The following is a 72,089-nucleotide window of genomic DNA, read 5'->3' as shown; positions in this document are numbered from 1 at the left end:
AGACTTTATTAATCTCACAAAGGAGAAATTTAACATTACAGGGCTCTTAGAAACAAAAAACAGAGGAGTGCAAAAGTCACGAAAGTGCAAGAACAAGATAATAAATATTGCACATAACAACTACACAGTAGTGTTATACAGTCTGATGGCAGTGGGGATGAAGGACCTGCGGTAGCGCTCCTTCTTGCACTGAGGGTGTCTGAGTCTCGTGCTAAAGGAGCTGCTCAGCTCCACTACAGTCCGGTGCAGTGGGTGGGAGCTGTTGTCCATGATGGATGAGAGCTTGGTCAACATCCTCCTCTCACCCACCTCCATCACAGAGTCCAGTGGACAGCCCAGGACAGAGCTGGCCCTCTTGGTCAGCTTGTTCAGTCTCTTCATGTCCCGCTCTGTGCTGCCCGGGGCCCAGCAGACGACAGCATAGAGGAAAGCAGAGGCTACCACAGTGTCGTAGAAAGTCCTTAGTAGAGGTCTGCACACTCCGAAGGACCTCAGCCTCCTCAGAAGGTGGAGGCGGCTCTGGCCCTTCTTGTACAGAGCATCAGTGTTGTGGGACCAGTCCAGTTTATTGTTGAGGTGAACACCCAGGTACTTGAAACTGTCCACTGTTTCAATGTCCTGCCCCTGGATGTTCACAGGTGGATGTGGGATTGTCCTTCTCCTGAAGTCGACCACCATCTCCTTCGTCTTACTGGTGTTGAGGCACAGACGGTTGCGCTCACACCAGTCCACAAAGTCCATGATGACCGACCGATACTCCAGCTCGTTCCCCTCAGACACACGGCCCACAATGGCGGAGTCATCGGAGAACTTCTGGAGATGGCAGCTGTCCGTGTTGTAGGTGAAGTCCGAGGTGTAGATGGTGAAGGGGAAGGGCGAGAGGACGGTGCCCTGGGGCGCCCCCGTGCTGCAGACTACCACCTCTGACTCACAGCCGCGCAGCCGCACGTACTGTGGACGGTCAGTGAGGTAGTCAGTGGTCCAGGCAGCGAGATGTCCATCCACTCCCGCGTCCACCAGCTTCCCCCGCAGCAGCGCCGGCCTGATGGTGTTGAAGGCACTGGAGAAGTCAAAGAACATAACTCTCACAGCGCTGCCGGCACTCTCCAGGTGAGTGAGCGCTCGCTGCAGCAGGTAGATGACAGCGTCTTCTACCCCCATGTTGGGCCTGTAGGCAAACTGCAGCAGGAGTAGTATATAGAGGACACCTTTGCGCGTGCACGTGAAAATGCGCGCGCACGTGCGCGGGCGGAGGGGTGAAATTACGAATTATGGAATATGAATTATGGAATATGAAATATGAAATATGAAAATAATAACAATGATAAAATATTAAATAAATAAAATATTAAAAATAAAATAAAATAAAACCCTTCCCCCGCTGCATGTCACACACACACACACACACACACACACACACACGCAGGCACGCATGCGCGCGCACACACGCACACGCACACACACGCACACACACACACACACACACACACACACATTTTCGTTTTTCTATACCGGTGGGGACTTACCATTGACTTCCATTCAGATCTAACCCCTAACCCTTACCCTAACCCTACCCTTAACCATCACCAAATCAATGCCTAACCCTAAAAAACGTTTTTGCACTTTTACATTTTTTTATTAACAACAGTATGGCCAAGAAAACGGTGTTGCCACCCGTGGGGACCTCATTTTAGGTCCCCACCATAAGACAAGTCCCCACCTTTATAGCAAATAGTCAGGTCAAAGTCCCCACCGGTTATAGCAGAAACAAGTACACACACACACACACACACACACACACACACACACACACACACACCTCAGTAACACTGAATATTGTTAAATTTTACTGAAACATTTAACAAACACATTTCATCAGTAACATTTCAAGAGATTACCTATGATTTTATTCTGTATCAGCTTTTCAAATGGCTCACTTTACTTCACTCACAACAAATTCATACGAAAATTTGAGGATTTCCAAAAATAACCATGAACATATCGGTCCTTAATAGCAGCGTTTTAGCAATCTCAAAACGATGCCTTTCCAGGTCCTCAGCTGACATTTTGAATTTAATTTCATTCTCGCCCTTAATAATGCTCCCAGCAAACTGAAAATAGAAATTAGCAAATTATTTTTAAAAAGTAATGTATTTATCATTGTTTATAGACGGCATAAAAGACGTAGTAGTACAGAGAGTTCACAAAGGCATAAATATTGGTTGATTTTAACAGTTGAAATCATTATAATTCATGCTAACGACTGCTTTCCCAAAAACACATAATATTAATGACTGATTTAGGAGCATTGTCCAAGAACTAATGTAACACTTAACTTGAGGGTGAAGATCCCACATGATGTACAATCCTTTTGGATTGGGTGGGGTAGAGTGCTCACAGCCGCTCTGGATATATCGCATCTGTTGCCTCTTAGGAATGCTCTAAAAAAAAACAAACAACAACAATATTTAGCGTGTTTTAAATTCAGTTTGGAATATGTGCTACACACGTGGACAAAATTGTTGGTACCCCTCAGTTAAAGAAGGAAAAACCCACAATTCTCACTGAAATCACTTGAAACTCACAAAAGTAACAATAAATAAAAATTTATTGAAAATTAAATAATCAAAAACAGCCATTACTTTTGAATTGTTGATTAACATAATTATTTAAAAAAACAAACTAATGAAACAGACCTGGACAAAAATGATGGTACCTCTATAAAAGATTGAAAACTATTTGACCAGAGTGACATGATTAACTCAGGTGTGTCATTTAATTGACATCACAGGTGTTTCCAAACTCATAATCAGTCAGTCTGCCTATTTAAAGGGAGACAAGTAGTCACCCTGCTGTTTGGTGAAAAGGTGTGTACCACACTGAACATGGACAACAGAAAGCGAAGGAGAGAATTGTCCCAGGACATCCGAAAAAAAATTATAGACAAACATCTTAAAGGTAAAGGCTATAAGACCATCTCTAAACAGCTTGAAGTTCCTGTGACAACAGTGGCTCATATTATTCAGAAGTTCAAGACCCACGGGACAGTAGCCAACCTCCCTGGACGTGGCCGCAAGAGGAAAATTGATGACAAATTGAAGAGACGGATCGTTGGAATTGTATCCAAAGAGCCCAGAGCAACCTCCAAAGAAATTAAAGGTGAACTCCAAGGCCAAGGTACATCAGTGTCAGATCGCACCATTCGTCGTTGTTTGAGCCAAAGTGGACTTCATGGGAGACGACCAAGGAGGACACCACTGCTGAAAAAAACTCATAAAAAAGCCAGACTGGAATTTGCAAAAATGCATGTTGACAAGCCACAAAGCTTCTGGGAGAATGTCCTTTGGACAGATGAGACCAAACTGGAGCTTTTTGGTAAGGCACATCAACTCTATGTTCATAGACTCAAAAACCAAGCATACGAAGAAAAGAACACTGTCCCTACGGTGAAACATGGAGGAGGCTCAGTAATGTTTTGGGGCTGCTTTGCTGCATCTGGCACAGGGTGTCTTGAAAGTGTGCAAGGTACGATGAAATCTGAAGACTATCAAGGCATTCTGGAGAGAAATGTGCTGCCTAGTGTCAGAAAGCTTGGTCTCAGTCGCAGGTCATGGGTCTTCCAACAGGACAACCATCCAAAACACACAGCCAAAAACACCCAAGAATGGCTGAGAGAAAAGCGTTGGACTATTCTAAAGTGGCCTTCTATGAGCCCAGATCTGAATCCCATTGAACATATGTGGAAGGAGCTGAAACATGCCATTTGGAGAAGACACCCATCAAACCTGAGACAACTGGAGCTGTTTGCTCATGAGGAGTGGGCCAAAATACCTGTTGACAGCTGCAGAACGCTCATTGACAAATACAGAAATCGTTTAATTGCAGTGATTGCCTCAAAAGGTTGTGCAACAAAATATTAAGTTATGGGTACCATCATTTTTGTCCAGCCCTATTTCATTAGTTTGTTTTTTTAAATAATTATGTTAATCAACAATTCAAAAGTGATGGCTGATTTTGTTTATTTAATTTTCAATAAATTTTTATTTATTGTTACTTTTGTGAGTTTCAAGTGATTTCAGTGAGAATTGTGGGTTTTTCCTTCTTTAACTGAGGGGTACCAACAATTTTGTCCACGTGTGTATGCAAAGTGCTAAGATATTTCTTTTAAAAAGTAGCGTTATTTACCTTGTTACCGCCGGGCATTATTTCATTTGGACGAGGGATTCCCCAAATGAATCTAAGAAGAGAGCCCTCTTCTCAGAGGGGAAGATGACCTACGTGGAAATACAATTTATGAACATTGTAAAGATATACAATGCAGATGAATTTTTTCTCAACCTTTTAGAATATAGATGAGTCCACAATGCAGAGAAATTGCAGAGGATAAAAGCTTCAGTTTGCACAGCTTTAGTCTACAGAGTAGCACATACAGCTCCAACATTACATACCAACTTTCACGTGTTTGATTAAGAATGGCAGATTAATGTTAGAGCCTTACTATTTTAATACTACTAAATGTTGTCCAGGTATGTACACTATGGCACCCAGAAATATTGGTGCAATGTTCTGTTTGTTGTCCTGAGCTGGGTGTATGTCCTTATTTCTTTTTAGTTTTTGAAACACCTTCAGTATCATAAAGCTGTTGAAATGATCAGTCTGTCTTTAAAATGAAAAGGTCTATCTTGGGTCATCACACGATCAGAATTGATGTTCTTGGTTTTGATACACATCTAAACAGGTCCACTGTTGCATATTCCTGGTTAATTTTTTTTTTTTAAACTGTTATAATTCATTCATTTGAACTGTGCAAATAATGTGCAATGTGCAACATTTAATTCTGAGCAATAATGCATAATTTGTCATTTTTACACTGTATATGCATATATATCCTAGTAGAAAGTTAAATTTTATTTTTTAATACTTTTGGCTCTTTTTTTTTAACCTCTGTTTATATTTGACACTAACTCATTCTTGTATTTTGAACTTCTCAATATATTTTAACATTTTTGAATAGAAGCAGCTGTAACACAAGCAATTTTCCCTTGGGGATCAATAAAGTATTTCTGATTCTGATATGACAGAAATTTTGTAATGAAGCAGCCCTGACTGCCTCTTTGCCTATTCTACCTTGCATAAAACATCACAGCTCATAGTGCTATATTAAAATATAATAAACCTTTGGCAAGCAATAATAAATAAAAAGACAAGGTCTAAAACAGTATGTGCATTGTTATTAAAACTAAAACTACACACTATAAGAATTATTGACACGTTATTACATACACAGTATACAGTATTATAAATCTAGTCAAATTATAAACTCGCCATCAACAACCAATGGTGATTGTAAATGTCTGATAAACTGTATTATTATTGTCCTGCACAGTGTTGTTAATGTATTAACAAGACATTGTAGTCCTGCAGTGCCACCTTGTGGTCTGTTCCGCCTTTATTTTGTTCAGCGTTTCTTCTTCTGCTGCTATTTTTGTGATGCTGAACTTCTTGTTTGTCTACACAACGTTGTGCTCACGTGTGCGTGTGTCTGTGTGTGTGTGGGCGTGCATGTGTGTGCATGTGTAGTTGTCTCCATATTATAGACTGTATATATCTTTATATACAGTCTATGGTCCATATATGCATATATGGAGGGAGGGAAGGATGGGTTTTCTTGTTTTTTATGTTTTTAACTGTTGTAAAGCACTTTGTGTTGCATTTCAACTGTATGTAAAAGATGTGTGACGTCTACCATTTTTCTGTTGCATGATGGTAAATCAGGCAAAGGCTGACCCGTGGAACTGAAAGATAGTGTAGTGAATTCTGTGGCAGGGGGGGATTCCCTGCGCTCTGATCCCTTGGGGCGGAGATTCTGTGATCAGCTGCGCTGATTGTAATTGTTCTCAGCTGATGAAGGGAAGACGCTACTAAAAGGAGGGCTGAGTGGCGGTGTGGGGAGGTACCAGACAAGGACTGGAAGTGCCAGAAAAGCCCGAGGCGGAGGTTTAGGAGGCGCCGCGCTGGAAAGTGTGGCTGAAGGCTGCGGTCTTCTCAGCTCGGTGCTGTTCGCCACCTTTCGGGTGGCCGGCAGCGAAGACAGTTAGTTAGGGGAGCTGTTCCTGTGAGAGGAGGGGATGCTGTGTGCCTCCTTTAGATAGAGAGCGGGGGGGATTAGACGTTGCCTCTGCCGGGCTCGTTCAGTGGTGAGCTAGGGGAAAAACAAGGACAGAATCTTCCACAGCAGAGCAGAGTGCTGCAATCCGACTCTCCTCCAGCCTGCATCTGCTGTTGTGCAGCCACCGTTCCAGATGCCTCATCCAGACCCCGTGGAGGGGTCTCGTTGGCCAGGGAAGGCTAAGTTTTAAAAACGCACCACTACACTTCCATTGACTGTCGTATTTTGTGTTTCTTTTAGCTATCTTTAACCATTTTGATGTCGGCCCATTCAGTTTAGTTCCACCAGGGTTATTTAAAGTTTAGAGCGGTCCTTTAGCTCCCTCTAGTGTTGGGTGGGTTCGACCTCGGTTTTAGTGGGTCTGAGTGTGCAGTGCAGTGGTGTGGTGGTTGTGTGCAGTGTGTGTGTCTTTTATAAGGGTCTTGTGTGTTCACGGGGCTTGGGTGGGGCCACCCGGGCCAAGAATGATCCTGTGGGGATTTCTTTGAACTGTTGGTGCCAGCCATCATTTTATGTGTCCTCAATAAAGATTGTGTACTTGTATCTGTCTGCCCCTTGGTTATCCTTCTGGGTTTTACCTGACACCGGACCAGACCGGGTAAAAAAAAGGTGGTGGCAGCAAAAACTCACGCTACCGTAGCATATAGACTGCCATACTATAAAAAAATATTACAATAGAAAAGGCTATTTTAATGGACTTTGCTAAAACAGATTTCAGCTTTTGTTATAGAGCAGGTCAGAGGAGCAAACACAGGATGACAAAACATAGCTAACCAATACTTTAAGACAATAATTTATATACAATCATATATTTACACAGAGACACAAGGAAATGATTAAAGGTCAATAAAATATGACGGTCCCTAAAGGGTAGAAACTAGACAGGAAGGGCAACAACTACTGACAAGAACTGGGAGTGGGACTGATGGGTATGACACTTCTTTATTTCTGTTTGTATGTTTTACCCTCTGATCAATCTGTCTCAATGTACTAGGCTTAGTGGTTCAGTCCTGAAAAAAATTTCACACTTTCAGCAGTGCAACAAATTCCACCCATTTAATTGTACTGGGTGAGGCTACATGTTCAGTTTAGTAGAGAAATCTCAAAACTTTACAACACAATCAAACTATTTACATCACTCATACCAACGAAGGGAGTGCTGTTACATGTGATAACTTGTTTAAACCAGTCTGAGCAGAATTTTAAAAAAAAGAAAAAACAGGTTCTTACAGTTTGCGCTTTACTGCTCTCTTCTCCATTCTGTCTCTGTCACCTATAAAACAACATGACATTAGTTTTGTTAAAAACTGTGGAGGAAAACGTTCAGACACTTTATTGGACTGCATACTGCACTGATACTACAATGACTTTTTCAACACAGTACACTGCATTAGCAGCAACTAACCTGACAAATTATATCTATATGGTCCATCAAGAGTGTCCTGGTGGATTGTGGGTAAAATGTGGGCTACAGAGTTGCAGTTCAGTTCTGACAAGTTAACATTTATTACTTGTCATATTCATCTCTTTTTCCATGATTGTTTCTGTTTTGTGTAAGTAACCGCAAAAATACAATCAAATATGCTATAAAATTTCCCTTTGAACCATAGTGCATAAATATAACGCAATTTCATAAAATCTATCTAGTTTAGTAAAGTGGAACGGCAAATTGATCCCTCAAACTAGTAACACACTATCAGGACCATGTCAAGAGAACATCTGGAAACTAAATTCATCAGGCAGTAGATGGCAGTCTTTGTTGAGAGTATTTATGCATGTCAGTTTGTTCATCAATGTATTAGCTTTTTCCCATTCAATATTTTATTGAATTTTGCTGTTTGAAATGTATGGCAACAGGTTTGGACTGATGAAGCCATAACCTTGCTTCAGGGAACCTTTAAACCAGTTTACAGAGAGACGTTATCCAGGAAGTTCCCCTCCACATGCAGACTGTCACTGACTGCTGGACTTTATTGTCCAGTCAAAGGAAATGGAGCAGCATTTATTGGTACTTTGAAAATGTTCCTGTTTTGTCATCACTGACGACTGACTCAGAAAAGATTCACTTTGGGCCTTTGTTAGTAATATTATTTTCAGTGGTGTCAGGAAAAATTCTCCAGTGGAATCCTGACTTCTCCAGATAAATACTCAGAGTCGTCTCTCAGGTCAAGACAAAGTTTTACTTGCACAAGACAGAGCAGAGTCTGAACGAGTGACTGTCAATAGGTGGAAACAGTTTAGTTTTTAAGCACACACATAAACAAGTTAAACTGGTATTATCAGTTTCTGAGCAGCCAGTTTCAACTTGTTATATTTTCATAGTCAAAGTTAGATCATGGAAATTTACTGGGTACATTGGGTTATTTGAGTTCACAGTCACACAGTTATACGATAGTTTGGAATTATAAAGAGCATTTAATCATAACATAATTATAATTTTATACCAAGTGGACATAACATTTTGTGACTGTGTTTTAAAAGAATACCTGAATTCCAGAAAATAATTGTTTCTGTATGAATAGCACCTTTCATGACACTACTTGTGTATGTACCTGTCTGGCATGGCTTGTTCTGCTGTAAAATGGCATATATAAATTACATTGTTTAGAAATGAACCATTTTCTGTTGGTATCTCATCATATATGGTCTGTCTGTTCAGTAAAATCTGTCCTTACAGGAGGCTGAGCAGGTCTGTGGTCCGACTTACCATCAAAGGTGAAAGTGAAAGATGTATTTTTAAAAATGTACACAATGTCCTAAAATGCTTTTAAGTATTTACCAATAGAAGTAGTTGTCACCTTAATTAAGGAGTACCAGTGTTAGTGAATGTACCTTTTTATTTCTGTCAACCCTGCAGTGATAATGATGTCTGTCTAGTATTTCAGTGAAGTGAAGGAATTTTGTAGCAGACTGTCAGAACATTACTGGGTCATTTGCAACTCTGTAGCCCACATTTTACCCATAATCCACCAGGAGACTCTTGATGGATCATACAGATATCCTCCACAGTTTTTAACGAAACTAATGTCATGTTGTTTTATATGTGACAGAGACGGAATGAGGAAGAGTGCAGTGAAGTGCAAGCTGTAAGAACCTGTTTTTCAGTTTCTTTTATTCTACTCAGACTGGTTTATGAGTTATCACATGTAACAGCACTCCCTTAGCTGGCGTGAGTGATGTAAATATTTTCATTGTGCTGTAAAGTTTTGACATTTCTCTACCAGACTGAACATGTAGCCTCACCCAGTGCAATTAAATGAGTGGAATTTTGTTGCATGGCTTAAAGTAGGGCTGGGCGATTTGGTCTAAAAAAAAAATCTCAGATTTTTTAAAGAAAAATTCGAGTTTCGATTCGATTTTCGATTTTTTCTTTCAATGCACTTAAAAATTACTGCAGACATCAGATATACTGTCAAAAGTAACTTTATTGCTGTAATTGTCCTCAGAATAAAAAAACGCATGTAAACAATTCAATGAACAAGTTAATGAGGCTCTGTAATTCAACAATTTCCCCAGGAACTGAGAGCATCTTTTAATCCGTGGGCAATTATTTCACCGGTGTGGTAATCGGGGAAATATGCTGTCCGGAGGCAGATGCTGTGCATGGTCCAGCTGTCGTTGCGCTGTGAGACTCATGTACGGCTGCATTGTCCGGCCACCTCCTCCAGCTCGTTGCGGATCTTTTGCCGAGTGGTATTGTACAGGTGAGGCAGCGCCACATCGGCGAAATACTTGCGACTGGGTACAACGTACCTTGCGATTGGTCCACTGAATTCTTTCTTTTGTCATATTTTCCTTTATCACCCAGATAGCATTGTGTTACATTTATTCAATTTCCAAGCAAAAAACTCAGTGTCAGCCACCATGTACACAAGACCTTATACAACAGCAGCAGAAGTGCCGATGTTCCCGTTAAAAAAAAAAAAATTGGAGGGTGTCATGTCTTATTCCCAATATAAAGGGGAGTCAGAATTTGTTGACTGATCCAACAAAATCTGACTCCATTTTTATTATTTCATATCATACAACCTGCACAATTAACTCAACCTGTATATTTCTGTTGTAGTTTCAAAACAGTCATTCTGCTCTTAATCTGCCACACTGTGATCACTTTAGCCCCTTATTTGATTATTCTGTTGTTACAGACTGTAATTTACACTGTTCTTTATTTAAACGTGTTGTGATTTGGTGTTTTTGCTGTTGTAGCAAATAATTTAACAGGTGTGGGATAAAGTATTTCTATTCTATTCTTTTCTATTCTGTTGTTAACTGGTCCAATAAAATAACAAAAGTAATAAATGACTTTATACATAAGTACTATACTTATACTAAACACTTTATACTGTGGGAACATGAGCCATGACATCTACAGAAAGACATGCAAAGCAGCCTCTGCATGCAGCATTTGCATGGTGCCTTACAGCCAGTCTTAAATTTCCACATGACAAGATCTGTGCAAATTTAAGTCATGTGCAAGTCCTTTGAAATAGTGGCAGTTGTAGTGTAGACAGGAGTTGGTGGAGAGTCTGGGGAACCCTGCTGCCATCCCCATAGAGACAGCAAAATTGTCACATGGTGTCGAACAAGTGCATTCCCCCATACATGTCCACTCTAAAGAGAAACATGATTCATGATACCAAGGCCCTCCATTATTCTTAGCCATATTTATATTATGTCCCTACACAATTTTTTCTTATCTGACAAGCTAATTGAAGGAGGTGCTGATGTAGTGCATCACTACTTGGTGGCATGTGGTGAAAATCTTTTCCTTTGTGAAAGAAGCGGGAGAGTTGTGCAGCATCCACAGTTGTGATGTTGTCCTCATATACACCACAGAGCATCGGGATAAATCTCTGGAGCATGGGTGTCTGACCTGGACTACGGTAGCTGATTGTTTGTCTGAAGACTTTCATTGCATGCTAAGCTATCGTGGGGCTGGTAGACAACTCTGTGAACAGTGGCAACATGTATAATTTTGATGGCTGAAGTAGCCTCTGTGATGCTACAGCATTTCTGCAGCTTTTGTGCTACATGACAGGATTTTAACTCATCACCTGCATAGTGTATCGCACCACTTCAGGAGGGTCCTGGATCTTATCTACAGCTTATTTTTTAAACATGATTGCAATCACTGTCATCTTCCTCCTGGTCAGAGCTCTGTCCCATTTGGGGAAGCCTGCAAGTACTGCGAGAATCATGTTCTTTGATTTCTCCAGTGTTTTTAATACGATTCAGCCGGTTCTTCTGAGGGACAAGCTAGAGGTCACAGGGGTGGATCACCACCTCTTGGGTAGGATAATGGACTACCTCACAGACAGACCACAGGTTGTGAGGACACAGGACTGTGAGTCTGGCATGGTGATCTGCAGCATAGGGGGCCCACAGGGAATGGTCTTGGCTCTGTTTCTTTTCACCTGGTACACTGCAGACTTCATGGACCACTCAGCCAGCTGTCATCTGCAGAAGTTCTCTGATGACTCTGCAGTCGTCGGTCTCATCTCAGATGATGATGGGGAGTACAGAGAACTGAACCAGGACTTTGTGGACTGATGCCAGTGGAACTGGCTCCAGATCAACTCAGGAAAGACCAGAGAACTGGTGGTGGACTTCCACAGGTGCAGTCACACACACCCACCATTGGTGAACATCCAGGGCATGAACATGGAGAGAGTGGACTTATACAAGTACCTGGGTGTTCACCTGAACAATAAACTGGACTGGTCAGACCACACCACAGGACTTTAGAATAAGGGTCAAAGCAGACTCTGTCTAATGAGGAGACTGCTGTCTTTTGGGGTGTAAGGGACACTCCTGAAGACTTTCTATGACTCTGTGGTGGCATCAGCCATCTTTTATGGAGTAGTCTGCTGGGGCAGCAGCATCACAGCTGCTGACAAAAGATAGCTTTTCAGGATGAAATTAGAGCATAATCAGGCATTTAATGTCTCATCTGGATACAATTTTAAATACAAGTAATGTGAAGAGCAATAATGTCTTTTAAGTGCCTTGTAATAATCATTTAGATCAGAGAAGCTGACTTTGTCACACTATTACCCTACCATTTCTAGCAGAAAGCACACAAAAACATTAATAAAGCAGTTATTTAATGATACAGTATATCTCAGTAACTGCTATCAGAACTACAGGCCCCATTAACTCTGCATAGGGTAAAATGAATATGAAGTTGTCTATTTCCGATCAACCTTTTTTTTTAATAAAGCTTCATTACATTTATAAATATTATTTAAATGTGCAGTTGGTTAAAAGAAAATTATGCTGTATTGGTTTTAGCTGTATGTGTCTAATAAACTGGACACTCATTGTACAGAGTGTTTTTGTATGTAAGGTATGCCACATTGATGTTTTTCAAAATAAAATAACACAACATTTGAGATACCAACTACTGCTACAAGGAACTATGTTATATCATGCTGTTAGCTGAATGCAGATCTTTACATTTTCCATGTGTTTTTTTCTTCCTCTGTCTGCTTTCATTCTCATTGTTTAACTCCACTGAAGAGGTGTCAACATTTTATGAGATTAATTCATATTTTAGTCTTGCAGCCAAATATTTTTTTCCATGTGGTTTTATTGCAGGTCTTGTACTTGGATGCTGCAACAAAAAACATCAAAAACTGCATTTTCATTCTTCATCAGATCAGCCCAGCTTCATGGCTAACCATCCAGGTATTTTGACCTGATTAAAATTATCCAGTTGTAACAAGTTTGATTTAATATATATCCCTTACATTAGATATTATTGATATTACTTTATGTATTTTTGTTGCTGGCTTAGGGCAGATCAGGGAAAAGAGAACCTGCACATTGCACATTTCATCTTTGCCATACAGGAAACAGGAAGATTGAGCTGCATCTCTGGAAATAGCGTCCACAATCAGATAATTTTGCCCACATGTAGGTGAATGTTGTCAGATATCCATGTGAGCTTAGAGGAAGTGGTTCTCACAGTGTTGTTTTTCATTAGCACAGCAGACTGTGATGATAAGAAAAAATTTACTCACGTATCACATGGAACATTGAAGTACATTCGTGTTTACAGTGACATCTTGTAAATAAACTGGCATTTAAATGGTTAAAATCCTGAAAAGCAATGAATATTCGGTATTAATAAACAGGACTAATGTTGGTTAAAACATTCAGCTCTGTGAGAGTGGAACATATTACTAATAAATAGTAGTTTTATGGCAACCCTAACCCTAACCCTGTGTAACTTGTACAACCCCCTTTACCCCGAGTAAGCTAGTTCTTAATGGCGTTGATACCTGAGGAGTTTCCACACCTGTAATGCTCAGTTGTGGGGTTTCCCCTAAATAGAATACAGCTTTCACCATAAAAAATGTCTGTGGTTTGGAAAAGCTTTAATATCAGTCACCGTGCTGAATAATAAATATGTATAATAACCATTTACCACTGACAACACAAGTCATATTTCTTTCTTATTTATAACATCACCATCACTGGCTGATGTTAACATAAACTGGACTCTATCATATCATCTAAATCATGGTAAAATCTGTACAAATCCTTGCTGGCATTTTCTGCACTTTTACATTTATTCCACAAGCCATTTTATGCTGATGTCATTTATTTATAGTGTAGTAATCCCTATTCATTTTTCATCCTTCATTCTTGTATATATTGTATATATATCGTTATAATTGTTATCTGTACTGTGCACTGCTGCTGTAACATGGAAAATTTCCCCTGATGTGGGAGTAATAAAGGATTATCTTATCTTATCTATCTTTACGGAGAAAAAGGTGCTCATTTCTTTTGCATGGATGCGAAAGCTTTTATAAAAGAAATGAGCTCTTGTTTTACATCCGCTGTTTATTTGCATCTACCTGCTACCACACTCTGCTACACAAACCCTCTGTCACACAGGAAAAAACCTGGTAAAATGTGCATTTATGTTCATTCATCACCCTGTTGTACATTTTCCAGTAGTTAATTTGCTCTAGGTACAAAGAGATTCAATAGTTTTTATTTATTTGTATTATTCTCCACATTGTACTGTGTCGAGGCTTGAGTTGTTCATCCAAAAAATAAATGTTCATAGCGCCACAACGATAACCACATATCAGACAGAATTGTCACATGATATTAAACAGAAGCTATCAACTCAACTCTGTAGAGTGATCAGCCATAATGGAGCAGCTGCTTCAAACGTCATTGAATAACCTGAACCCCAAATATTGGCCAGAGCGGTGATCATGATATAAACAAAATGTGTACACACGTGGACAAAATTGTTGGTACCCCTCAGTTAAAGAAGGAAAAACCCACAATTCTCACTGAAATCACTTGAAACTCACAAAAGTAACAATAAATAAAAATTTATTGAAAATTAAATAATCAAAATCAGCCATTACTTTTGAATTGTTGATTAACATAATTATTTAAAAAAACAAACTAATGAAATAGGGCTGGACAAAAATGATGGTACCCATAACTTAATATTTTGTTGCACAACCTTTTGAGGCAATCACTGCAATTAAACGATTTCTGTATTTGTCAATGAGCGTTCTGCAGCTGTCAACAGGTATTTTGGCCCACTCCTCATGAGCAAACAGCTCCAGTTGTCTCAGGTTTGATGGGTGTCTTCTCCAAATGGCATGTTTCAGCTCCTTCCACATATGTTCAATGGGATTCAGATCTGGGCTCATAGAAGGCCACTTTAGAATAGTCCAACTCTTTTCTCTCAGCCATTCTTGGGTGTTTTTGGCTGTGTGTTTTGGATGGTTGTCCTGTTGGAAGACCCATGACCTGCGACTGAGACCAAGCTTTCTGACACTAGGCAGCACATTTCTCTCCAGAATGCCTTGATAGTCTTCAGATTTCATCGTACCTTGCACACTTTCAAGACACCCTGTGCCAGATGCAGCAAAGCAGCCCCAAAACATTACTGAGCCTCCTCCATGTTTCACCGTAGGGACAGTGTTCTTTTCTTCGTATGCTTGGTTTTTGAGTCTATGAACATAGAGTTGATGTGCCTTACCAAAAAGCTCCAGTTTGGTCTCATCTGTCCAAAGGACATTCTCCCAGAAGCTTTGTGGCTTGTCAACATGCATTTTTGCAAATTCCAGTCTGGCTTTTTTATGAGTTTTTTTCAGCAGTGGTGTCCTCCTTGGTCGTCTCCCATGAAGTCCACTTTGGCTCAAACAACGACGAATGGTGCGATCTGACACTGATGTACCTTGGCCTTGGAGTTCACCTTTAATTTCTTTGGAGGTTGCTCTGGGCTCTTTGGATACAATTCCAACGATCCGTCTCTTCAATTTGTCATCAATTTTCCTCTTGCGGCCACGTCCAGGGAGGTTGGCTACTGTCCCGTGGGTCTTGAACTTCTGAATAATATGAGCCACTGTTGTCACAGGAACTTCAAGCTGTTTAGAGATGGTCTTATAGCCTTTACCTTTAAGATGTTTGTCTATAATTTTTTTTCGGATGTCCTGGGACAATTCTCTCCTTGGCTTTCTGTTGTCCATGTTCAGTGTGGTACACACCTTTTCACCAAACAGCAGGGTGACTACTTGTCTCCCTTTAAATAGGCAGACTGACTGATTATGAGTTTGGAAACACCTGTGATGTCAATTAAATGACACACCTGAGTTAATCATGTCACTCTGGTCAAATAGTTTTCAATCTTTTATAGAGGTACCATCATTTTTGTCCAGGCCTGTTTCATTAGTTTGTTTTTTTTAAATAATTATGTTAATCAACAATTCAAAAGTAATGGCTGTTTTTGATTATTTAATTTTCAATAAATTTTTATTTATTGTTACTTTTGTGAGTTTCAAGTGATTTCAGTGAGAATTGTGGGTTTTTCCTTCTTTAACTGAGGGGTACCAACAATTTTGTCCACGTGTGTATATTCATTTTAGTGGCAAGTTAGGAGTTCACTTCCACTTCTAAAAACTCATAACACATAATACCTTAGATGAATCTTATTGTTTGAAAGGCAGAGCCAGAGGTTCGTTTTTTTGGACCGATGAAGCGAGAAGCTTGCTCCAGGGAACCTTAAACCAGTTTACAGAGTGCCATCACCAGGGCCAGAGTGGGACTCATTTTCAGCCCTAGAGTTTCATGCCTCAGACCAGTCCAGTTTAGATCACGACTAAATTCAAATCATGTAATTCTAATCTTGCATGTTAAGTATAAAATAGCGCACTATTCTGTAAAGCCTGCAATTCAGTGTATTTTTACCTCCGCCAGGAGGTTATGTAATCACCGGAGTTTGTTTGTCTGTGTGTGTGTCTGTTTGTCTGTTAACAGCATAACTCAAAAAGTCATGGACGGATTTTCACCAAATTTTTACAGGATGTCCAGAAGAGCAAAAGTAACAATCGATTAGATTTTGGAGGTGATCCGGATCACCGTCTGGATCCAGGATTTTTTTGAAGGTCGAAGGACAATTGAGAGATGGCCGCGGCCATCTCTCAATTGGACAGAGAGTAAACCTGACAGGAGTAATCCCCTCATCACTACTGGCTATGCTTCTGACACTAAATCAAATTTTAAAAATGCTCATAATTCTCAGCACAAATCTCCCCTTATTAACAAAGCATTCTGATCAGTTTCCATCAGTCTCATTAATGTAGTGGTGAATCATCTAGCATCTTAAGGCAATTTTCATGAAGAGCAGGTTTACGCCATACTCTTTATTGTATTAGCCTGATTCTAATAACATTCACTCAATGAACAAGCCATGAGGGGCTACAGGACAAAGTTTCCCTGTGATCTGGTGTTGCATCATAGAAAAGATGAAGAAAAAAAGCTGCCAGTGGATGCCTCACAGTGACAGCAATAGCAGCGTAATGATTAGCCCAGTGACACGATTGAACACCCCCCACCTGCCAAAAAAAAAAAAAAATGAACACCTGCCCAAACACCAGACCGACCGGTCCTTCTTTTTAGACACACCCTAACGTAACACACCTATGCACACGGTCAGAGGTGTTTGGCAGAGGCAACACAGACAATCTTTCTCCTGTTGAGGTAACTATATTTTTATTTCAGTTTGTTTAATACCGTAAGTATTTACTGATTTTATTCACACTTTGATTTTTTTTTCAATTAAAAATGGATTTGGCTGTTCCTATCAAAACTATCTAGCCTAATTTTGTCTCATTTGAGACAAACATTCGACTGCAGTGTTGCATCTAAATAACTTATAGAATTAAAGTTAACGAAAGTTTAAATACATTTGTTCTTCTAGAAACTCGGGTGATATTGAAATAATGCTATTTAAAAATATTTCCACTAAAACATTTAGATAATAAATACTGATAAACAATAATTAGAATTAATTTTGTATGTAAGTCATTATGTATGTAATTATATTGTTGTACTGTGATTATCAGAATTAATCTAAAAATATCTGACGTGTAAACGAACTCTGTGTAGATGGAATGTATTTTGATTATTATTTTCAATAAAAAGTAATCTCCTAAATTATTCATATAAGTAAATGTAGTGCAATATTTTTTATTAGAATAATTTATTTAAAACTAATTAGATATGCAAGTATAACAGAATGTATTTTGATGATTTAAATTTATTCACAAAATAATTACATTTTTTTGTTCTATTGTTAATCTGACTTCATCTGTCAACTCAGTCATCCTTAAAGTTGGCTTTTTTCTTTTCTGCCGTGTATGAATTGATAAATGTGTTTTTGTATCAACCAAGGTAAAGATTAAAGCAAGTTTCAACAAACAAACAAAAAATTTTATTAACCCGTGTCAGTTTTAATTTCAACCTATGAAAAGTTCACAATTAATTAATGTCAGTTTAGTATTGACAATGAAATCAACAATTAATCTTTCATTTTAATTGATTTTTTAAAAATAGTCCTCCAGATGTTTTTATTGCAACATTAGAATTCCATTACAAGGCATCAATTCTTCGTTCCACTTTAGTAAACTGGATAGAGTTTATGAAAATGCATCATATTTATGCACTAATGTTCAAAGGGAAATGTTATAGCATATTTAATTGTATTTTTGTTGTTATTTACACAAATTAGAAACAAACAACAATAGGAAAAAGATATGGATATGATAAATGATAAATGTTCACTGGTGTCAGAACTGAATTGCAGCTCTGTAGCCCACATTTTACCCATAATCCACTAGGAGACTCTTGATGCATCATTCAACTATAATTTGTTCAGATTAGTTTCTGTTAATGCAGTGTGCTGTGTTTGAAAAGTCATTGTAGTATCAGTACAGTATGTAGTCCAATAAAGTGTCTTTTCCTCCACAGTTTTTAACAAAACTAATGTCATGTTGTTTTATAGGTGACAGAAACAGAATGGAGGAGAGTGCAGTGAAGTGCAAGCAGTAAGAACCGTTTTTTTTTTTGTGGTTGTTATTGTATGTTGTGTGTGTGTGTGTGTGTGTGGGGGGGGGCAATCCAATACTTTCATTGTTTTGTAAAGTTTTGAGATATACTACCAGTCAAAATTTTGGAAACACCTTCTCATTCTTTGTCTTTTGTTTAATTATTTTCTACATTGTAGAGGATTAGGGTTAGATAAAGAAGTGTCATGACCTCCACCTCCAGCTCGAGTTAGTTGTCACCCTCCAGTATTGTCTGTCAAGCTTCTGCCCTTCGGTGCTTGTCATCTTTCATTGACCTTTAATTATTTCTCTGTGTGCCTGTGTAAATATCCATCCATCCATTATCTATGCACCACTTAATCATTGTTAGGGTTGGGGGGTTGAGCTGGAGTCTATTCCAGCTGACTTAGGGTGAAGGTATGGGACAACCTGGACAGTTCACCAGTCTATCACAGTGCTACACATGGAGACAAACAATAACACTCACATTTATACCAACAATATAGAATCATGAATTAACCTCAACATGTTTTTTGGACTGTGGGAGGAAGTTGGAATACCTGGAGAAAACCCACACATACACAGGGAGATCATGCAAACTCCATGTAGAAAGAGCTGTTGGCTAATGCTTGAGCTGCAAGGCTAAAGTGCTAACCACACAGCCCCTGTGTAAATATAATATTGTAAATAAATTATTGTTGTCTTTAAAATATTGGTTAGCTATGTTTTGTTTACCTATGTTTGTTCCTCTGACCCTCTTTGTAAAGAAGAAGTGAAATCTGTTTTACTAAAGTCCATTAACCCATAAGAACCCACGGTGACACCAGTGTCACAAGCACTTTGAGTGCCACAGTCTCTTCCTGTAAAGTTTCATGTCTGACCTTAATTCATTAAGTCCTTTAAGGGAAAATGGGTCTGGGTTCTTATGGGTTAAAATAGTCTTTTCTGTCTGTCAGTTCCACAGGTCAGCTTTTTGCTGTGTCTGATTTACCATCATGCAGCGGAAAAACAGGTGGACTTCACACATCTTTTACTGACATTTTATAAAATAGCTATTGATGTATTTTCATCAAATTCCTCATGTCCATCATATGCTGCAGATGCAGAATACCTGGTATTGGTGTCAAAGTGGGTGTCCACACACAGAGATGAGAGATTCGTCTTACAGAATCCAGTTGGTGCCACACTGAGAGTAGGTCCCCTGGAGGACACAATTTACAGTGATGATGATGATGAGGTGAACGGGTGGGGAAAGTTCTACCTTCCAGACATAGTGAACATGCAGGTTGTAGGTGTGGTGGAGGGAACATCATGTCCATGTGACCAGCTTGTCCTGATGACATGTGAGGACAAAAAGCTGTACGCCTACGATGGAGAGGAGCTGCATCTGGTGGCTTCAAGCCTTGATCAGCCCTTTTCTGATGGAATAGAATATCCAGCATCCAAGAGCTACTACGATGGGGAGGCCTTCAAAGATATGGTGAGTCATTTACTGGGAACAAGCAACGGGATTATTTATGATTGATTATCCTGACAAATGGTCCTTGACAACATTTTTCTGATATTATGTGTAGACTGAGGAGGACTGGGCTGAGGTGAGGAAAACCCCTGAGGGCAGAAAGTTGGACCAAGAGCATCAGAAATTGGTGAAAGAAAATATGTCCAGAATCCTGACGAACCTCAAACTTGGCAAAGAGAAACACAGGTGGGTATTTTTATGTTTGATGAAGAGTTAAAGCTTTGAGTTAAACTTTGTGAAGATAATTTTCAGTTTTGACTCTAAATTCTCCATAAGGTTGGACCAAGAGCATCAGAAATTGGTGAAAGAAAATAAGTCCAGAATCCTGACGAACCTCAAACTTGGCAAAGAGAAACACAGGTGGGTATTTTTATGTTTGATGAAGAGTTAAAGCTTAAAGTTAAACTTTGTGAAGACAATTTTCAGTTTTGACTCTAAAGTCTCCATAAGTGTGAATGTGAGTGTGATTGTTTGTCTCTGTGTGTAATCCTGTGATAGACACACACACACACACACACACACACACACACACACACACACACACACCTCCACTCACCCATCCCCCTGACCCTAATGAGGACTAAGTGGTGTATAGATGATGGATGGATGGAAGATTCAGTTTTGTGTTTCATGCTAGCCTGCTGAATATCTGCAAGGGTAGTAATCACTCTCTCTTGTCTCCAGGCATCATCAGGAGCGTGGAGGTGGCCCCCTTGATGACAACATGCTCAGTACACTGATGAGCATAAAAACAATTACTCCATAAGTACATGAAACAATAAAGAAACTTTGTGTTTACAGTGACATCTTGTAAATAAACTGGCATTTAAAGGGTTAAATTCCTGAAAACCAATTAATATTTGGTATTAATGAACAGGACTAATGTTGGTTAAAACATTCAGCTCTGTGAGAGTGGAAAATATTATTAATAAATAGTAGTTTGATGGCAGGTTTTTGTTCATAAAGTCCTCTGTGTAGCCTGTGCAGCCCCCTTTACCCCTAGTGAACAAGATCATAATGAGGTTTATGCCTGAGGAGTTTCCAAACCCATTTGATCAGTTGCAGGATTTCTCCTAAATAGAATACAGCTTTCACTGTGGAAAAAAGTTTATTGTTTGGAAAAGCTTTAACATCAGCCACCATGCTGAATAATGGATCTGCATTATAACCATTTAGCACTGACAACACAAGTCAGGTTTCTTTCTTAGTCCCCATGGATGCTAAAGAAATGACAGGATGGCGGGGACAAAAATAATAATAATTGGTGACTCTAAATTCTACATAAGTGTGAATGCGAGTGTAATTGTTTGTGTCTATATGTAGCCCTCTGATAGATTGGTGACCTGTCCAGAGTGTCCCCTGCCTTCACCCTAAATCAGCTGGAATAGACTCCAGTCCCCCATGACACTAATGAGGAAAAGTGCTGTGTAGATAATGGATGGATGGATGTTTATTTCCACACACTGCACTACCAAGCTCTGTCACACGTGAAAAGCTGGTACAATGTACAATCATGGTCATTCATCGTGCTATTGTATATTTTCCAGTTGTTAACTTGTTCTTGGTATAAACAGATGTTCATTTAACAAAGAAACTGGTGTGCGTGCTTTCCATGTTTTTCTATAATGCACTTGCCATGTGTGGAGCAAACTGGTGATATAATATTGATGTGGGTGAAATGGATGAGGTGGGGCATAAATTATTAAGTAAATATCACACACACTATCAGTCAAAAATTTGGACACACCTCCTCATTCAATGATCTTTATTTATTTGTTTTATTTTCTACATTGTAGATTAATACTGGAGATGAACACTTTTTGTTTACAGAATAATTCCATGTGTATTTTGTAGTTTTTATGTCTTCAGTATTAATCTACAACGTTAAAAATAATCAAATAAAATCCTTCGAATGAGAAAGTGTGTCTAATCTTTTGACTGGTCGTGTAGGTTTCATTTGAACATTTACTGGACATGTTATGTGATGAGCTGCCCAGGAAATGTTGAGTGTCAAACTTTTTCTGAATTCTGCTCCTGAATTTTTATGCACTGATTTGAACACCATGAACCGATGTCTTTCTACATCAGTTTATGGTGCAAATATCTTTATGCTTGGAAAGAATATCATACAATTCAGGCTCCACATTAGGCTGGCTACCACCAGCCTGAATCTCAAGTGAGATACAGGCTGGGTACCTGCTATTCATTTTCTTGTAGGGGTGGAGCAGTTTAAAATTTTCCACAGCCGTTGATTGGGCGCTGCATATGTCAGTCAGTCTGGGGCAGTTGAAGCTCACAGCCAATCGTGTCACTGCTGGCCGCTGACGTAAATGCAGAGCGACGGCAGCACCACGAAAAAGAATCATTGCTGTGTTTGCTCATGTGTTTGCTTCTTTCGCCATGTCGCCGGACGATTCTTGCCGTTTATGTAAAGTAAACATGAGGGAAAGTGGACCCCGTGTTTATGCACACTCCACAGATATGTTTGTGTCAAAAACAACGCCGACCATATCAGATAGGTTAGCGATGATGGACCTGATAGTCACCCCGGAGCCGGAGCAGTCAAACAGATGCTGCCAGCGCTGCACCTCCACACTCGGTCGGCTTGAAAAAGACTTTCCTTTATTCAGGCAATGGGAAGAGAACGTCCGGTTAAGCAGCGTATCGAAAAGACAACGTGAACCCACCCCGTCCAAGACACCGAGGACTTTGAAAAAGACCTGCCCAAACCCACCGAGTCCACTAGCTTGTTCCTTCGGAAACACGACAACAAAGGTAACGCTTCTTCTCAATTGTTCTCGTGTCTTTGATTAGATGCATGTTAAGTACATTAACTTAACCGCGCTACAATCTCACGATGAACAATGTAACGTTAGCAGTTGTTTAAGTCACTTTACTTGACTTATATGCCAATAAGAAATAACAAAGATAACGATTTGCAGTTTATATTGTTGTCTGAGACAATCTGGAGAGGGGAGGACATTTGAATCCACCCCCACAGTTGTCTGTTGCGGTAGATTCCAGCGCTTCACTCTTTTATTTGACCATAATGTCAACAATCCATCCCAAACCTGGTTGGGCCATAAAGTACACGTGTTTATTAATACATTACGTTTATTTATTCAATGATATAAACAGTCAATTTCTTCAAGACAATGCATTATCAATATCATGCCTATTTAAGTGCACTAAAACCTAATTGAGGTTTAAAATATTCAATACAATTAAAATGTAACCAATCCCAGAAGTGTTTGTTTTTGACAGCAAACAAGAATTGCTCACTAATACTTTGACTTTGTTAAAGTAGCCCTTGTAATTATATTGTTATTTGATAAGTTGACCTAGAGCACGCTCTTAATATTATTACTGTGACTTGAGTTGTGATAAACGGACCACTTATAATAAACAATATTTATCATCTATAGGCTGGCAAAAGGATTGAGTCCCTGAACTATGCCTACACTCTCTGCGCATGCTTTTTGTAATATGCACTGATCAAAAGAGTCAATTAGAAACTACTGTTAATCTCCCCAATCATAAAAAAACATAGCTTGATGACAACCATTTCTAAAATGACAAAAGCACTTCAACCATAACACTAATGTGTATGATGACACTAAGTGTATACTTTGTGTATAACTAAGAATATTTCTTTCAGGTTTCTATCAATTATCCAACTCAAACACTGACGAGGGAGTGCCATCCTGAGGAAGATCCCATAATTAAATCCATAGCTCTGAAGAGATGGAAAGAGGCTGCCAGTCATGCACTGAAGCATCGTCACCTGCAAGACGAAATCAAAGATGAAGTCATCAAGTTAATAAGAAAAGAATGCGATGTACTGTGCTCTCGCAAGTATGACTTCATTCTGTGGAAGTCTAAACCGGCAGACCTCAAGTCATTCTCCTTCAAATGTTTAAGAGATGACCTCCATCGGCTTGCTCCCTTTCTACTTTCATTTTTCAACTGTGTCACAAACAACAACGACTTAGCTAGCTGTACTGCTGCAGCCATTGCAATAAGAGGCAGAAAACCGCAGCTAGCAGCATTATCGTATTGGATCAACACAGTTCTCCAGTATGGCGGAGCAAAAAAGTCTGTCTTCAATCGCCTCTCAAAATTGTCGATCACCACATCCCATAGGAAAGCAGTTAAAAAGCAACACGAGTTGGCACTTGGCTGTGGGGCTGATTTTGTAGAATTTAAAAGTGGCTTGAAAGCTACAGACACTGAACTGTCAGAGGGATCAGAAAGCCTTGAGGACTTTCATCTCACAGGTGAGGGAGAACTGTACCCCACATGAAACACATTTACCTTGTCAGTTATATTTTGCTCCATTACTAATTTATAAATACATGTGTTGTGCATGGATAGAGAGTCTGATAGTCATTTTAACTATCTTGAATGAAATTCCAGAATAGGTGTATTTGTATATGTTTATCAATATGTACATGTGTTAATCTAATGTTCTTTAATACCAATTATGCTTTTAAACAGATGAAAACCTCACAACAGCCCCCAGACATGAAGAGAGTCCTGTGACCTGCCCACCATCATACCAAATAATTATGGACAACCTGGATTTTTTTGTACACACTCACAGCCAGTCCATCAACAACACCAACAAGAGTATACACTGGATACACCATCTTGCAGTCAAAGACCGTGTACCTACACATCACTTCTCTAACATCAAACCAACAACAGACATTCAACAGTACAATCTGAAATCCTCACTTCCTCAGCGGAGCACTCAGGCTTTAATGCGCAGGGAATTTATTGTTCTTGCCACTAGAATGCTGACAAAGTACATGTCAGTATTCGAAAGCTTTGGAGAGTCAGTGGTTAATCACATTCCTCATCAGTATTCCAGTGAAATGTCAGCAAGATCAACTGATGTAAGTTGGAACATATTGTATTTTTTCAACACTGCATACATCTCTGATGTACTCTTTCCTCTCTAAAGTTCCCCTTAGGCCTCTTTTTTAAAAATGAGAACCAGAGAGGTGACTTAGTGGAAGTCTTGAGAGAAATTCAGCAAGAGTAAGTAAAAAAGTAAATTAAGATCCGATCTGTATTGTATATGTATCTATTAATCTGTCCATCTATCCACCAGGCACATGCTCAAAGACGCTGATTGTGTGCAACACTTACTAATTGGAGGGGACCGTCTCACAGAGGCTAACTGTCGCAATGTGCAGTGGGGATTTTCAGACGCAGATACTAAGGAGGAAAGAATGGAGGGAATGCATTTTAAATTTGAGGACTGGCATGCTATCAGAGTTCTGTTTGAGGTGAACGACCATATCATAAACTATTTGGTTAATTGAAATTATATTTAAAGACAAACACAAGTAACAGTCCATATAACTACACATATGTGTTGCATGTTGACTTTGTAGATCCATCACAAGATCTTTTTCAAAGAGTCCACCACAGACCATGGCACACTATTTGCGAACATGACCAAGTTGAGGTAAGACTACAGACGTTGGCAATGCTGTATAAAGTACTTCTGGGAAAAGTTAAAATCACCAACTGAAAAGTAAATTAAGTAAATGTTCATTGTAATGTATTTTTCTAGAATTTTAAAAGCAGGAAAAGTAATTCAAAATATCACATCACATCCATGTACCTTGGCCACTTTTTTTTTTTAAAGTAGACATCACAAATATGAGATGAAAAATATGAGGTAACATAAGGTCAACTCAAGAAACATCAGTTTAAAAACTTAAACCAGAAGATGCAAGGTCTACTGTGTTGTTGTAATGAGGAAGTACTCTGCAATAGTGTGCATTTTACTCTGGGAATATTATGAACTTAATGTGTAAGTTATGATTGTAGAATGTGTCTAAAATAATACTTAAGCTCAGTATTGAAGTATTTTTAAACTCATAACTACACCACATTGCTTCCTTATTATTGTGATCACTTACACATCGACAATTACATACAAACATTTGAAACTTTAAATTTTTTTGTGTATTAACAGTCTTTAATGCTTCCCACAGTTTCTGATGACTCAATCAACTGTGAACATGGCTGTTCTTTGTTCTGGGATGGGAAATGCAGACATCATGAATTCAGCTCTGCTGTTCCCGGGGATGTTGGTTGTGACATTGGCAGGGTATTGTGTTTTCAACTATGAATTGTATGAATGTGATGTTTGCTTGCTTACTTACATTATAAGTAATGTTATGATATTTAGTTTGAGAATGTGAGAGTCGAGTGCAGTAAGGGAGTGAGTGCATTGAGTGACTGAGTGCACTGACATAAGGTGCAGATGGGCAACAGAGAAAATTAACTGTTGCGCAGTGAGAAAATGAATGAGAAGTTTCCCTTACAAAGAATGTTCTTCAACTGCAGAAAGAAACACAAGACATTGATATATGTGACCTACACTACATTGACATAGTATGTCATCCCAGGTGCAGCGCTGCCAAGAGTGGACCTCATTCAGCATTCAATGCTTACAGGGACTTTGTGATCAAGGACACAACAGCCCTATTCCTAGCAGCTGTGATTGAGCATCTTGGTTTTCTTCATGTCACAGGTAAATCTGCAATTACCAGAAATTAAGCGGATGTTCATCCATTATTTTTTCAGTGATGCATGACAAAACTATGTCCCACATTAGTACAAACATGTTAGCATTGGTTTGGAATACTCCTGATTACCTGGTCATATAATTAGAATGTCAACAAAAAGTTATTTTATGTCATTGAAAGCAAAATGAAACATGTATAAAGTATGCATTCATTCAACACAAATATATTTGTTATTTATTTAATTTTAATGATTTTAACCAACAAGTAAATCATAATTCAGTCTGTTAAAAAAGATAGAACATTGCTTTGAAATTTACCAATAAAAAGTAGGATATTTAGAAATGTTGACCCACTATATGAACATAAAAAAATGAGCTCTTACAGCACTAAGTATATATGTTGTACATGATCATATTGTTCTTGTTCACAAGTTTTACTTGTCAGTCCTTTAAAAAAATAATTATATATATATATATATATTGCATTTAGTAATATTCTAATTATTGGACATGCCTATTTTTTAAAATAGTTTTCATTTTTTTCCAATTTAGATGATTAAACTATTATTTGAAATATATCTGTGTGGAATCAATGTTTAATTTACAAGTTTATCTTGAATGCCATTATGTAAATAAAATCAGGATATTTTCTATACTTTGTTTATCCTGTTAGATTGTCCTGAGTCCCTCATACCACAGCACATCAAGGAGGCCTCTCCAGAAGCAAGAAGATCATGGTTCAACAAATTAACAGCTGAAATTGTGGACAAATATGTTCTTCTTCCTGGCATCACAGAAGCTGCAGAGTCTGCTAGAAAAGCATCTGCAACACCGGTTCTAAAGAATCAGTTCCCATGTCGAATGGAGGGTTGTTCACGCACATTCACATATTACAAAAGCAGACTAACCCATGAACAGAAAATGCACAACCTGGTTATTCCAACTGACACCACCCCAGCCATCAGCTCAGATCGCGATCACAAGTATGAACACACTGTTGCCAGATTGGGTTTCAGCTTCATTCTTTTGGACTTTATGGATGCAGTAAAGGAAGGAGACGGCGAAAGGCTGATGCGTCTCTACACAGTTGCTCTGTTGTTTTACAAAGCATATGGACATACAAGCTATGCTTACAGTACGTTCATGCTTACTGTACAACTGAATGCCACGTTGTCTCCACAGGTTGCTCACAGTCTCATGTGGAACAGATTCTGGAGCACCAGGGGAGGCAAGGGACGAAACATTCCACTAGATTTGCATCTGGAGCACTTAAATGGATTTTTGAAATCTTTCCTGAAGGGCCTTGGGCCTAACCTAAATGAGACTTCAGCAGCCAGAATAAGCAGGTCCATTGCTGTCTTCAAAGAAATGATGGCCGGCACCGATTTGGAAATGGGAATATCGAGGCAAACTGGTGCTCATCATGTGGACATGACCAAAGACATCCTCACCTTGGTAGACACACTGCAAGAGGCAGAGCTTTTTAAACAAAAAGCAGGTCGTGTCTATGCTGCCTTCCCTGGTTTCCAAAGAAACCTACTGTCAAAACTGGATCCAAAGGCACTTTGGAAGTGGATGATGAGCAAGCTCAGTGAATGGCGTAGTGTCCCTTTGTAAAGCTTTTGAGACATTTCAATCATTATTGTTGGCATTGTAAATAGCTATATATTTAAACAAGCGATTTCTGTTTTAAATTTATTAACATTTTATTAAAACTATTTTTTCCTTCAAACCTTGATTTGGTTATTTGAGTTTTCAAGTGACACAATAAGCATATATTGAGTTTAACAATAGAATTTTATTCAAGGTGACATGGACAACAGTTATTTACATTAGTTCAGAAATTAATCTGAGAGGGGGAGCAAAGACAAGCCTGATGCAATGCTGCTTAATGACTTGGTAGTGTCTTCATCCTCATCCTGAAAATCAAAGTATCCGGTGAAGTCTATATCAGGTGGCAAATACAGTTCTTCACAAGTGTCTGGGAAGTCACACAAATCAAAGTCTTTAAACACTTTGTGAACGATCCGGAGAATTTCCTGGCCATGTTTTATGTCAAATACAGGAAGATTGCTCATAATGTCAGTTATGTTAAATATTTCAGGAAGGCTTTCAATAACTGTTTCAATTAGCACATTGCTGAAACCAGTGCAGAGTGAGACATTTGTGTACAGGTGTTCATCTGGTGGAATTAGACTGTCCCTATACTTCTCCAACAGCTCTTTGACCTGTACATGTTCATGCAATGTGACTTTTCTGCATCTGACAGGTGATAGATTCTTTTTTGACATTTCAAAACTGGGTGTAGCTACAGAGCAACAGTCAGAGTTACATTTGCATACTGTATGGCAAAAAGTACAGCAAGAATGTCCCGGCTTAATACTAGATACCTCTTCCTCAAAATGTGAATATAGGGCCTTCCTAAAACACCCATTTAGGCTTTCTTGAAGAACCGTCTTTGCTGCATTGTCAGTGTTGGCAACCTGTTTGTTTGCATAAAGAACAGCATGAGCAGGAGAGCCATCTCTGCCTGCTCTTCCAACCTGCTGGAGAATGGCCTCTGGGTCCTCTGGTAAGCCATACATGATCACATGGGAGACCTTGGGGAAATTTAGGCCAACTCCAAGTGCTGTAGTTGCCACAGCCACTCTGCAGTTCCCTTCTCCGTTAATTGAAGACAGTACCCTACTCTTGTTTACAGGTAGAGTGTGGCTGTGAAACATCCCAATAAGGAGATTGTCACCTTTTTTCTCTTCGCCTACCCAGGCACTGTCCCAAGTTCAGACTTCAGGTGGAGGAATACTCTTGTCACAGTGTTTATTGTACGGCAGTATATAATGACTGGTAACATATCCAGTCTTCTCTCTTTCAAGTTCTTCACCAGCCAGTCGAAGCAGTCTAGAGAGTCTGTCACAAGCCGCCTTACAGCAAGTCTAATGTTGGGTCTGTTGGGGCTAACAATAATGTTGACTGCATTCTGGAAGTGTAGCCGTCTTCTCACAATGTCTCTTGAGTGCAAATCAGCTGATGCAGTCAAAGCCAATACAGGTGTTCCTGAAGAAAAACATACACACATTCAATACCTCAATAACACTGAAATAATTTTCAGGGCAGGCAGATCACCACATTTTTGCAATATTTAATTACAGTGTATACATAGTATGATATTAAGCAGTACTTTGAAAAGAGCTACTTTAAAATAAATAGAAGACAATACTTAATCACTGCTATATATATTGTAATGTCTTACTATAAGACATGGTTTTTAATGTGATACATCATTGAAAGTTAAAACCTGTATATTTAGAGTATATATATATGTATATCTAGAGATTAAGTCATCAGACTTTCATCTGTAGTACAAAATCACAGGTAGAAGTGTTACAGATTACCAACCTGGTTTGACGATTGCTCGAAGTTCCCCCAACCTTGCAAAGCTTTCTCTGAAGGCCTTTTGTCCTCTCCCCGCATTCCCCCTGTTTGAAAAGAGAAAAACACAGGTATAGCTTAGAAATGTTCAATATGTCCTAAGGAAGTATTTGGCGTGTGTATTTCACATTTTGTCACAATTCTGACTGGAGCTTCAACTACTTTAAATAAGTGGTTTGGATGTGCTCAGCAGAAGTTTAGACAGTAGATTTAAAGTGAAAAGTAAAAACGCTATCTCTGCCACAGTAGGTACAGGTATAACGATATAAGTATTAAACACACCTCATCTTTCTACATACACACGCTCCCCTTCTGACACTAATTAGTTTATATTAATAACACTTACCACTTGTATGTAAGATGGACTTCATCCACGACGATGCCTATAAGGTTGGTCTTGTATGCTTCGGTGGATAGCATGTTCTCCCACTTGGCGCTTAGCCATGCCTCGGGGCTGCCAAACACCACCTGGTACCGGCAACTCTTTATGTCTTTTTCTTCCCCGAGGCCCAACTGAGTCGCAGAAATCCCGAGGTCGGCTGCTTCCTTTATCTGATCCTCTATCAAGGCAATCAATGGCGACACTACCACAACAACAGGGGTCTTGATAGATCCGATTTCCTTCGCAACTAACGGAGCTAACTGGTAAATTAGACTCTTGCCAAATCCGTGGGCAGTAAAGCTAATACATCTTTCTTTTTGTTGACAAAAGCTTCTAAGGCCAAACGCTGTTCTTGTTTAAAATAAACGGTCTTTCTAAACTATTCAGAACTCTGTCCAATGCTTGGTCGAACGCAGCCGCCGCCATCTTTTTTGTTATGAACAACCCATCATGCATTGCGCGTAGTCGCTTAGTGTGCGTCATCGTCTAACTGTCCCTCCCCGTCCTGTGATTGGATCCCTGACTCAGGGACAAATTCAACCCCAGGTCGCCAGACTGCCTAGTAAACGAAATGACAATGAGTGCACAGGCAGTCTGGGTATTCCCAGACTAGCTCCACATGACAATAATACATAAAAATGACTATAAAACAGTAGGACTCTCAGGCATTCTGTATTGCTTTCAACTATTTGTTCTCCTGTAGATCAAATTTTTTTTGGTTTATGTTGTTGCTCCTGACTGTCTTCTGTCCTGTTTTGTGTCTTTTGTTTGGAGATGTGAGTCCTTTTCACATCAGTGATAAATTGTTTCATTTTAATTCATCCATAACTTACCTGAATTTCTATTGGCTTATTTAGTAGGGAGGTTAAGCGACTTTTGACTTTAAGTCATGATGCAAAGGTCCCCTTTGGTATGGAAGTACCTTATGGTCATACAAGTAAATTTATCCTAAGACACAAGTGCGATCAGGGCTGCACAGTGGAGTACTGGTTAGAACTTTCACCTTGCAGCAAGAAGATCCCAGTTCAAATCCCGGGGTGGGCCTGGGATCTTTCTGGATGGAGTTTGCATGTTCTCCCTGTGCATGCGTGGTTTCTCTGGGCACTCCAGCTTCCTCCCACAGTCCAAAAATATGCTGAGGTGAACTGATTACTCTAAATTGCCCGTAGGTGTGAATGTGAGTGTGATTGTGTGTCTGTATATGTAGCCCTGTGACAGACTGGCGACCTGTCCAGGGTGTTCCCCTGCCTTCGCCCGAGTCAGCTGAGATAGGCTCCAGCACCCCCCGCGACCCTAGTGAGGATAAAGCGGTGTATAGGAAATTAATGGATGGATGAGAAAGGCATACGAACCTCAAAGTGTCAACCTGTCACTTTGGACCTTCAACAGCTGCTACAGCTGTTACAATCCCCGGGTGCATCTGAGCATATTGCTACTCCCTGACTAGTTGAAATCTCATGCTACTTTGGACAAATGTAACTGTACAGAAGTAGTTGCACTGCTTAAATTAAAAACTTTTTGAAGGAAACGATAATAAAGTCACTCTGATGACACAATTGTTATGTAAAATGTGCACTTTTACCCCAGTTGTCATGGTAAAGGGAAAGCTGTTGGTATTTTAAACTTGAAACCGATTTTATTGGATTCCTTGACCCCAAAAATGTACACTTTGACACCAAGGTTGTTCATATTATCTATAACAGAAGCAAAGATATGGGCTCTGGAGGAATTTTGGCACATTGTCGGCCATTTTGAAAAAATTGTTTATTTCCAATACAAAAGGCGATCTCACTTGTGTCTTAGGATAAATTCATTGTATGACCCTAAGGTACCTCCATACCAAAGGGGACCTTAGCATCATGACTTGAAGTCAAATACCTATTTTTTGGGCTTAACCTCCCTACTAATTTGTGTCAGCAAGATTCCTACTCATGTTCAAAACTTTCTGCATATTCACAACATATCACACATATTAGTGTTTTGGAATGATTTTTAGGAATCAATGTAAAGAACAAGACACATTTTAGTCAAACATTGATCAAAAGAGGCATTGTTAAAGCCTCAGAGGAATTTGGAGAACAAGATAATGTTTCAGAAAGTAAACTTAAATAATTACCCAAGTGGCTCAGTCACAACTTACTCACTTTGAGACTTTTGGAGAAAAAACAGCAGAAGAGGAGACAGGATTCAAGTAAGTGTGTGAGGACTCATTTCATTTGTACAGTAGGTGTTTCCTTGCTGCGTGTAAAATTTGCCACACCTCCAGAAACATACATCACAGATCCAAACTTACATCATGATCAAGGAGCCCAGCCAAGGAGAAGTCACAGAGTGAAATGAAAGAGGAAGGACGGACATTTGTCTGCATCCAGCTTTCATTTCAACCAGAAACGCTACAATGGTAAAGCTCGCTGGCTATCCAATATTTTCCTTTGTCAGTGTTTTATATATATATATATATATATATATATATATATATATATATATATATGCATGATAGAAAAATCTTGATGATTAATCTACATTTCTAAATGAGTTTTTGATTGTCAGAGAATTGTATAATTTAATAAAGTTTTGTGTTATTTGTACTTTTACCAGGATACTAGACAGAACAGAACGTAAGTCAACTAATTACTAAAACACAAACATTCATCACTGTATTGTGCTTTTTAGTCATTGTGTTGTTAATTTAACTGATGTTTGTTATTTTAGGGTAGAATATTTGCAAAGAGAAGAACGTTTCAGGAGTAAAGCTCTACTAATTATTGCTGAAATGACTGATCTGTGTACCCGGACTCAAGAAGATACTTTCCTGTTAGTGGATGAGGTACGTTGGATGAAGTCATAATTCAACATAGGACACGTGATACAAAATAGATGATGATATTCATGTGTGTGTGTGTGTGTGTGTGTGTGTACACAGATTCTTCACAGCATCTTCTTTTTGGAAAAGATCCACACTCTACCATTCCCCAGAAAGTATTCTGAAAGATGAAAACCTATTCGATGACTTGAGGTCTTACTTCCCTCGTCCATTTGAATCTATTCCTGCCAACTGCCCAGGAGGAGTCCATTTTCATGTGTGCTTGACATGGTAAAGGTTAATAGATTGTCAGAGATGATTAAATTCTTCGTTGTAAAGTTGTATAAACTTGTAAAGTACATCATTTGTAATTGTGAACATAAAGTCACAGCTTGGCATTATTTGTGACTCTTTTCAGATGATCCACCTACTTGGACAGAGAAGGAAGAGGAAATAAGAAGCAGACTGCAGCAGTTCATCACTGACGTGGAGGGTGGTGTTCGATCAAAGCATTTGTTTCCACCGCCATCTGGTGTCTCTCAGAAATCCAATGGTTCAGTCAGGTACTATGGAGTCTCCATGTCCACTTCTAGTCATTATTGCAAGCAGAATAGTGATGCTGCCTCATGCTTTAGTTGCCTGGATGAATTTATGTAGCTGGGAGCAGTGATGACCTACTATCCAAGATACGTCAGGAGTGGTAATACTTTTGATGGAAACCATCCACATACCATAACGTATGTCAGGTGTTCAGGCCTTCTAACTCAGAAATGGAGGAGAAATGCCTCCTTGCAGATCATGTAGGCTAACATATCTGTTTGGCTTGAACACAGCATCGAAACTAAAGAGCATGGCCCTATGGCAACGTGTGCTGAAGCTGAGAGTTTGAGCAACTTCTACAAAATGGAAGAGAAGTTAAAGAGCAACTCACAGCCAACATCCTGACACTTCGGCACCTGAGAACATAGAGGGAGCCCAGCAGAAGAATGTTCTGAGGAACCTTTGGGCTGTGTTTAATACGAGGTTCAGATTTACAATGGGCCTTGGTTATTTCTACCACCAAGTAACTTTAGAGTGTAAAAAACTAAATCTGATAAATCTAGGCAATACACAGTAACTGCTTGTGAAAATTCAGTCACTCCAAAAGTACAACCCTGGTAATACATGATTTTTACGATAGTAGAATACAGTTGAAAGTTCGCAGTTAATTCATTTAACTTTGAGAATGGTTAATTGTCATTATCTATCAGAGGAACTATTTTTTTTTACATTTTATAAACATCATGAAACTGTATTTTGAATCGCCCAAACTGCCTGTGAAGATAAGACTAACCAAAAACAACCCTGATCACTTCTTGTTTTATGAGTTTATTTCAATTCACAGTTGAATCTATAACTTCCAGATCTATTTGTGATGCCTTTGGTGTGTCTTTTCCTTTGGGTTTTATCTGCGTTAAGGTTGTCATGATGCTGATCATGATATAGTAAATGCTCAGTAGAACACAACTAAGAGATTTCAGAAATATTCAGATCATTTACTTCAGCAAAAAAGATAGCAATATAACAATGTAAAAATACTTCATTACAGTTAAAAGTACTGCGTGGAAAATTTAGAGACGGAAAAGACCATAATATTGCACAAAATGTGGTTAAAAATATTGAAGTACTGCATATACAGCACATATTTTGACTGATATATTATCGTAAATGTCATCACAAAATATTTAATATCGAAGCATCAGTGTGTCAGCAGCATGTTACTGTTGCAGCTGCTGCAGGTTTGAACTACTTTATTTCCAGTTTTATATTCAGGGACAGCAGATAAATCATCACATGATTAATGAAAGAAGAACGAAAAAAACAACCATCTTTATCTGAAATATGGACTGAAGCTGAACTGTCCTCATAAGTTCTTTATTGTGAGCCTTCCTAAAGTGATGTTTAATTCAGGTTTCCACCACAAACATTTCTTTTGTTCTTGCCATCCTGTCAGCAACACCTGTGTTTTTTATAAATTACAAATATTCCTGTTTTTGAACGCTCTGATGTCTTTTTCTACAATATTTTTTAAATCTCTTAATTAATACATTTATCTCTGTGACTGCATTAGCATCATGTGTGTCTATGGAAAATGTAGAAAAATTGTATTTAGTTTATGAAACTGTATGTCTTTCCCTAACAAAGAGACACAAGTTAAATAGCATGATTTTAAAATTTAAAAAAAACAGTTGTATGTTAAAGCTCTAGTTTCTGTACACTCGGCATGTCCTGTTTCTCCTTGTGTGCTTTCTTCTTTTTTTGAAAAATTCTGGGCGCCCGTGTGGATCGGCGGGTTGGACGGACGACTCATGTACAAGGGCTGGTCTCTGGCACAGCGGACTGGGTTCGATTCCTGCTCGCGGCCCTTTGCTGCATGTCTTCCCCACTCTTCTCCTGTTTCCTGTCTATCTTCACCGTGACTATCAAATAAAGCTGAGAAAGGCAAAAATAAAAAATCTGTCTGCATAAATAAAATCATCCTCTCGATCATCTGTTTCCCAGCTGTCTTAATTTGTTGTGTTCAAGTTCTGTATGAACAAAATTAAGAGCGAAAAGGGTCTAAATGAGTTCATGTTTGGAAACCAATAGTGAATTATTTTTAGTTTAAATAAACTATGGAACCAGGCAAATAATTTTTTTGTGCGTCATGATCTCGTGTTGAGTTCAAGGACATGATGAAGTTATCAGAAATACCTTCATCGACTTCAACCTTAAATAACCACTTTAGTTATGATTGACCAGAGGTGTCATTAGGGAAGGCCAGAGAGCTTTAAACCTGTAGTGACAATCGATGGTTTTATTCGGTTATAGGCGTAGATGCTTTCTTTTAAGTAAACAGTAGTCGGTGTAATTTATTTTCTTTATTTTCTCACGAGGGCATAAATCATCGGAATTACATAAGTGTGGATAAGAAAAGTCTCTGCCAATCTACATTACAAGTCTTTCTTATTATCTGTCTTTCTTGCTTGATTTGAACTTTCTGAGAAAATAGAATCGATCTTCAGATGTTGGTAAATTCCAGACAATTGATGGGTACGTGAAGGCATCATGTGGAGGAGGCTTACTCTCTTTCAGATTAAATGTGACTGCAGGAGTCACAGTTGTTTGTGAGAGGACAGACAGCGGCAGTTTGTCTGCGGCGTCCAAGTAGTAAATACTTTATCTGAAATTATTTAACATCTTTATAACCGTCTGAGCTTCTGTAGACTTGATAAAGAGCTTTTTAAAACCTTGTGTGAAGCCGTTAGCTTGTCAGCAGGTTAGCTGGTGTAGTTCAGAGGGAGAGTTGGTGAAATATGGGCTGTCAGTGCATTTATCAGTCGTTTTCTACCCAACGTTGTCTGAATTATTTACCTTAGTGTTGTGTTATCCTGGGAAACAGTAGGACTGCTTTGTTCTCACATATAAGTTTAGTTTTTCAAATGTGAAACTCAAGCTGTTTTTAATGGTTCGGATGAGCACTTTAAAATGAAATTAAACAATGAAAGCCCTTTTAGAAATACTCGTTTTAATTGAAAGTAACTGATAAAAGACTAAATTACTTCCTGAAATAGATAATCCTGTTGAAACACATGTAACGGAAATAGAGTTGGCTGTAAATGTCATAATGGATAGTGCAAATGTCATTTATCAGTTTCCTATAAATTAGTTATTTTTTATTATTTATTGCCACAATCAGATGCTTTAGTACATTTAACTACATTTCCTCAAGTGTAGTAATTTTCTGAGTGTATATTTTTCTGCCACTGGTCTGATCTGAATAAATTATTATTAGTATCTGCTGAGACTGAGGCCCAATCTGATACTATTTTCCCTAAATGATACACAAAGTTATTCATATAAATCCCATATGCTTTACAACTGAATAGCTCTGCAATAAATTAAGAAAAAGTACTGCATTTCTCCATGCAGACTATTACTTGGAGCTCATGTGTTTAACCCTCCTGTTGTCCTTATTTACAGGCACCAAAAATATTGTTCTTTGTCTGAAAAAAATTCAGCAAAAAATTCCTCAAATTTCTGAAAATTTCCAAAACCTTCAGGAAGAAAATTCCAATAATTCTTAAAAATTTCCCTAAAATATATATATATATATTATATATATATATATATATATATATTATGGAGCGATAGGAGTGCCAAATCAAAATATAAATAAAATAAATAAATAAATGTGGAAATATAAAGAGAAATAAATAAATAAATAAATAAATAAATAAATCTGGAAATATAAAGAGAAATAAATAAATAAATAAATAAATAAATAAATAAATCTGGAAAATAAGAGAAAAATAAATAAATAAATAAAAAGGAAAATTTTGTCTTTGCTTTTACCTTTTCTGTTTTTTCCTTTTATTTATTTATTTATTTATTTCTCTTATATTCCACATTATTTATTTAATTATTATTTCTCTTTATATTTCCACATTTATTTATTTATTTCTCTTTATATTCCGCATTCATTTATTTATTTATTTTATTTATTATTTCCCTTTATATTCCTTCAGGTCCACCAAGAAAAGGAAAAAATGCAAATCAGTTTGCTCTGGGCGGGGATTCTGAACACAGGAGTCCTGCCGACCCCAGCTCCCAGCACGGCTGAAGTGAAGCCATGTCACCGTTGAGCTTCGGCTGATTCTGCCACTGATAAGGAAATAAACATTAATTTACCGAATTAGCAGCGTCCTTTCAGTGTCTGATGGCCAGAATCAGCCGAAGTTCCACGGTGACACGGCTTCACTTCAGCCGTGGTCGGAGCTGGCGTCAGGACAGAAGCCTGTGTGCGGGTACGACTCCCCACCCTGAAAAGGAAGCCCCGCCCAGAGGAAACTGATTTGCATTTTTCTATTTCATGGTGTCAGGCCATTATGAAATAACCACCAAGAAATAAAATGCAAATCAGTTTGCTTTCACTTGGTGGACTGAGCTGTCAATCAAATGGCTCTAGGCGGGGCTTCCTCGTCGTTCCTGATCATATATATATCATATATATCAAGTTTCATTATATTATATATCAAGTTTCATTATATATATATAATATATCAACTTCATTTATATATATATATATATCGACTTTCATTATATATATATCGACTTTCATTATATATATATCAACTTATATCAAATCTTTTTTTCCTACCGAGCCCCGGAAGGGACATGTCCGTATGGCGGAAGCGACAATGAAGGACACTCACCCGGACGAGAATTTATTGAGTTTTATTTTGAAGATCGGCCTGAATATCACAGACATTCAAGCAGTGCGATGCGCTAAGGAGTCTGCCATGCAGGACCAGCGATCCTGATAATGGTAGTTTATTTCTCCAACATCCTGCTGTTATCCTACTATGATACGCTAGCTACAACAGTCCCACATCAGTATTATGAACGTTCCGCCAGCTAACGCGGTCCGGACACCGGATCACTGATTAGAGGTTGGCGTTGAACTATTGTTTGCCAGCCAGTTAGCCGCTGGTTTAAGGCTAACAAGCTATGAAACAACTCCTTATTAAAACCGGAGGAAAGCAGCAGCAATATTTCAGTCCAAGACCTGTATTCAGAACCTCCCACGCTGTTACACAATGACCCATTAATCATTTACTGAACTATATGGTTATCATTGAAATTTTCCTTGAAGAACCAGTGAACTCTTTGCGAACACATTTTAATTTATGTGTTGATTATGTTTCGTATCAGTAATACAAGTCTAAAAAACTGATTCAACATGATCAAGTTAACACAATGAAGTAAAGAGTACTGGTAATCTGCAGCTATTTTCATAATTTCAAGTAAAATTCTGAATGTGTGATTTTCCAGCTTTGCCAGATGTGGAAATCCAATGCACTGATTTCTTATACACAGATGCCTTTGGTGTTTTTTGTTTGTAAATAAAACAAGGCATTTTATCACTGTGTGCCGAAATTATTACAGGTATTATTTGTAACAACTTTCTAACATGTATGGACAAAGCAATAAATCAGTAATGGATAAAATCATTTGTATTACAGATTGCTATCAACAGCATGTCTTGTTCATTTTATTTAGTTGTCGGCCTTGGATGATGAGGTCCAGTTACCAGGAGCACTAGTCTGCAGCTTACTGGTTCCGTCCTGCAGCTCCTCCACGCTGCCTCCTCTCTACAGACCAAATCAATAAGATCTGTTAGACTATGCAGACATCAACATGATCAGTATGTTATCTTTTGACCCATCCTAAAATCACAAAATAGAACATTTACTTAAGTTAACTGTGTTTATGAAAATGGAAAATAATTACTGAAACTAGTACTTTTGGTGCTTTTATGCAGGAAAAGGGAACCAGGAAGCTGCTGTGGATCCTCTGCAGTGTCTGGAGAGTCAGAGGAACGTTCTTGGAACAGATCGGAAGACACCAAGACGTGACCTCTGCCATGCTCCAGAACATCCAGAAGATGAATGAAAACCTTGGTTGCACTGATGGGAACGCATGGTGTTGGTGCTGGAGCAACTGTCCCAGAATTAAACTTGCATTGTTGACTATTGGCTTTCTAGAAAATAAATCTTTTTAGTACTGTCACCTGTTTTGTATTTTACCCATGCACTTCGGGTGACTAAACAGAAATTTGTGATGAGAGATGCCAAATTTTGTCTATAATCTACAGAGACTTTATTCAGTGTTCAGTGCACACTTTTGTTACACACATTTGACAGATAAGCAGTTGTGCTTTTCAAGCACCTGTCCACACACACACCACACACAACACACACCACACACACACACACACACACACACACACACACACACACATACACGTGTGACAAGCCAAGAGGGGACTGTCGTAGAAAACTGGTAACAGTGGCCCAGTGTTTCGAGATATTTTTGTTGAAACAAAAATTCATTTATAAAATTTCTTTTAAGGTCTTTCTTCAGAATATAACTTCAAACATGCATTTTTTTATTTTTTTAAAAAACTGCCAAGAGGGGCCCAGTCAGCCTATGCCTGACATCTACATATCAAAGAGTGCCCTCCATAGCCTTCCGTGGAGCTGAGGTGTTAACACAACATTCAGCCTGACTGACACCTACACATCAAAGAGTGGCCCTCCATTGGCAGGCTCTGGAGGGCCCTCTTTTATATGTAGATGTCGGTCAGGGCTGCAATGGAACTGTCTGTGCAATACACAAATTGATTGGTAGTAAGTCTCCGTGTTAACTTTAAAGTTTTAATGTTTAAAAACCTCACCAAATATTGTGAAATCATTTGGTCTAATAGTTTTCTTCTAAATCCTTGATTTGTGTTGCTTAGTTACATGCCACTGTGACATCACAAACAATTACTGAATTTTTTATATGTCCCACTCCATTGACATATATTCAGAAATACGGTTGAAATCTTTGTAAAGTAATATTTTTTTAATGTTGAAACACTTCCTGACAACAAGCATGTCTTTATCATTTATCTTAGGGGCGCTCACATTTTGCTGGGCTACTATGTAAATTACTATGAATGAGTAAGTGTGAATTTCAAACTGACCTTGTATTGCCTCTGTATTACTTCACTCTTGAAGGCAAAACCTTTAATTTGAGGCTCTGATTTAAAAACTTCTGCAACTACAGTTTATTGTGGTCTAATGAGCATCTTTATGGCATCCATTTTAGATAAATAATTCTTACGACAATGTCACAAAAAAGTTGTGAATTATTTTTTTCTCTAATCAGGACTATTGTAAATACTAAAATGATCTTCTATCTATGTATACACACTGGGGTGTTAATGTCGCTCTGTGCTATCTAAAAGGGCCCTCGTGTTGTTATAGACCATCTAAAAGAGGACCCCTATCATTCTGTACCACCAAAGTGTGGACCTTATTCTCTGTCAGCCATAAAAACAATCATTTTGTGAATAAAATTCTACTTTAATTGAAAATACATAATTGAGGCAACTATATTATTTAGCATTACACTCACCTTCCTGCATTAATTAATATTTTTGAAATAATTTTCAAGTGTTACATCTTCCTGTAGATTGTGTTCAAACAAAGTGAATGAGGCTTATTTTATTTCCTGAGGCTTAATTAATTTTCCATTTTAGAGTAAATAATTATTACAACAATGTCACAAAAAAGTTGTAAATGATTCTTTCTCTAATCAGGACTATTGTAAATACTAAAAATGATCTTCTATCTATGCATACACACTGGGGTGTTAATGTCGCTCTGTGCTATCTAAAAGGGCCCTCGTGTCGTTATAGACTATCTAAAAGAGGACCCCCATCATTCTGTACCACCAAAGTGTGGACCTTATTCTCTGTCAGCCATAAAAACAATCATTTTTGTGAATAAATTCTACTTTAATGAAAATACATTAATTGAGGCAACTATGATATTATTTAGCATTACACTCACCTTCCTGCATAATTAATATTTTTGAAAATAATTTCAAGTGTTACATCTTCCTGTAGATTGTGTTCAAAACAAAGTGAATGAGGCTTATTTTATTTCCTGAGGCTTAATTAATTTTCCATTTTAGAGTAAATAATTATTACAACAATGTCACAAAAAAGTTGTAAATGATTCTTTCTCTAATCAGGACTATTGTAAATACTAAAATGATCTTCTATCTATGCATACACACTGGGGTGTAAGGTGCGCTCTGTGCTATCTAAAAGGGCCCTTGTGTCGTATTATAGACTATCTAAAAGAGGACCCCATCTTCTGTACCACCAAAGTGTGGACCTTATTCTTCTGTCAGCCATAAAAATCATTCATTTTTTGTGAATAAATTTCCACTTTAATTGAAAATAGATTAACTAATGATATTATCTTTAGCTATTACACTCACACTTCCTGCAGTAAGTAATATTTATGAAATAATTTTCAAGTATTACATCGACCTGTAGATTGTGTTCAAAAGAAACTGAATGAGGTTTATTTCATTTAAAGTGTTTGGTGTCAACATAAAATCACTCAAAGACAGCTATTATCATATATGTCTATATCTGTAGATGTGCCAGTTCAAAGTCCAACTGTCATATATCTACATCTAGGGTCATCATCTGTGTAGGAGCAGATGCTGGCCCACATATTAACTTTCTAATGCCCAAGAGTTTATATTGTATCATGTCACCAAGCAGAATTGCTGAATAAAATCTGTTACAAATATAGATACTGCTAACTGCTCTGAAAATCTAAATGGGCACAGTCAAAGGTAAATGTTCTCTTAAATTCTGTAGCTTTGGTTCCAGTTGTTTTCAGTTCTTACATCTTTAGGAGATCCTAATGTATTTTGTTAATGCTCTCACTTGGACAGATAATCATTGGCTAATTTATTCAAAAAGCCTTGTTGATAACCATGCTGGTTCTACTCCCCTAAAAGTATTTCTAAAAACTGCTGCTGTAAATTGACAACATCCATCTAACACAGCAGCCGAATGGCAGGTTCCAGCTTTTGTGTTCAGCTATGGTTTAGAGTTTTAAGGATCAGAATCGTAACAACAGAAATGACTACATAGCAGTTTTATATTATCTACACTAAAATCATATTCATTATGTATTTTACATAGGGCTTCATTTTGCTCATGGATTTTTGGAATCATCAATTCTGGAATGTGTATGTTGCTCCATGCTATCCAAGAGGGAACCTGTGTCATGTGCCTGTGATGAAAATGTAGGCTAAATGTAGTAGGTTGGGAGGCCACAATTTCTTGTTTTCTTATTTTTTGTTGCCTTGATTGTTTTTAAGTTAATGCTTTTGTTGGACAACAACTTCTCTACAAAGCTCAGATTCTTTTCTGTCACAGCTCTGTTGTGTGTTGTCCAGGCCTTTTACATTTGCTGGGCAAACTGAGCAGACGTGTGTGTGTAAGATTCTCGTTCAGTCAAACCCCTGTATTGCTAGTCCACTTCACATCAATTGAACTCTTTGTGTGTCTACATCTGGTCTGGCTTCACATTCACATTTCATGGGCGGGCTGGATCAAACAGGCTGCTCTGACATGGATTATCAAACGAGCAGCTATTAACACCATGGGGTGAAGTCAATGAGAGGAAATGGGCAGCTTTAACTACGAATCCACATCCCTGTCTGTAAACAGTGGTATTTTTCCTCAAGCTGACATCAGCCACGATGCCCAACGGCTATTATGCAATAGACAACCACTTGTCCACTCTGAGACATGGTAATGTGGCTTTACATTATAATAATCCCAAGCAAGTCTCACATATGCAACTGCATATGTGCAACCAAAATAGTTGCATATGTAACTATTTTCAAGCGTGAATTTAGCAGATTATCCTAAAATAAATAAATAAATGTGGACAGAGACAGGTTTGACTCTGACACAGGTGATGATTCAGAATGTAGGGGCAGCTAGGGAAAGATGATTGAGTCAGTTAAACAGAAAAAAGTAGAAAACTACATTCAATTGTGAGGACTGGTGTAGAACAATGCATGAAAGTACTAATGAAATGAGACAAGTGTGAATTTCAAACTGGACCTTTGTATTGCCTCTGTATTACTTCACTCTTGAAGGCAAAACCTTTAATTTGAGGCTCTGATTTAAAACTTCTGCAACTACAGTTTATTGTGGGTCTAATGAACGTCTTTTAGCATTCATGTTCTGAGTAAATAATTCTTACAGTCATGTCACAAAAAAAGTTGGAAATGATTCTTCTCTAATTGGGACTATTGTAAATACTAAAATGATCTATCTATGTATACACACTGGGGTGTTAATGTCGCTCTGTGCTATTTAAAAGGCCCTCGTGTCGTTATAGACTATCTAAAAGAGGACCCCTATCATTCTGTACCACCAAAGTGTGGACCTTATTTTCTGTCAGCCATAAAAACAATCATTTTTTTTCAATGAGTTCCACGTGTTATTGAAAAGTAGACTAATTGAGGCAACTATGACATTATTTAGGTCATACCACTCACCCTATTCTGCCAGTAAGTGAACGATTTTTAAAAAATCATTTTTACTTTGTAGATTGTTTTCAAAACAACCTCGAATGAGGTTGGATTTCATTTTGGAAGTGTGAATGAAACAGAAAAGTAGAAAACTACATTCAAATCCACGAATGACCTGGTGCCAGAGAGGCGAGAATGCTGACAGTTGACGCTACTATTGACAAGCAATGACAGTTTTGGGAGGTGGTGACCAAATCCTGTGCTGATGTGACTGAATATTTGGGCTGTACCAGTGCTACTATTCAGAAGCATACGTTTGGAGCTCTGATCCCAGATGTGTGCACCTGAACATTCCTATATTATGCTTGCTTCTCTTCATCGGGAATGGTGAATTAGTGCATACAAGACCGCGATCTCGAGACAATGAAGAGTGAAAGATCAATTTGATGTAAACTAGGAATGGAATGACAATGACATTGTTGACAGAGAATCTGTACACGCGTAACAATTCATCCAGCAGATTTACAAGCAGTGAAGAAAAAAGAAACTTGCAAACTAAATTTAAGACAGAAAAGAATTCATTATTCAAATGAGTTGTTGTCCACCAAGTATTTAATGCTTTTTTTTTCTTTTGTAATCGACATTTGCTGCTATGTGTGTCTGCTAAAGGTAACAAATCATTTTTTAAGAAGCAAAAACCCACAGAATAATTCCCTAATATTTAACTAATGACGTAAATAGAGATTGCATTGTTTGCTTCCACCAGATCAAAACCTCATGCTTTTCTTTACAATTTCGTACTGGTGGGTCCTGGTGTTGTAAAAATATGAACGTGAGGATTTCTTTTCCGAAGTGGTGGGATTTTGATACTAATGTTCATAATGTCGGTAACGACATTGTGGAATAAGTCAAATGTCACCTGTTTTTTAATGCCTTTTTTGATTACAACTCCAGCTCTATTCTAACATGCTTGTTTGTTTATTTGTTTATTTGATAGGGAACAGAACAACAAACATTGTTACATTAACCGATGTCATGTTCATAGGTCAATAGCTGACAGCTAATTCGCAGACCTGGTCCCTGCTTGTGTGGACAGAGGTAAAAGTGATGTTCTTGAAGGCTACTGCCCAACCCCCACACACAATTTACATTTCTATGTTGAGGCGCTACGAATGTGCTTGTGTGGACAGAGCTAAAGGTGATCTTTCTTGAAGGCTACTGCCCAACCCCCACGCACAATTTACACTCTGCCATGGCCAAAGAGACAAACAGGTTTCTGCTGTAGCACAGATCAACAGGCTGACTTAGTTTCAGACCAATTTCCCTTGTAGTTATGCATGAATAAATTCTGAGTTCAAAGGTTTTATTCACTTTGCAAATTGTGATGATCCAAGTATTCCACAAAAAACTGAACCATTCAAGTCAAATAAATAAATCATTCTAGTTTCACTCAACAAATGTGCCAGAACTTCACATTCAGTACAACCTCTTGTGTGTTGTTGTTTGTTTGTTTTTTAAACCTAGAAGTTATGAGTGTACTTCAAACACTTTCAAGTAGATTTTTCCTGTTTCTGAATATGTTGAGCCTGTCTTTTTCATTATAGCATGAACTATCATTGTACTTTAACAGCAGTTAGAATTACATCAGCCCATTCCCAGATGAAAAATTACTCTGCCTCTGCAGGAGTTTTAACTTCCAAAGGCAAGGAAGGCCTCATGAAAATCATCAGCTTAAACACACCTTGGCCCGTACTTCAGAATCTGTTGCTGAGACATAGCTTACCGTAAGGCTCAGGTTTAAACAAGCCAGATTCAGACTTCTCATCTCTTCTAGATAAATCTCTTTACAAGACACAGCCAATGACAAAAATTCCCTACAAATGGTCCCATCATTCTTTAACTCACAAATTAAGTGCGGGGTGTTTTTGGTTTTAGTTTTATTCCTATTTTCTGCAGAAATGCAGAGCAAAAACAAAGTGGATCAATATTTGTTGGACAACAACTTCTCTACAAAGCTAGATTCCTTTTCTGTCACAGCTCTGTTGTGTGTTGTCCAGTCCTTTTACATCTGCTGGGTAAACTGAGCAGTTCACATCAACTGAAACCCTGTAACCCTTCATGTGTTACGTCTGGTCTAAACTGCTCTGATTCACCATTCATGTCAGGGTGGTTAACGATCTTTTTCCAAAGACCCAGTCCACTGTTCCGATCATTGGGCAGGGTTTATATCAATACCGGTCTCCTCACAGAAGTTTTTACTTGTCTTTTCTGTTTTTGGGAGCGACAGCTTTAGAGGACCAAAAAGCATTTCCATGTGTTTTTCCTTCATTGGAGATTCATCTACCTGAATATTTATTTTATTTGTGCACCTTTCAATCAATATGTAAAGATATAATAGTTTTATAGGTAAGTATATTGAAGAGGTACTGTGCAAGAAGGACATTTAACCTACCATCCTTCAAGTTTTTTTCTTCCTTCAAGCAAAGAAAATGTAAGGTAATTTGCAGCACTTTAATTTAATATTCTAAAACCTCAATGTATAAATGCTAACAATTTAAAAATGACTTTTTTGTCCACTTACCATATAAACATGTGGCACTGCCATCGTACTACTTTTAATATTTATGTCTTAAATGTGTAGGTAGCATTAATATTCTGATAGAACTCACAACAAAAAAACTGAGAAGTTTACTATTATGAAAATGCAGATACTATAATTCTTCTGCCTCATAGTTAATGTTGCACCTTTTATCTAAATATTACAGTGACAAGGTTTCAAAGTATTGTTGATAGTGTAACTACTGAGCTATTTTCTGTTGGACATGCCTGGTATGCAGCAACACATGAGCATTTCTGAAACTTATATCACACTATTAATGCATATTTATTTGTTTCCTGTTAATCAGGTTAGGGAGTTATTGCCACTAACAAAATTACAAAATTTGAAATTGATGACCATGTCTAATAGGTTTTTTTTCTGCATTTTCAAGGAATCCCGTCGGATGAGTTGATTCGAAAACCTTGCCTCTAACCCTGGCGTTACGGACGTTGGAGAACCTGTTTTTAACACCACAAAAAGATTGCAAATGGATGCAATGCTGCTGAAATTTTCCCAGGATTCTTCCAGAGCAACAAAGTTGCAGTGAAAAGAGTTGCAAAGCATATTTCTCAAATGAGAATAAAATGCACATGTCCTATGTTCAGAAACATTCAAAGCAGAACATCTTTTACAACCAATTGCAGTGTTGGAAGATAATTACTTTGCTTATTTTGTCTCCCCTCTCTGCAAATACAGTCTGGCGGAGGTAATTGAAAACAAGAACTTTCCTGACAGAGAAAGTTTGACTGAGGCTCAAAGACTGGGGATCTGCCAGGAGCTACTGCAAGGACTACAAGAACTCCATTCACGCGGGATTTTGCACAGAGACCTGAAGCCCGAAAACATTTTGTTTGGTAAAAAAAGAATAAATCGTTTAGCCATAGCCATAAACTATCTGGTAGAAATGTATTTATTATCCAATTTTCATTATACATCATAGAAAAGACGTTATTTTGTGGATATTGTATTAAGAGGTACATGTCTAAGGATCATTTTCAATATTTTACAGATATCAGCAACAAATTGTTTATCGCAGATTTTGGAGCAAGCAGGAAACTGGATTTGGCACAATCAGCTTTGCAGTCTCAAATGGCTGGATCTTTGTCTTGGTCAAGTTATGAAGATGTTTGAGGCATGCAATACAAATACAAGAAAGAGTCAGATATCCAGGTAAGTTCAGGATGGAAATGTCGCTTCAATGGCCATGATGACTGCTATGAGTTTACATGTCTTTAAAATATGTGAAATGTGGAGCTGAAAATGAATAAACTAGTTCTGCTGTATGGTGAATTGTATCACATGTCAGTATTCAAATCAGTTTACATAAACTCAACTGTATATTATAAGTAATATTTTAATCATTGTAATGTTTATATATACATACTCAAAAAATATAAACGCAACACTTTTGTTTTTGCTCCCATTTTTTATGAGATGAACTCAAAGATCTAAAACTTTTTCCACAAACACAATATCATCATTTCTCTCAAATATTGTTCACAAATCTGTCTAAGTCTGTGATAGTTAGCACTTCTCCTTTGCTGAGATAATCCATCCCACCTCACAGGTGTGCCATATCAAGATGCTGATTAGACACCATGATTAGTGCACAGGTGTGCCTTAGACTGCCCACAATAAAGGCCACTCTGAAAGGTGCAGTTTTATCACACAGCACAATGCCACAGATGTGGCAAGATTTGAGGGAGCGTGCAATTGGCATGCTGACAGCAGGAATGTCAACCAGAGCTGTTGCTCGTGTGTTGAATGTTCATTTCTCTACCATAAGCTGTCTCCAAAGGCGTTTCAGAGAATTTGGCAGTACATCCAACTAGCCTCACAACCGCAGACCACGTGTAACCACACCAGCCCAGGACCTCCACATCCAGCATGTTCACTTCCAAGATGGTCTGAGACCAGTCACTCGGACAGCTGCTGAAACAATCGGTTTGCATAACCAAAGAATTTGTGCACAAACTGTCAGAAACCGTCTCAGGGAAGCTCATCTGCAAGCTTGTCATCCTCATCGGGGTCTCCACCTGACTCCAGTTCGTCGTCGTAACCGACTTGAGTGGGCAAATGCTCACATTCGATGGCGTCTGGCACGTTGGAGAGGTGTTCTCTTCATGGATGAATCCCGGTTTACACTCTTCAGGGCAGATGGCAGACAGCGTGTGTGGTGTCGTGTGGGTGAGCGGTTTTCTGATGTCAACAATTTTGTCCATGTGTGTATACAGTGCCTTGCGAAAGTATTTGGCCCCCTTGAACTTTTCAACCTTTCGCCACATTTCAGGCTTCAAACATAAAGATATAAAATTTTAATTTTTTGCCAAGAATCAACACAATTGGGACACAATCGTGAAGTGGAATGAAATTTATTGGATATTTTATACTTTTTTAACAAATAAAAAACTGAAAAGTGGGGTGTGCAATATTATTCGGCCCCTTTACTTTCAGTGCAGCAAACTCACTCCAGAAGTTCCGTGAGGATCTCTGAATGATCCAGTGTTGTCCTAAATGACTGGTGATGATAAATAGAATCCACCTGTGTGTAATCAAGTCTCCGTATAAATGCACCTGCTCTGTGATAGTCTCAGGGTTCTGTTTAAAGTGCAGAGAGCATCATGAAGACCAAGGAACACACCAGGCAGGTCCGAGATACTGTTGTGGAGAAGTTTAAAGCCGGATTTTGATACAAAAAGATTTCCCAAGCTTTAAACATCTCAAGGAGCACTGTGCAAGCAATCATATTGAAATGGAAGGAGTATCAGACCACTGCAAATCTACCAAGACCCGGCCGTCCCTCTAAACTTTCACCTGGAACAAGGAGAAGACTGATCAGAGATGCAGCCAAGAGGCCCATGATCACTCTGGATGAACTGCAGAGATCTACAGCTGAGGTGGGAGAGTCTGTCCATAGGACAACAATCAGTCGTACACTGCACAAATCTGGCCTTTATGGAAGAGTGGCAAGAAGAAAGCCATTTCTCAAAGATATCCATAAAAAGTCTCGTTTGAAGTTTGCCACAAGCCACCTGGGAGACTAACCAAACATGTGGAAGAAGGTGCTCTGGTCAGATGAAACCAAAATGGAACTTTTGGCCACAATGCAAAACGATATGTTTGGCGTAAAAGCAACACAGCTCATCACCCTGAACACACCATCCCCACTGTCAAACATGGTGGTGGCAGCCTCATGGTTTGGGCCTGCTTTTCTTCAGCAGGGACAGGGAAGATGGTTAAAACTGATGGGAAGATGAATGGAGCCAAATGCAGGACCATTCTGGAAGAAAACCTGTTGGAGTCTGCAAAGACCTGAGACTGGGACGGAGATTTATCTTCCAACAGGACAATGATCCAAAACATAAAGCCAAATCTACAATGGAATGGCTCACAAATAAACGTATCCAGGTGTTAGAATGGCCAAGTCAAAGTCCAGACCTGAATCCAATGGAGAATCTGTGGGCAGAGCTGAAGACTGCTGTTCACAAACGCTCTCCAGCCAACCTCACTGAGCTCGAGCTGTTTTGCAAGGAAGAATGGGCAAGAATTTCAGTCTCTCGATGTGCAAAACTGATAGAGACATACCCCAAGCGACTTGCAGCTGTAATTGCAGCAAAAGGTGGCGCTACAAAGTATTAATGCAAGGGGGCCGAATAATATTGCACGCCCCACTTTTCAGGTTTTTATTCGTTAAAAAAGTTTAAAATATCCAATAAATTTCGTTCCACTTCACGATTGTGTCCCACTTGTTGTTGATTCTTGACAAAAAATTAAAATTTTATATCTTTATGTTTGAAGCCTGAAATGTGGCGAAAGGTTGAAAAGTTCAAGGGGGCCGAATACTTTCACAAGGCACTGTATATATATATATATATATATATAATTGCAATCTGTGCAATATGGAAGGGTGATTATGACTGGACATTGATTCAAATGAATCTCCTGTATTGCAGACAACAGGGTGCCTGGTGCATTACATACTGACAGATGGAGAGCACCCCTATCAAGCAACTACACCCTACTCCAACGATCCACTGGCGTTATTTCAAAATCTCAGAGCGGGCACCTTTACTCTTCAGTGCGAGGAAAGGCATCAAGGTATCATTGGCAGAATGCTGTGTAAATCGACAGAAGCATGCCCTACCATTGAAGAATGCCTTCAAGCCATCACAAGTATGTGCCCAGACAGACAGTTCTGACTTTGTCACTTCACCAATTAAACATATCATTAAAACAATATATGCATACACTATAGCTAATATTGCAAGATTGTATGCATAGGGCAAATGTAATCCTTAATTGATTGAATATGGTAAATGTCTGTTATGTGTTCACAGGTTTCACACACCAAGCTGATCACAATGGAGTCACAAACAACAGTAATAACAATGGAAATAAAGTAAGCATTTAATTATCTATTTCAACATTTTGTAAGAAGTTATAAACATTATCATAAAATTTATAACATAATTTAATATGTTGATTTTGCATTGTTATTTTACAGGACCAAACCCACATAGCCAATTGCTCTCCTCAAGCATCAAATGAGATTGACACTCAACACAGTGCCAACAGTGATCAGCCAGGGAGTGTCTGCAATGTAGTGATGGATTCCTCTTCTCACATTGAAGATGATACAGTGGGTATGGAAAGTATTCAGACCCCTTGAAATTTTTCACTCTCTGTGTCATTGCAGCCATTTGCCAAAATCAAAAAAGTTCATTTTATTTCTCATTAATGTACACTCAGCACCCCAGCTTGACAGAAAAAAACAGAAGTTTAGAAATTTTTGCAAATTTATTAAAAAAGAAAAAGTGAAATATCACATGGTCATAAGTATTCAGACCCTGTGCTCAGTATTGAGTAGAAGCACCCTTTTCAGCTAGTACAGCCATGAGTCTTCTTGGGAATGACGCAACAAGTTTTTCACACCTGGATTTGGGGATCCTCTGCCATTCTTCCTTGCAGATCCTCTCCACTTCTGTCAGGTTGGATGGTGAACATTGGTGGACAGCCATTTTGAGGTCTCTCCAGAGATGCTCAATTGGGTTTAGGTCAGGGCTCTGGCTGGGCCAGTCAAGAACGGTCACAGAGTTGTTCTGAAGCCACTCCTTTGTCATTGTAGCTGTGTGCTTCGGGTCATTGTCCTGTTGAAAGGTGACCCTTTGGCCCAGTCTGAGGTCCTGAGCACTCTGGAAGAGGTTTTCCTCCAGGATATCTCTGTACTTGGCCGCATTCATCCTTCCTTCAATTGCAACCAGTCGTCCTGTCCCTGCAGCTGAAAAACACTCCCACAACATGATGCTCCCACCACCACGTTTCACTGTAGGGATTGTATTGGGCAGGTGATGAGCAGTGCCTGGTTTTCTCCACACATACTGCTTAGAATTAACACCAAAAGGTTCAATCTTGGTCTCATCAGACCAGAGAATCTTATTTCTCATAGTCTGGGAGTCCTTCATGTGTTTTTTGGCAAACTCTATGCGGGCTTTCATGTGTCTTGCACTGAGGAGAGGCTTCCGTCGGGCCACTCTGCCATAAAGCCCCGACTGGTGGAGGGCTGCAGTGATAGTTGACTTTGTGGAACTTTCTCCTATCTCCCGACTGCATCTCTGGAGCTCAGCCACAGTGATCTTTGGGTTCTTCTTTATCTCTCTCACCAAGGCTCTTCTCCCACAATTGCTCAGTTTGGCTGGATGGCCAGGTCTAGGAAGAGTTGTGGTCGTCCCAAAGTTCTTCCATTTGAGGATTATGGAGGCCACTGTGCTCTTAGGAACCTTGAGTGCTGCAGAAATTCTTTTGTAACCTTGGCCAGATCTGTGCCTTGCCACAATTCTGTCTGTGAGCTCCTTGGGCAGTTCCTTTGACCTCGTGATTCTCATTTGCTCTGACATGCATTGTGAGGTGTAAGGTCTTATATAGACAGCTGTGTGCCTTTCCTAATCAAGCCCAATCAGTTTAATTAAACACAGCTGGACTCCAATAAAGAAGCAGAACCATCTCGAGGAGGATCAGAAGAAATGGACAGCATGTGAGTTAAATATGAATGTCGCTGCAAAGGGTCTGAATACTTCTGACCATGTCATATTTCAGTTTTTCTTTTTTAATAAATTTGCAAAAATTTCTACATTTCTAATTTTTTTTTCTGTCAAGATGGCATGCTGAGTGTACATTAATGAGAAATAAAATGAGCTTTTTTGATTTTGGCAAATGGCTGCAATGACAGAGAGTGAAAAATTTCAAGGGGTCTGAATACTTTCCGTACCAACTGTATATCTGTCATTGAAATGATAATTGTGGATTAATTTCTTTTTGGCCAGGGCTGACAAATATTGATTCTAACTGTGCTAAAACTGTAACAAAAATGTTGTGAGAGAATTTATAGCATTCATTTCATTTTCTTATTCTTTTTTTTCTGTATTTCAGGAAATAGAACCACAGATCTCCCTTTCCCTTGATATGTCAGAAGAAGAAGAGGATATTGATGATGAACCGGCAGAAGTAGATGATGAAGTAGCCAAGAAAGTCATCACAAAAAAGCAGTTAAGACTGGGATGAAAACGGATGAAAATGTCCTTGAATGCAGTTTGAAGGGTGTCAAAGTGAAAATGTCCTCAAACACCCCACACAAACGTGCCTATTACAAGAAAAATTATTGCCTCTATTGTGAGAAGCCTTTCGGAAAAGTTACAAGACACCTGATGCGAAAACATCAAGATGAAGTTGACATTGCAAAGGCACTTGCACACAAGCAAGGATCCACGATGCGCAGTTTTCTTCTGAGCAAAATAAGGAACAAGGGAAAGTACATACATAACTGTTCAGTCAAATCCGCACGTCAAGGACAAATGGTACCAAAAGACAAACAACCTACTTGTTGTCAGCAACAGACTTTCTGCCATGCTATTTTTGTTTGGTTATGTACATCAGAACAGATCTCTGGAGGCATCAAAGGCGTTGCAAATTGAGACCAGACGGGCCAGTGAAACGAAAAGTTCAGACATATTGCTCCTTCCTCTTGCCAATGGACCATCCCGTTTCCGATGGACTTAAAAAAATTCTGGAGGACATGACATATGATGCTGTTACACGACGGGTGAAATCCAACCAACTGATTCTGTCATTGGGTGAGAGGATGTTCCTGAAAAATGGAGAAGTTGGATGCCATCGAGCAGATATGAGAAATAAAATGCGAGAACTTACCAGACTTGTTCTGGTGGCAAGAGATCTTGACAAAGACACTGTTTTCCTGAAGGACTTGATTACCCCGGCTAAATTTAACACTGTGCTTGCGGCAGTGAAAAAGATGACAGGATTTGACCACCTAACAAACAGATTTGCAGTTCCCTCAACTGCACTAAAACTACGCCATTCCCCGATGAAGGTCTGATATATTTTGTAGGGAGAGGCTCTGCGACTAGAGGATGACATCTTAAAGGCACAAGCAGAACATTTCAGCAAATTAATTCAACTGGAATGGACAACCCACGTGCCATCAAATGCATTAAAAACGTTGTACCAGAGGAAATGGAACAAGCCACAAGTACTGCCTCTTGCCAAGGACATAAAGAAGCTCCAGGACCACTTGAAAACTGCTGTGGAGGTCAGCAGAAAGTCCTTTTAGAAAAGATCTTTTAATGAGCTTATGAGTTTTTTTATGTCATAAACTGTCTGAACAGTTTATTATGTAAAAACCATTACCGTCGTTAGGAGTCCAGCAAAAGCAAGTGACAAACCCTCAGTTTAGGAGTGTGTGTGGACTCAACATCACTTTAAATAAACATTGACTTGATTTCACGGAACATCCTGTATTGTGCTTTTTACTGTTTTACATTCGTGATTGTAGGCAGGTGTTATGTGATAGCTATTGCTATTACAAGCAAAGTTGGGTAGAATACAAAACATTAGCAAAATGTAATGCTTTTCTTTTTCCTTAAAACATGCTTGTTCCATCTGCTTCTAAATAGCATTTAATTAGATAAAGTTTGAAAATGGTTGAAATATACTCTGAAGTTGAACCTTAGTATATTATGACAAAAATATTAAATCCAGTTATGCTTGAAGATACTGATTCTGTAAGTAACCCATCAAATATACCATCTCATCTCAAACTATATTGAAATTTACATTTTTGATTTCCCTCAAAGAACACTTCAGACTTATGCCAATCAGTCATGTTGTATTTACAACTGAATTTTTTAAAAAACTAATGGAAAGGTTATAAAAACACCATCTTAGGACTTTGTAATATCCAGGATTATTGAACTGAATGTGACTCATCTCTGAGTTGAATCGGTGATCAGGCATATATCCTCTTCTTACACACACATGCAGGAGTGTGAACATCGCTCCATGCTAACTAAGAGGGAGCCCATGTCGTTCTGTGCCATCAAAGAGGGGACTCTTATCATTCTGCACCATCCAACAGTGGACCTTCTTTTCCTTCTTCATTTAATTATTACAGAAATTTTCAAAAGGTTTTTATGCATTATTTATTTTTTTAATACTTATTGTGTATTGTAAAAAAAATAATTAATTTGCTGTCAGTATCCCCATTTGATTATTTCCATCTATACTTAGCTGTGGCGAGTGCCACATACTAAGATGAAAACACCGCAGCAGTTTCTACCAATGATGCGATGCTACATGTAAGCTCTGTACCTTTACAACACTCAAGGTTGCACATTAGCAGAAGGTTAGGTTCAAGCTTTCTGTTCAGTCATGTTAAATTTTGTGTTTGTTAGTTATTATAATCTATTAAATGTAAAGCAGAAAAGTAATGATAGTAATGATATAACATTCATTTGTGATACCCTTAGGTTACTATTTTTACATTTCAAAAACTCATTTCATACTCATCCATTCTGGAGTGTGCATGCCATGCCATGCCATGAAATGCCATGCTATCCAAGTTGGGCATCTGTGGTTAACTTTTTCTTCCACCATGCATCAACACACATTCTTCTATTTACAGACAGAGGACAGAAGTACATTGTAAAAATTTGTTAAAACCAGCAGTGAGTGATGCTATATTCAAGCTTTGCACATTCATGGCACACATTTGCGTTTGTCTTCTTAGAAGAATTTTTATCACACCAGTCGAATGATAGCAGTTAAAAGTCTTACATTCTTTAAAGCTTTGATTTTTTAAATTAAAATTTCCATTCTTTTTTTTTTAATCGGTGTCCATTGCAGAGTGTGAACATCGCTCCATGCTATCTAAGTGGGACCCATGTCATTCTGTGCCATCAAACAGGGGACTTTTATCATTTTAAAAAGTAGTAGTTTCCATCAAAAACATCAACACACATTCTCAAATGTACTGATTGAGGAAACAAGCATATGGTCAAATGAAGTTAAATTTTCTTCTTGTGAAAAATTATCCGGGTGTTTTAGGACTGAAAAAATTTAGATGTTTTATAAAAGTCTAACATCTGTATTTTAGTGGTTAATTTAAAATCTAAAGAAATTATCACAAGCCTGGCAATTTTATGGTCAATATTGTTCTGGTTTTCTTTTACTACTTTTTTCTTAAATTGTCTTTTTTTGTTGTGATAGTCCTTTATTTTAGTATAAGTTAAAGTTTAAAGCTAGTTAAGACTTCCATAAAATTTTAAATTTCCTTACAAAACAGAATCAAATCATGTCTAATGAGCCTGGTTCCTTCAGTAAGTAGTGTCTCCTCTTAATCCCTCAGAGCCTCCCTGCAGCAGCAAGCCATTCATACAGCAGACGAGTGTGTGAACGACGTGTGTGAATGGGTCGTTGACATACCTGTTCCTGTCTACAGGGGTGCTGCCGAGTGCGCATATTTACACATACCTACCTCCTGGGCCCCACTTGGCAAAAATTATAAAACTTCACCAGAAGGTTTTAGACATGATTTTAGCATGATCTAAAGCATGACCAAGAGGGGTCCGGAAAATGGGCCACTGTTGGTAATGAGGGCCACACTTGGTGAATGTGTAACGACGCCTGGGCCACACTTAGATAGTAGCACGAGTGCACACACACACACACACACACATACACACACACACACACACACACACGAATACAAAAATACACAATGACAAAAAACAAAAACAAACACACTGACAAAAAACAAAAACAAACAAACAAAAAAATGAAACAACTTTGACAAAAGGGCACTTTGGGCATCAAGGGGCAACTTTTATGCTGTCTATAAACAATTGCATGGATGAAAAAGCTTTTACATGGATGCAAAAGGTTTTGCAAAACAGATGAGCTCTTGTTTTACATCTACTGTTTATTTGCATACTACCACACCCTGCTACACAAACCTTCTGTCACACAGTAGAAAACATGGTAGAATGTGCATTTATGTTCATTCATCCTCCTATTGTACATGTTCCAGTAGTTAATTTGTTCTAGGTATAAAGAGATGTTCTTCTAACAAAGAAACTGACAGGTGTGTTTGCTTTCCATGTGTTTCTGTGATGTACCTGCCACATGTGGAGCAAACTGGTAATATCATATTGATGTGGGTGAGATGTGTGATGTCGGACATAAATGATCAAGAAAATATCACAGTCACAAATGTACACTACCAGTCAAAAGTTTGGACACACTTTCTCATTCAATGCATTTTATTTGTTTGTATTATTCTCTACATGTTGAGGCTTGAGTTGCTCATCGTAAAAACTACATGTTCATAGCACCACAACGATAACCACATATCAGACAGAATTGTCACATGATATTAAACAGAAGCTATCAACTCAACTCTGTAGAGTGATCAGCCATAATGGAGCAGCTGCTTCGAATGCCAGCAAATCACCTGAATCACAAATATTGGCTAGAGCAGGGATCATGATACAAACAAAATGTGTATATTCATTTTAGTGGCAAGTTAGGAGTTCACTTCCACTTCTAAAAACTCATAACACACTATCAGTACCATGTCAGCAGAACATCTGGTAACTGCATTAAGTTCATCAGACTGTATAGCAGTCTTTGTTGAGAGTATTTATGCATGTTAATGTTTTCACCAGTGTATTGGCTTTTTCCCATTCAGTACCTGAGAAGAATCTTATTGTTTGAAAGGCAGAGCCAGGGGTTTGCTTTTTGGACCGATGACGTGAGAAGCTTGCTCCAGGAAAACCTTAAACCAGTTTACAGAAAGTCATCACCAGGGCCAGAGTGGGACTCATTTTCAGCCCTAGTCTCATGCCTCAGACTAGCCCACTTTAGATCATGACCTATTATTATTAAAATCATCTAATTCTAATTAGTACACTATTGTTAAGTCAGCAATAGTGCACTTCTCTGTAAAGTCTTGTAATTCAGTGTGTTTTTCTAAAATATTTCCAATTCAGTGCAAGTAAGGGTTGCTTCACAATGTGGATTTATTCCAACATGAGTGCACATCTCCAACATTATTCTTTACAACAATATCAGAATCTATATTCTGTTCAAATAAGTGTTCACAGATATCCAAACCTTAAAATGAAATAAAAGAAGAAATAAAAATATTAAATTTAAAAAATAAAATTAAAAGTGTTGTACTGTCTAATAACACTGTCATCTCTTTTTCCTCTATAAGGAAGCAGTTCCATCACAACTTAAATTTCACAAATATGAGAACATCAGTTAAAGGGCTGATCTCCAACACTATTCTTTACAACATCAGATATTAAATAAATTATTGTTGTCTTAAAGTATTGGTTAGCTGTGTGTTGTCATCCTGTGTTTGATCCTCTGACCTGCTCCATAACAAGAAGTGAAATCTGTTTTACTAAAGTCCATTAAAATAGTCTTTTCTGTCTTTCAGTTCCACAGGTCAGCTTTTTGCTGTGTCTGATTTACCATCATGCAGCGGAAAAATAGGGAGACTTCACACATCTTTTACTGACATTTTATAAAATAACTATGGATGTATTTCATCAAATTCCTCATGTCCACTTTATATTGTCGGTGCGGATACCTGGTATCGGTGTCAAAGTGGGTGTCCACATTCAGACATAAGCGGTTGATCTTACAGAATCCAGTTGGTGCCACACTGATAGTAGGTCACAATTTACAGTGAGAATGATGATGAGGTGAACGGGTGGGGAAAGTTCTACCTTCCAGACATAGTGAACATGCAGGTTGTAGGTGTAGTGGAGGGAACATCATGTCCATGTGACCAGCTTGTCCTGATGACATGTGAGGACAAAAAGCTGTATGTCTATGATGAAGAGGAGCTGCATCTGGTGGCTTTAAGCCTTGACCAGCTACGTTCTGATGGGATGAAGTTTCCAGCATCCAAGACCTTGTACAAGGGAGAGGCCTTCAAAGATATGGTAAGACGTTCTAGACATTCACTCGGAATAAGCGACGGGATTATTTCTGATTGATTATCCTGACAAATGATCCTTGACAACATTTTTCTGATATTATGTCTAGACTGAGGAGGACTGGGCTGAGGTGAGGAAAGGTCCTGTGGGCAAGAGGTTGGATGGAGAGCATCAGGAATGGTTGAAAGAAAATAAGTCCAGAATCCTGAAGAACCTCCAACTTGGCAGAAAGGCCCCCGGTCATCACGTGAACAAAGACAAAGACGTCTCTCACTGCCTGAAGAGTCCAGACATGTCCTATAGATCAGCGCTAGCGCAGGCAGTCTAGAAACCAGAGACCCTGGAGAGTAGGCTGTATTGGGACCATGGAAAAAGTGCCTGACAATTTACTTCAGCAAAAATGGCAAAATAGCAATGTAAAAATACTTCATTACAAGTAGAAGTACTGCCTGGAAAATCTTACTGAAGGAAAAGCCCATAAATATTTGCAGCAAAATATGGTTAAAATGTTAAAGTACTGCTATGGCATATACAGTGCAGATTTTTGCTGATATATTATCATAAATTTCATAATTAATATTGAATTAATATTGAAGCATCAGTGTGTCAGCAGCATGTTACTGTTGCAGCTGCTGCAGGTTTGAACTACTTCATATCCAGTTTGATATTCAGGGACAGCAGATAAATCATCACATGATTAATGAGAGAAGAAAGAAGAAAAAAACAACTATATCTGAAATAAATACTGAAGCAGAACTGTCCTCATAAGTTCTTTATTGTGAGCCTTCCCAAAGTGATGTTTGGTTCAGGTTTCCATCACAAACATTTCTTTTGTTCCTGCCATTCTGTCAGCAATGTGTGTGTTTTTGTAAATCACTGAATGCTCTGATGTCTTTTTCTACCATGATTTTCTTAATCTCAGAGTTAACACATTTATCTATGTGACTGCATTACCATTACATGAGTGTGTAAAATACAGAAAAACTTTATGTAGTTTATGAAACTGTATTTCTCTCCCTAACAAAGAGACAAAAACATGATTTAAATTTTTTTTAATTGTTACATGTTGAAGCTCTATTTTCTGTACACTCAGCATGTTCTGTTTTCTCCTTGTGTCTTTTCTTCTTTTTAAAAAACTGTCAACATAAATAAAAATCACTCTGTCGATCATCTGTATCCCAGCTGTCTCTGTTTGCTGTGTTCAAGCTCTGTCTGAACAAAATTAAAAGTGAAAATGAAACAAATGAGTTCACGTTTGGAAGCCAACAGTGAATTATTTTCAGTATAAATAAACTATGGAAACAGCAAAAAAAAAAATTTTCCGTCATGATCTCATCTTCAGGGAAGCGATGAATTACCAGAACCACCTTCATCGACTTCAGCCTCAAACAACGACTTCTGTTATGATTGATCAGAGGTGTCATTAGGGGAAATGAAGTTTGTTTTCTTTCTTTCTTCTTTTGTGGTGACAGTCGATGGTTTAGGCTGATGTACAAGCAGATGCATTTGCTGAATTGAAGATCAGCCGGTGTAATTAGTTTTTTTTTTAAATTTTCTCATGAGGGCATAAATCATCATAATTTTACATGCATGAACAAGAAAAATCTCTGTCAGTCTACAACTGATTATCTGTCTCTCTTGCTGATTTGAACATCTGACAAAATCTCCAGTATATATGTGTCTGCAGAGCAGGAAGCTGCACCGAGCTGCACATTTAGAGCATTTTTTAGAGACAGTTATCACAATAGATGATCACTAAAGTGCACAATTTACGACTTAAATGCACAACTTATGGTTTTAAAGGCTGATTTCACTCAGAATATACTTGGAATTGAAAAGGTTTATTCAAAGAGTATTCCACTTTTATTTTGGCCCCGGTAAGTTTGTCTACAGAAGCTGAACTTTCAGGACCCCATCAAGTATTCCACACAAAGTACTACTTCATATAATACCTAAGATTTTAAAGGTTTAATTCACTCAAATAGTACTCATTACAATATCATAAGTTGGTTGCTAAGACTAGCATTTGGACAATTTGTGTAATCTCAAAAAGGACAGTCTGAAAGGTTGGAAATAGGCAGTACACATAGAGGCAGATATATATTTTACACAACAGTAAATAAAAATAAAAGCTAGACACACAAAGGTAAATTAGCTCTATGACTCCTGCAGCAAAATCTCTGATCTATTACCTCCTGATAGACACAGAGACAGACATTAACATGTATAAGCAGATAAAGCACTGATCTATTTGATAAACGACACACATTTCACTTTTTTAACTTGGTAAAATATATTTTATTTTTGACATTTCATGCCACTATACTCGTGTCTGAAGTGAGCACCACCTCTTTATTTTTTCAACTCTTTTTCCAGTCCGCTACAAAATTCCTCCACTTCACTGAAATATTAGACGGACATCATTATCACTGCAAATACTGGTAACACTTAAAAAAGGCACATTCACTAACATTGACACTCCTTAATTAAGGTGACAACTGAAGAGTTCATATACAAAAACAGATAACTCCGTTTTGATAAATTGTCAGAAAACCTTATATTTTATTTTTTACTTGAGATAATATCAATCAAACTGAAGATTTGACTCAGTAGAAAAATACATGACAAAACAGAGAATAAATAAATTATTAGTGTTATTATTATCTAAAGTAAACAATAAAAAATGAGTTTTCTGAAAATTTATAAAACTGAGTTACCTGTTTTTGCAAATGAACTCTTCAACTACTACTATTGGTAAATACTTAAAAGCATTTGAGGACATTGTGTACATTTTAAAAAATACATCTTTTACTTTCACCTTTGATGGTAAGTCAGACCACAGACCTGTTCAGCCTCCTGTAAGGACAGATTTTACTGAACAGACAGACCATATACAATGATATACCAACAGAAAATGGTTCATTTCTAAACAATATAAGTTATATATACCATTTTACAGCAGAACAAGCCATGTTGGACAGATACATACACAAGTAGTGTCATAAAAGGTGCTATTCATTTAGGTAAAGAAACAATTACTTTCTGGAATTCAGGTATTCTTTTAAAACGCAGCCACAAAATGTTATGTCCACTTGGTATAAAATTATAATTATGTTATGATTAAATGCTCTTTATAATTCCAAACTACCGTATAACTGTGTGACTGTGAACTCATATAACCCAATGTACCCAGTAAATTTCCATGATCTAACTTTGACTATGAAAATATAACAAGTTGATCCTGCAAGCAGCCGGTTGAAACTGGCTGCTCAGAAACTGATAATACCAGTGTAACTTGTTTCAGTGCCTGCTTAAAAACTAAACTGTTTCCTCCTATTGCCAGTCACTCGTTCAGGCTCTGCTCTGTCTTGTGCAAGTAAAACTTTGTCTTGACTTGAGAGACGACTCTGAGTATTTATTTGGAGAAGTCAGGATTCCACTGGAGAATTTTTCCTGACACCACTGAAAATAATATTACTAACAAAGGCCCTAAGTGAATCTTTTCTGAGTCAGTCGTCAATGATGACAAAACAGGAACATTTTCAAAGTACCAATAAATGCTGCTCCGTTTCCTTTGACTGGACAATAAAGTCCAGCAGTCAGTGACAGTCTGCATGTGGAGGGGAACTTCCTGGGTGATGTCTCTCTGTAAACTGGTTTAAAGATTCCCTGGAGCAAGCTTCTGGCTTCATCAGTCCAAAAAGCAAACCTCTGGCTATGCCTTTCTAACAATAAGATTCATCTCAGATATTGAATGAGAAAAAGCCAATACATTAGTGAAAATACACGTGAAGGACACACCAAAAAAAGGGGTTCACAAGCCACACGGGGAAGCAGCACCGCCACCGAAGACACCAATCCAGGTGCTCAGCCTCTGAACCAGAACAAACAAAAGCACAATTAACACTCAATCAAAAAGGAACCAAAGATTAAACTACAGGCGATAACAGTTGCCTGTAAAGTAATAACAAAATCAAAGGAAAACATATGAAACCAAAAATATACAGAACACAAAATAATTTCTAAACCAAAGAAATAGGGAATCTAAACAAATTAAACCAATACAGGCCACAATCAGGCGACACGGAGGTAGCAGCAGTCTGCAGCAACCAAGGCGAACCGTAGCCACGGCAAAGCAACAGCGGGATAACAGAGCCAAATGGCCACTAAACACCCAAGGGACACAGAAGACGCATGTTAACAGTACAGCAAATTTATAAGATGATGCCTTACCCCAAAAAACAGACCATGTACCTCCTGAAGGCTGCGTAGTACACACACACACACACACACACACACACACACACACATGTTTGTTTTTCTATACCGGTGGGGACTTACCATTGACTCCCATTCATATCTAACTCCTAACCCTTACCCTAACCCTAACCCAAATCAATGCCTAACCCTAAACAAACGTTTTTGCACTTTTATATTTTTTATTAACAACAATATGGCCAAGAAAACGGTGTTGCCACCCATGGGGACCTCATTTTAAGTCCCCACCGTAAGACAAGTCCCCACCTTTATAGCAAATAGTCAGGTCAAAGTCCCCACCGGAAGAGCAGAAACAAGTACACACACACACACACACACACACACACACACACAGACAGACACAAAAGCAAGCAGGATCACGTCAGAAGTGGGTTAGACGCCGTAGCTTCAGATATATCAGGCCTTTAACATGCAAGCAGGATCCTCGGGAACCATGCCTAAAAAAATGGCCAGTGACCTACCCGCAGCAACTCAAACGCCGTTACTGAACACTCCAGTGAGACACCTGAAATGTCTGAACCTGTTGTGGTATTTTTCTACTCCCCGGCAGAATCTGACTCCCCCTTCGCACACCTTACGTTTCACTCTGTGGCCACTTAACGGCTTTTCTGTTGTACGTTTACTGTTTTTTGTTGTTGTTTTCTACTGTTTTTTTTTAAGTTAAATCTGGTTAAATAGTGAATTGGAGACATGTTTTCCTGTTAAATATGATGAGGTGACAGGTCTCTCCTCTTCTCATCCGTACATTCGCACCACCAGTGTCTAAATGCCATCGGGGAGGATCCAGCTTCTCTCAGCTTCACTGGTATGAGGACATCAGGACAGGGTGTAATCGCCAAATATTGTTCATATTCCATCAGTGTTGTCAATAAAATAATTGTTCACTGAGAAAACTTTCTATCTCCTTATTTAAAATCAGACTCCCCTAAGAATGCAAGAGGTGGCACCAAAATACTTACTTTGTACTTATATATAAAGTGTTTAGTATAAGTATAGTACTTATGTATAAAGTCATTTATTACTGTTGTTATTTTATTGGACCAGTTCACAACAGAATAGAAAAGAATAGAATAGAATAGAAATATTTTATTTATCCCACACCTGTTAAATTATTAGCTACAACAGCAAAAACACCAAATCACAACAAGTTTAAATAAAGAACAGTGTAAATTACAGTCTGTAAAAACAGAATAATCAAATAAGTGGCTAAAGTGATCACAATGTGGCAGATTAAGAACAGAATGACTATTTCGAAACTATAACAGAAATATACAGGTTGAGTTAACTGTGCAGGTTGTATGATATGAAATAATAAAAATGGAGTCAGATTTTGTTGGATCAGTTAACAAAGTCTGACTCCCCTTTATATTGGGAATGCAAGACGTGACACCCTCCGATTTTTTTTTTTAATGGGAACATCGGCACCTCTGCTGCTGTTGTATAAGTTCTTGTGTACATGGTGGCTGATACTGAGTTTTTTGCTTGGAAATTGAATAAATGTAACACAATGCTATCTGGGTGATAAAGGAAGACATGACAAAAGAAAGAAGTCAGTGGACCAATCACACTCCAAATGAAAGGATGCCATCTTAGTGAAAGTTTTTTTCTTGTATGACAATGAAGTCAAACATAATTCTTTGCAAACTATTTACACAACACACACACACACACACACACACACACACACACACACACACACACACACACACACACATGTTTGTACTTCTATCTGTCACGACTCCCTCTTCTCCCTCTCCCACCTGGCTCCCCCAAGACCCTCTCCCTCCTCTTTGTTTTCTTTTCCTCCCTCGTTTCTCCCTCTTCCTCTCTCCCTCCCTCCTTCCCTTCCTCACTGTCCCCTCTGCAGGGCATGAGACGGAGTACGGCCACCAGCTGCTGTTCATCAGCCTAATCAGTGTTCCCTGGAGTCCGGACAGCTGACAACCATTCCACTAATCACCTACCTGGCAATAAAAGACCGGCTCTCACATCCATTCTCCGCCAGATTGTTGCATTAGACTCACGAGTCAGTGCTGTCTAGCCATTATAAATTCTGTTGTGTTTTCGAACTTCAAGCTAACGTGTTTTTCTCCTCTGCCTGCCTCAGATCTGCTGTCTGGACTCCCCATACCTGCCTATTCCCCTCGGAACTGTTTGAACCTCGTTACCCCCTGAGTTCCCTCCTTGGTTTCCCTCAAACACTCCTGCCTGGAACCCCCCACTCCTGCCTGGACCCCCACTTCTGCCTGGATTCCCCACTCCTGCCTGGATCCCCCACTCCTGCCTGGATCCCCCACTCCTGCCTGGATCCCCCACTCCTGCCTGGACCCCCACTCCTGCCTGGACCCCCCACTCCTGCCTAGAACTCGCCGCTCCTCTGAACCCATCTCCTCGTCCACCTCCATCCTTTCAATAAACCCAGTTACAACTTCACTTTGCCTCGGTAGCGTGGTTCCCTGCTCGAGTCCAGACCTGCCTGGTGTGACAGAACAATCTGGCCAACGACATGGACTCGGGGAACCCGCTGCCGGGGCCGGACCACCCATCTGGACCCGATCTTCTCCACGCTGTTTCCGTTCATGGACAGCTACTGGGCCAACACGGCAAGACACTTCGGGACCTTAATGACGCAGGTATGCATTTGAATGCTCAGCTAGAGACGCTAACTAACCAAATGGCACAAGTTGCTTCAGCTCCAGCTATTCTAACCCAGCACAGCCATGCACTGCAGGAACTCGCTAACTCTACCAGACACACCAGTTCACAAGTTGACAGTATTACAGCCCAGCTTAGCCAGATAGCTGCCACGCTTGCACAACAATCAGTCTCTTCCAACCCGCTACCAAATCCTTCTCCTCCACTTGGACCCCCAGTTGCACCCGCTGCACCGCTGTCCCCGACCCGTGAACCACACGTTCCCCACCCAGAACGATATTCAGGCAGCCAAGGAGCCTGCCGTGAGTTCCTGATGCAGGTCTCTCTCGTCTTCGGCATGCAGCCCCAAACTTATCGCACCGATGAACAAAAGATTTCCTATACTCTCAACCTACTTACCGGGTCAGCACTCCGCTGGGGGACGGCGGTGTGGCAGAATCGGAGACCAGTCTGTCAGTCTTACGAAGCCTTCACCGAGGAGATGCGGCGAGTGTTTGACCATCCAGTGAGAGGAGGAGATGCATCAAGACGTCTGGGGAGCCTGATTCAAGGGGGCAGAGTGTGGCAGATTACGCCGTAGAATTCCGGACCCTGGCGGCAGACACCGACTGGAACGACTCAGCACTGAAATACCAATTCCAAAGAGGGTTGAATGAGGATTTAAAGGATGAGCTCGCACCGAGGGATGAAGCACCGGATTTGGATGCTCTTATTGAGCTAACGATTCGTATAGACAACCGGCTGAGGGAACGTCGGCGTGAGAAAAGGGCTCGCCCCACCCAAGCCTCCCGATCTCCTCAGACCTACCGCTCCAGTCTCCCAGTCCAGCCCCGCTCCTACCCCGGCGGACACGGCTCCAGCCCCCCGCTCAGACCCAGTTCCTTAGCCCGTTCCTTGCCCTCGGCTCCGATCCTACCAGTGCCGGGGGAGGAGCCTATGCAGCTTGGCCGGGCCCATCTCACCGAGGAGGAGAAGGCGACCCGCCGGCGACTGGGGGTCTGCCTTTACTGTGGTGAGATGGGTCACTTTGCATCCACCTGCCCGGCCAAGCCGGGAAACGCCGCAGCTCGCCAGTGACCGGGGAGGTCCTGGTGAGCTGCACTACGGTCTCCCCCCCGTCGACTCACCTTCGGGTGACGGCCACTGTCCTGTGGGGTGTTCACCAACATCCAGTCGCGGCACTGGTGGACTCCGGGGCTGAGGGCAATTTCATGGCGGAAGTCCTAGCCAAACAGTTAAAAATCCCCTGTGAACCAATTCGACCTCCCCTCAGCGCAATCTCTTTGAATGGACGCCACCTAGCCCGAGTAAGATACCAAACCGTCCCAGTTACCATGCGCATTTCTGGAAATCATACAGAATCCTTGGTATTCTGCATCCTGCCCGATTCTCACACTTCCCTAGTTCTAGGTTTCCCCTGGCTCAGATTACATAACCCCCACATAGACTGGACTCAGGGAAAGATCCTCACCTGGAGCCGGACCTGCCATGCCTCCTGTCTTATTTCTGCCCCTGCCCCCGGTAGTCCCACACCTCCTGCCCGACCTCCACCTCCAGACCTTGCCGGCGTCCCCCCCAAATACCATGACCTTGCCCCGGTTTTTGATAAGGAACAAGCCCTGTCCTTACCCCCGCACAGACCCTACGATTGTGCTATAGAACTCCTGAAAGATGCACCCCTACCGACAGGAAGGCTCTATAACCTGTCCAAACCCGAACAAACAGCCATGGAAGAATACGTTAAAGAGTCCCTGGCCGCCGGCCTGATCCGCCCTTCCACATCTCCAGTCGGGGCAGGATCCTTCTTTGTTGGGAAGAAAGACGGCGGACTACGGCCCTGCGTGGACTACCGGGGGCTGAACAAGATCACCATCAGAAACAGGTACTCCCTTCCGTTAATTGATTCGGCATTCACTCCCCTTCATGGGGCCCAGATTTTCTCTAAACTCGATCTCCGTAATGCATATCATTTGGTTCGGATTCGGGAGGGGGATGAGTGGAAGACGGCATTTAACACCCCTCTGGGGCATTTTGAGTATTTGGTTATGCCATTTGGTTTGACCAATGCGCCTGCCGTCTTCCAACATCTCGTGAACGACGTCCTGCGGGATTTCCTGAACCGGTGCGTCTTTGTTTACCTTGACGACATCCTGATCTTCTCCCGCAGCTTGGAGGAGCACCGTCGACACGTAAGAGAGGTACTGGAGCGCCTTCTCGAAAATCGCCTTTTTGTTAAGGCGGAGAAGTGCGTGTTCCATGTGTCGACGGTGCCCTTTCTCGGTTACATCATAGCTGCGGGGGAGGTCAGGATGGACCCAGCAAAGATAGCGGCGGTGGAGGATTGGCCGGAGCCCGGGGACCGCAAACAGCTCCAGCGGTTCCTGGGCTTCGCCAATTTCTACCGCCGCTTCATTCAAAACTACAGCCAGATCGCAGCACCCCTGACAGCCCTCACTTCCGCGTCCTGTAAATTCTCCTGGTCCCCTGCCGCGCACCATGCCTTTGTTACCCTGAAATCTCGCTTCACCTCCGCTCCAATTCTCATTCAGCCAGACCCGCACAGGCCGTTCATCGTCGAGGTCGACGCCTCGGACACCGGGGTGGGGGCGGTGTTGTCGCAGCGCACTGACGGAGATGGTAAACTTCACCCTTGTGCTTTCTATTCCCGCAAGCTCTCTCCTGCAGAAAGAAACTATGATGTAGGCAACCGGGAACTGCTGGCGGTGAAGCTGGCGCTGGAGGAGTGGAGACACTGGCTGGAGGGGGCTGAGCAGCCGTTCCTGGTGTGGACCGACCACAAAAACCTTCAGTATCTACAAACGGCAAAAAGACTAAATCCTAGGCAAGCCAGGTGGGCCCTATTCTTTGACCGCTTTCATTTTTCTCTGTCTTATCGCCCAGGGTCCCGCAATGGAAAACCGGACGCTCTTTCTCGAGTTAACTCAAAAGACAACTCCCCAGAGAAACCAGGAAATATTCTGTCCCCGCGCCACCTGGCTTGCCTCACATGGGATATAGAGACCACCGTCCGCCGAGCCCAACAGACACAGGTGTTCCCTGAGGCCGGTCCCCCAGGAACGCTGTTCGTCCCGGAGGCCGCCCGCCCAGACGTCCTCCGGTGGAGCCACTCCAGTCAGTTGTCATGCCACCCAGGGGTGACCCGGACGCTGGAGGTTCTTCGCCGGAGGTTTTGGTGGCCTTCCATGCTCAAGGATTGCCAAGAATACATCGCCGCCTGCTCCGTCTGTGCACAAAATAAAATCTCCACTCAACCCTCCCCAGGACTGCTTCACCCTCTTCCGATTCCTCGGCGACCTTGGTCCCATATTGCACTAGATTTTGTAACCGGCCTGCCCCCGTCCCGCGGCTTTACCACCATTCTCACCATCATTGATCGTTTCTCCAAATTTGGTCACTTTATCCCACTACCCAAACTCCCTTCCGCCCGTGAAACTGCAGATCTCCTCGTTTCTCACATTTTTCGAGCCCATGGTATTCCAATCGACATAGTATCCGATAGAGGTCCCCAGTTCACCTCTTTAGTCTGGCGTTCGTTCTGTTCTGCTCTCGGGGCCAAGGTCAGCCTTTCATCTGGTTTCCACCCTCAAAGTAATGGCCAGACGGAGCGGCTAAATCAGGAGATGGAGGCCACCCTCCGGTGTATGGCATCCAGGAACCCCAGCTCCTGGTGCTCACAGCTCCCCTGGGTGGAATATGCTCATAACACCCTCCCCAGCGCCTCCACCGGCCTGTCCCCCTTCCATTGTGCCTACGGATACCAACCGCCCCTCTTCCCAGATCAGGAGAGAGATATTGCCGTGACATCGGTGAGGGATCATCTCCGGCGGTGTGCCCGCACCTGGCGACAGGCTCGCGCCGCCCTCCTCCGAGCCTCCCGTCGTACCCAGAACCAGGCAAACCGACATCGGTCCGAGGCGCCGATCTACGCTCCCGGTCAGCGGGTCTGGTTGAGGTCCAAGGATCTGCCCCTCCGTGCTTCCCCTAAGAAACTATCCCCCCGATTCATCGGCCCCTTCACTATTGATAAAATTATCAATCCCGTCGCCGTCCGCCTTCGCCTGCCCTCCTCGATGAGGATCCACCCCACTTTCCATGTGTCCCAAGTGAAACCGGTTCAGGAAAGCCCGCTGGCCCCTCCCGTTCCGACCCCTCCGCCCCCCCGGCTCCTGGATGGGGATCCCATTTTTACTGTGTCCCGCCTCCTGGACGTCCGCCGCCGGGGTAGGGGCCTTCAGTATCTTGTGGACTGGGAGGGCTATGGACCGGAAGAACGCTCTTGGGTCCCTAAGTCCCGCATTCTGGACCCTTCCCTGATTCGGGACTTCCACCGGGCTCATCCCAACCACCCTCGTCGGGCGCCGGGAGGCACCCCTTGAGGGGGGGTACTGTCACGACTCCCTCTTCTCCCTCTCCCACCTGGCTCCCCCAAGACCCTCTCCCTCCTCTTTGTTTTCTTTTCCTCCCTCGTTTCTCCCTCTTCCTCTCTCCCTCCCTCCTTCCCTTCCTCACTGTCCCCTCTGCAGGGCATGAGACGGAGTACGGCCACCAGCTGCTGTTCATCAGCCTAATCAGTGTTCCCTGGAGTCCGGACAGCTGACAACCATTCCACTAATCACCTACCTGGCAATAAAAGACCGGCTCTCACATCCATTCTCCGCCAGATTGTTGCATTAGACTCACGAGTCAGTGCTGTCTAGCCATTATAAATTCTGTTGTGTTTTCGAACTTCAAGCTAACGTGTTTTTCTCCTCTGCCTGCCTCAGATCTGCTGTCTGGACTCCCCATACCTGCCTATTCCCCTCGGAACTGTTTGAACCTCGTTACCCCCTGAGTTCCCTCCTTGGTTTCCCTCAAACACTCCTGCCTGGAACCCCCCACTCCTGCCTGGACCCCCACTCCTGCCTGGACCCCCACTTCTGCCTGGATTCCCCACTCCTGCCTGGATTCCCCACTCCTGCCTGGATCCCCCACTCCTGCCTGGATCCCCCACTCCTGCCTGGACCCCCACTCCTGCCTGGACCCCCCACTCCTGCCTAGAACTCGCCGCTCCTCTGAACCCATCTCCTCGTCCACCTCCATCCTTTCAATAAACCCAGTTACAACTTCACTTTGCCTCGGTAGCGTGGTTCCCTGCTCGAGTCCAGACCTGCCTGGTGTGACACTATCTTAGTGAGGACATCCATAAGCGTAATGCATTTCCTCGAGCCTTACCATAACCTTAACCATCACAACTGATTGCCTAAACTTAATCCTTACCCTAACCAAACCTCAATTCATACCTGTTCTCTAAAAACAAGTCTTCACCGTCAAACATGGCTGTTTCAAAGTGAGGACCGGCCAAAATGTCCTCCCTTTGTAAAAATGTCCTCACTTTGAGAGTTAAATGCAGAAAATGGTACTCACCATGTAGCAAGTACAAGAACACACACACACACACACACACACACACACACACACACACACACACACACACACACACACACACAGTGTATTCCTGTCCTTGTGGGGATCTACCATTGACTCCCATTCATATCTGAGAACAGAGTTCATGAATTTTGGTGACTGTGGTCACTGAATGCATTTTGTGTGAAAGCAATGGAAAGTGATTCACAGTTCGGTCCACATGGACTGCTGTTTTGCAGACTGTGTTAAGAGTTTTGAACATGTGACTTCAGTTTCGTCCAATGCATGTTAGCAATCGAAAAAAACTGTAAATTCAGTTTGGAATATGTGCTTTGCAAAGTGCTAAGATATTTTTTAAAAAAGTAGCGTTATTTACCTTGTTACCGCCGGGCATTATTTCATTTGGACGAGGGATTCCCCAAATGAATCTAAGAAGACAGCCCCCTTCTCAGAGGGGAAGATGACCTACGTGGAAATACAATTTATGAACATTGTAAAGATATACAATGCAGATGAAATTTTTCTCAACCTTTTAGAACATAGATGAGTCCACAATGCAGAGAAACTGCAGAGGATAAAAGCTTCAGTTTGCACAGCTTTAGTCTACAGAGTAGCACATACAGCTCCAACATTACATACCAACTTTCATGTGTTAGATTAGGAATGGCAGATTAATGTTAGAGCCTTACTATTTTAA

The 72,089-nt window shown here is 40.0% G+C and overlaps 1 protein-coding gene and 3 long non-coding RNA genes across 13 annotated transcripts; 3 read left to right on the top strand and 1 right to left on the bottom strand.

The window, feature by feature from the left end:
- The first annotated feature begins 18,486 nt into the window (after positions 1-18,486).
- LOC127536123 (uncharacterized) lies at positions 18,487-19,730 on the top strand. The gene is made up of 3 exons (XR_007945104.1): positions 18,487-18,534; positions 19,491-19,546; positions 19,635-19,730. It is a non-coding gene; the product is annotated as an uncharacterized LOC127536123 (long non-coding RNA).
- A 2,689-nt stretch (positions 19,731-22,419) lies between these two features.
- On the top strand, positions 22,420-28,332 carry LOC127536115 (uncharacterized). Of its 5 annotated transcripts, XR_007945088.1 has the most exons (9): positions 22,440-22,828; positions 23,712-24,330; positions 24,551-24,951; positions 25,020-25,096; positions 25,170-25,347; positions 25,456-25,529; positions 26,065-26,180; positions 26,482-26,606; positions 27,274-28,332. XR_007945088.1 is itself a non-coding variant. In XM_051955599.1 (8 exons), the coding sequence occupies exons 6-8, from the start codon at positions 26,071-26,073 to the stop codon at positions 28,215-28,217; spliced, it is 1,179 nt and encodes a 392-aa protein (XP_051811559.1). In that variant the 5' UTR covers positions 22,420-22,828; positions 23,712-24,330; positions 24,551-25,096; positions 25,170-25,347; positions 25,456-25,529; positions 26,065-26,070; the 3' UTR covers positions 28,218-28,332. The 5 variants fall into 5 exon arrangements, 4 of the variants coding, with proteins under 4 accessions (XP_051811559.1, XP_051811560.1, XP_051811562.1 ...); XM_051955599.1 differs by having other exon boundaries at positions 22,420-22,828; positions 24,551-25,096; XM_051955600.1 differs by having other exon boundaries at positions 22,420-22,828; positions 23,712-25,096.
- A 1,036-nt stretch (positions 28,333-29,368) lies between these two features.
- Positions 29,369-30,692, bottom strand: LOC127536119 (uncharacterized). Its single transcript, XR_007945100.1, has 3 exons — positions 30,376-30,692; positions 29,997-30,076; positions 29,369-29,654 (listed from the first exon to the last, which is right to left on the bottom strand). It is a non-coding gene; the product is annotated as an uncharacterized LOC127536119 (long non-coding RNA).
- A 16,636-nt stretch (positions 30,693-47,328) lies between these two features.
- Positions 47,329-54,361, top strand: LOC127536117 (uncharacterized). Of its 6 annotated transcripts, none has more exons than XR_007945095.1 (7): positions 47,329-47,590; positions 47,746-47,906; positions 48,718-48,923; positions 50,690-50,909; positions 51,074-51,135; positions 51,241-51,375; positions 53,163-54,361. It is a non-coding gene; the product is annotated as an uncharacterized LOC127536117 (long non-coding RNA). The 6 variants fall into 6 exon arrangements; XR_007945098.1 differs by having other exon boundaries at positions 48,535-48,923; positions 51,241-51,336; XR_007945092.1 differs by having other exon boundaries at positions 48,535-48,923.
- Positions 54,362-72,089: the final 17,728 nt, after the last annotated feature.

The sequence above is a fragment of the Acanthochromis polyacanthus genome, chromosome 11 (assembly GCF_021347895.1).
Source record: "Acanthochromis polyacanthus isolate Apoly-LR-REF ecotype Palm Island chromosome 11, KAUST_Apoly_ChrSc, whole genome shotgun sequence".
NCBI lineage: Eukaryota > Metazoa > Chordata > Actinopteri > Pomacentridae > Acanthochromis > Acanthochromis polyacanthus.
Note: the sequence above shows the minus strand (reverse complement) of the source record. Positions and strands in the feature narration are given on the sequence as shown.

Excerpts from the sequence above, each read along its gene's own strand:
- LOC127536115 (XM_051955599.1), top strand. The coding sequence starts at position 26,071 with ATGACTCAATCAACTGTGAACATGGCTGTTCTTTGTTCTGGGATGGGA. Across the intron at positions 26,181-26,481 it reads TTGGTTGTGACATTGGCAGG|GTGCAGCGCTGCCAAGAGTG; the intron begins GTATTGTGTTTT and ends ATGTCATCCCAG. Across the intron at positions 26,607-27,273 it reads TGGTTTTCTTCATGTCACAG|ATTGTCCTGAGTCCCTCATA; the intron begins GTAAATCTGCAA and ends TTATCCTGTTAG.